This window comes from Protomyctophum parallelum, assembly GCF_964188405.1.
Source record: "Protomyctophum parallelum genome assembly, chromosome: 12".
In the NCBI taxonomy this organism is placed as follows: domain Eukaryota; kingdom Metazoa; phylum Chordata; class Actinopteri; order Myctophiformes; family Myctophidae; genus Protomyctophum; species Protomyctophum parallelum.
This window is the reverse complement of record NC_139712.1, coordinates 4,363,355-4,435,443: the sequence shown is the minus strand read 5'-3', so window position 1 is coordinate 4,435,443 and position 72,089 is coordinate 4,363,355. Positions and strand designations below refer to the sequence as shown.

The window sequence follows — 72,089 nt, the reverse complement described above, 5'->3', positions numbered from 1 at the left end:
CTAATGTTTACTAATACTGCAGTCTAATGTTTACTAATAATGCAGTATAATGTTTACTAATACTGCAGTCTAATGTTTACTAATAATGCAGTCTAATGTTTACTAATACTGCAGTCTAATGTTTACTAATAATGCAGTCTAATGTTCACTAATACTGCAGTCTAATGTTTACTAATACTGCAGTCTAATGTTTACTAATGCTGCAGTCTAATGTTCACTAATACTGCAGTCTAATGTTTACTAATACTGCAGTCTAATGTTTACTAATACTGCAGTCTAATGTTTACTAATAATGCAGTCTAATGTTTACTAATACTGCAGTCTAATGTTTACTAATACTGCAGTCTAATGTTTACTAATACTGCAGTCTAATGTTTACTAATAATGCAGTATAATGTTTACTAATTCTGCAGTCTAATGTTTACTAATACTGCAGTTTATATTCTGTTATTCTCTGTATGTTCAGTATGTTGCGGGGGGGGGGGGGGAGAGGGGGTTCAGTATGTTGCGGGGGGGGGGAGAGGGGAGAGAGAGAGAGTTATGACAGTCAGTAGGGTCGGTAGGATTCTGCTAGCCCTAGAATGGGAATCTGTTGTTACATACATTTGGTACAGTATTCAACATAACAGAGCCATAGAACAGTGTCCTTGACTTGAGGGTTGCAGCGGCAGAACGGCAGCATAAATGTGATAAATGCTCCGTTTGCACTCACCCATTCAATAATTCCAAAGACGTGGAGTGAGATATTGTCCTCTAGTTTCACATCCATGTGAAAGTTCTGGCACAAAACGTGTATTTAGTCAAATATCTCCAGGAATGACAGCTGGAGTGAATTAATCAAAATTTCCTCCGATCATCACAAACGTCATCACCAATTGACCAGGGAAGCACAAATGTTTGGGGCAGGTCAGGTGCATTGCGATAGGTGCTGGGTAATTAATCACACCACCTGCCAATTGTGTGCTACGAGGATACATTTTAGAAAAGCACTAAGACTTTTTTTATTCATCAGAACATTTAAAGACGTAGCCTACAGATTTACGGCGAAGAAAGGAAATAATCATGCAGTTAAATGCCTCCGTTAAGTTGCACCCCATATGATAAACATGAATGAAAATGGTGTCATTCTTTAGTGCTACATTTGTGACATGAATTGTATCATTTGTGCTGGTAATCTGGTATCATTGAGATATTTTAAGTTAAATGTTTGCTGAGCCTTGCACCATCTTTAGGTCCAAATTGAACAATACTATTCTTTCGTGTTTTTTGTTCTCTAATTTGTGCCGTTGAAACCAACAATTGTGCTATTTGGTAATGTTTATATAAATTGCTATGTTGTGTGTTGGCATGTTAATGACTGTCATCATGCGGCAGTACACCTAACTAGAACAGGGCGATATACGTAGACAGTAGGAAACATACTAACATAGCCTAACTTAAAATATCTCAAAATTGATACCGGCGCAAATTATGAAATTTACGACACAAATTAGCACAAATTAATAAAGAATGACACCATGTCTGTCTCCACCAGGCCAAAGGCCTGTGGAGAGTATGTTTTGCACATTGTGTGTGTGTGCGTGTGTGTGTGCGTGCGCCCGCCCGTCCATCGTACAATCGTACAAAATCTTCCCATTGGCTAAGATTGCCTTCCAAAGTTTGCAGGATTGGTCCGTTATGAACAAAATGCCTCAAATCATAAACGCAGAGTGCAATTTGATGGAAATGTTGCATGCACATTCCCATTAGGTGGAGGAAGAAACCACTTGAAAATCTTCATCAGCCTCATGGTGGCGCTATAGCTATATCGTGTTTTTATCTATAACTGCACCGATTTGTGTAAAAACTGTATGCACACTCTAGAGGCCAAGGAAAAACCTTTGACCTGCATTTTTCACATCTGCTCTTTATAACGCCACCAGGAGGCCGACTTATGTAAAACACATTTTTTTATATTACTCCTTCAGATTTTACCCAAATATCATGCAAATTGTTAAACATTATCTCTATAGTCATGTGACCAAGACGGGTCTGTTTTATTTCTGATAGTGTATCGTGAATTCGTGTTTGGCTAAGATTGGCTTCCAAATTTTTCAGGAGTGGCCTGTTTTGTACAAAATGCTGCGATCATTAACACAGTGTCCGATTGCAGTGAAACTGTGCACGCTTAGGGCCGGTTCATACTCCTATTTTACAGCTGTTTCGGCGCTGTAGTGCCGAAATGATTTTGGCTCGTCAGAAATTTTCAGTAGCACCGAAGAGCCGACTTTAGGACGTTACCCGCCCTCCCGAACCTCAAATGACGTCACATTGTAGGCTCTACAGAGCCGAACCCACTTTTATTCGGCTCTAAAATAGGAGTATGAATCGGCCCATATTCTCACTAGTTATAGAGCACTAGTGAGTATTATTTATATTTTGCGCTAGAAACAGATCATTTCAAATATGAAGGACTGCTTATTTTTGGACCATAATGCTTATATGAGACGATTTCAAGATGACCCCATGTTATTCACCATAGAGAAAAACCAGGGGATGAGCGAGTGACGTCAGGACTTAGGCGCTCTATTCATGTGTTCATCATATGGGGTGCCAGCTTCACGGAGGTCACTTAAAGACAGTAATAAAGGGAAAAACATGTACAGTATGGAAACGGGGGGGGGGGGGGGGGGGGGGACTTCTTTTTATATATAATTCAATTTTTTATTTGTTTTTCAAAATCGTACAAAATCTAGGTTCAGTACAAAGCAGCATCAACATTACAAACCTTACAAATAGCCAGTCCAAGAAACATAAAAAAGAAGAAAAATAACAGCAAGGAAATAAATGTTCATTTAAGGTTCATATACATCCAGAACTCATCCCATGTCTCTTTCATTTAGCTTTCTGCACATCTACCCTGCCCAACATATATTCATATGATGTCATTTCTTCATTCCATTCTTTAAGCCCAGGTGTTCTCCAATGACGCAACAGTATTCTGGCAGCTGTAACAAGTCCAACCTTTATAATAGTGAAATATTTTTTAGATATGCCAGCAGTTCTGTCCCCTAATAGACAGAGCCGCGGATCCCTGGGCAACGTCAATTCCGCCCATTTCTCAAGGAAATCCAGTACCCTACACCAGAAAGGGTATACTGTGCGACAGTCCCAAATCATATTTATATATGTGCCAATTTCTTCTTTGCATTTCCAACATGTGTTATTATCCGCGATTCCCATTTTAAGTAATCTAGTCGGTGTCAAATAATATCTATGAATAATCTTATACTGAATACATTTCCCTCTTGCTTCTCTAATTCCACTTCCTACATTTGCTATAATTCTCCTCCAAAGCTCATTTTCAATGTCTACGCCCAAATCATTCTGCCAAATGGATTTGAGACTGTCACATGTACCTCCCAGCAGTTCTTTTGTCATTTTGTTAAAAACAGATGTGGTAATTTTAGATATTCAACTTGTGACTTCAACAGTATCAAGAGTAGGCCTACTGCCCAGACAGTTTCTCATTTGTAAATATTTCCAGAATGTACCATCATTTCCAAGGTCAAATTTATCTTTTAAATCTGAGTAAGTTATAAAAGCCCCATTTTCAAATAGATCACCAGTAGTATTAAGCCCTGCTGCTTGCTATTTTTAACTTTAACTTTTTTTTTACCAGTTTTGAATTGCAGCCGTCCGTGAGTGCTCTTTGAGAGCGGTTTTGAAGGAGTCTAGGGATTCACATTTCTTAACGTATTTTCGTAAACCATGCTTAATTGTGAACGGTTACAATTTCCGCTCACATAAATGTTTGCACTGTATGCTCCCTGCTGCTTGAACTGAGGCAGAACATTAAAAACACATTGGTTACTTTCACTTTACACCATTGTTCCTTGTGTAAACTTAAGTTAAGTGTGATTTCTTCCTTAATGCATGAATCTTAATGTTGGAGAGTTGTGCTAACACCACTAGGTCTCCAGTTATTAAAGTCCTTCCTTATTCACTTGATTTCAGAGCGGTGTGTGGAATCCAGACTGCAGGTGAAGATGAATATGCACTATGTGCAATATGGACAATATCCAATGTTTATTCTTCATTTCCCCTCCTACTTCTATATCCTACCTTATTTATTATATTTAATGACTACTGCTCATATCTGCATTTATTTACTGTACTTTTTAATGTATCTCTTACTGACATGTTTGCATTGACAATACATTGAATCTCATCTCATCTCAACTCTAGACTCATAAGAACTACAATACCCATGATGCATCACTCCCAGGTGAAGATGAACTCTCCAGACTCAGCCAGGGACGTTTCTATTAAACAGGAAGCTGAAGACGTTTCTATTAAACAGGAAGCTGAAGACGTTTCTATTAAACAGGAAGCTGAAGACGTTTCTATTAAACAGGAAGCTGAAGACGTTTCTATTAAACAGGAAGCTGAAGACGTTTCTATTAAGCAGGAAGCTGAAGACGTTTCTATTAAACAGGAAGCTGAAGACGTTTCTATTAAACAGGAAGCTGAAGACGTTTCTATTAAACAGGAAGCTGAAGACGTTTCTATTAAACAGGAAGCTGAAGACGTTTCTATTAAACAGGAAGCTGAAGACGTTTCTATTAAACAGGAAGCTGAAGACGTTTCTATTAAACAGGAAGCTGAAGACGTTTCTATTAAACAGGAAGCTGAAGACGTTTCTATTAAACAGGAAGCTGAAGACGTTTCTATTAAACAGGAAGCTGAAGATGTTTCTATTAAACAGGAAGCTGAAGACGTTTCTATTAAACAGGAAGCTGAAGACGTTTCTATTAAACAGGAAGCTGAAGACGTTTCTATTAAACAGGAAGCTGAAGACGTTTCTATTAAACAGGAAGCTGAAGACCAGCCACACCTCAGTAAGTTTCATGTGCTCTTCCTTTCTTTAATATTGTCTGTTCTCTAGGGCTGCCACAATGTCTTATTTTCACTGTACAATAACAATGGCAAAAAATACCACGACACTCATAATATAGTCCAGTCGCTTGTGTAATTTCAAACCATATTTTGTCATACTCATACTTTGTCATACATAAACCTTAATTTTGTTTTACATATTGAACCAGACTGATATCCCAATATGTAAAATCCATCATTGGAATATCTGTCAAATTTCATATTTGAAAGGTATTATCTATTGTATTTAATATTTAATGTCTTATTACCATAAACAAAAGCACATTGTATTTTGCACAAATGCAATGTGAAAGACAACTGTTGGGTATTTATCTGTAAAATACCCTAAAGACTATTAAACAAGAACTGTATAAACAACTACTGAGATAAGACTATAGCTTCGATAGCTAGAGAGCTAGAAGCTCCGGAACTCCGGAACTGTGAAAATACTTTTGAAAGTACTCTAAGTACCCTAAATACTCTTTACCAAAATAGACGCAGAAGGCTTGTACGGAACTGGTTTATAAAAACCTTTTAGACTATAAGAGTTTAACACTTTAGATTAGATTTAACCAGAGTACTTTAGGGAAATGGTCAGTGCAAAAAGGTTTCTCTTAAGTATGGAATACTTTTAGAAACGTACCTTTTAAATACTCAGATGAATAACAAAGTCCACCGAAAGAAAGGATGTCCAGTCACAAGAGCAATTAGGTTTTAGCCATTATATTTGATTCATGAGAGGCAGAATAAAGATTCACATACAGCTAATATATATTTACAATAAGATTCAGCCCTGTCCCGGAGGACAGGTTGAAAATGGTCTCTCAATACCGTCTCAAAATGGGAGACAGTATTTATATCTTTGTACTCAAAATGGGAACAGTGCACAGAAAGAGTGTCAGCCAGGAGAGGCTTCACTGCTATAACAAACCAGGAAACTATGCATGGGATATGTAGTTTGGAATGACTTGTAGTTCATGAATCAAGTCACTGGCAAACCAGCATGGCCATAGACCGGGAAAGCGCAGAGGCTGGCGTTGCTATGGCAACCTCCTGATAAGATTCTTTCCCGGCACCCAGCCACTAGGCCAAGTTGTCAGAGCCCGGCTGTCGGCGCGGGCATACTCAAGGTTAAAATAACAAGTTATTTCTCAAAGCGAGGCAGACAGCGCAAAACAATTCTTACTATCTACACGCGGGGACAGCGTGAAGTAATATCTACACGCTGGGGCCGAAATGAGTGGGACAGAGAGCATGCGATTAAAAGGCAAAGGGCCCAGGACCAATCACCCACAAAATAACAGATCTACCAAAAATACCTATCAACAACCGGACCGTATAAATTCCCCATGTGATTTTCTTTACAATTCTTTTCAAATTGAACATCTTTGTGGATAACATTTAAACAAAACGCAAGGGAAAAGAATAAATGTTTTGATGGAAAAATGCTAAAGATTTAATCATATATATTGTAATTGACAGAAACGGATTGTGATGTTTGTTTGTTTTAAAGCTGCGTCACACCCAGCATTTCCTGACGTATCGATATGGTACGATAGGATTATCAGCAAGGAATACGATAGGATTATTGCCACATGGATTAATTGAACCCACCGCTAGTCTGAACTGTGTGAGATAACACAGATCTTTTTTCTTAGCTTCTTCATTTGAGGTTTAACCATTTGAACCCCAGCATCCCTATATTGTGGGGAGAACAGTTGCCTGAAATAGAAAATCTACAAACTCACAGATAGTATTAGTTCATGAAACACAAAGGTTCACTAAGTATAGAGTGTTTAACTTTCAAACAAGTATTTAAGTATTTGAAAGCTTAGCGTCTCCACTTTCTTACTCTTTACAAAACTGAAACATTACCATTATGTGCGACACAATTTCTAGCAGGTGTGAAAAATACTTGCTTGGCCGACTGGCAGCGTGAACAAGACATCTGGCGCTGATCACTACAGTAGTTTGTGAGATTTGATCACTACAGTAGTTTGTGAGATTTGATCACTACAGTAGTTTGTGAGATTTGATCACTACAGATTCACAGACTCTCAGACCCATTTACAGACGTACAGAGCTACGCTATGGAAATGTTTTACATAGATTGTTAAGCTACCATCGGTCCACATTTCAAGCTTTCATTGTCAGAAGTTTTTATGTTTCATAACGTCATGCACTGAGTGGCATGACTAATTTACTACCAAATCAGAGCTCAGGTGTGAAATATCATGTTTTTAATTTGTTTAAAAATGTCATGATTCAATTAAAAAAAATGCTGTAACACCATTATTCATTTTGGGGCTAATTTTGCTAAAATCTTGCTAAACGGTTTAGTCAATCTTATCTTGGTACGTAACAGTTAATTCTGTATATGAAACATGCAAGAAAAATGGATTTACATTTTCGGAATCCAGTTTTGACCATAATGTTATGTTTCTGCTCCTAGACATCCTGCACATGGTTGTGTGTAAAGAGGAGGTTTCCCCTAAACAGGAGTGGAGCCCCAGTCTGCTCCAGGAGGAACCAGAGCCTCCACACATTAAAGTTGAACAGGAGGAACTACCTCAAAGACCAGAGGAACCTGTTGTGTCAATGTTGACATTACTAGCAGTGAAAGGTGAAGAAGAAAATGATGATAATGATTATGATGAAGACATCTCTTCCCACTACTCTGAAGTTGAAGTTGAACTTGAATCTGACACTGAAGTCACTGAAGACAGTGATGATTGGGAGGAGACGAGTGAAGTCGATGATGACGAACGGCTTGACAAGAGTTTCAGTGACTCAGGTTCCCTGAAGAAGCACCAGCGTGTCCATATTGGAGAAAGACCTTTCCAATGTAAACATTGTAACAAGAGTTTCACTCAGTCAAGTGATCTGAAGAGGCACCAGTATGTCCACACTGGAGAAAAACCTTTCCAATGTAAACATTGTAACAAGAGTTTCAGGCAGTCAGGTGATCTGAAGAGGCACCAGTATGTCCACACTGGACGTGTCCACACTGGAGAAAAACCTTTCCAATGTAAACATTGTATCAAGAGTTTCAGGCAGTCAGGTTCCCTGAAGACACACCTTCGTGTCCACACTGGAGAAAAACCTTTCCAATGTAAACATTGTAACAAGAGTTTCAGTGGGTCAGGTTCCCTGAAGACACACCTCCGTGTCCACACTGGAGAAAAACCTTTCCAATGTAAACACTGTAACAAGAGTTACAGTGTGTCAGGTCACCTGAAGACACACCTTCGTGTCCACACTGGAGAAAAACCTTTCCAATGTAAACATTGTAACAAGAGTTTCAGTGTGTCAGGTCACCTGAAGGCACACCTTCTTGTCCACACTGGAGAAAAACCTTTCCAATGTAAACATTGTAACAAGAGTTTCAGGCAGTCAGGTTCCCTGAAGACACACCTTCTTGTCCACACTGGAGAAAAACCTTTCCAATGTAAACATTGTAACAAGCGTTTCAGTGAGTCGCGTCACCTGAAGACACACCTTCGTGTCCACACTGGAGAAAAACCTTTCCAATGTAAACATTGTAACAAGAGTTTCAGTGTTGCAGGTGGACTGAAAACACACCAGTATGTCCACACAGGAGAAAAACCTTTCCAATGTGAACATTGTAACAAGAGTTTCAGTAGGTCAGGTTCCCTGAAGACACACCTTCGTGTCCACACTGGAGAAAAACCTTTCCAATGTAAACATTGTAACAAGAGTTTCAGTTTGTCATGTCACCTGAAGACACACCTTCGTGTCCACACTGGAGAAAAACCTTTCCAATGTGAACACTGTGACAAGAGTTTCATTAAGTCAGATCACCTGAAGACACACCTTCGTGTCCACACTGGAGAAAAACCTTTCCAATGTGAACATTGTAACAAGAGTTTCAGTAGGTCAGGTCACCTGAATAGACACCTTCGTGTCCACACTGGAGAAAAACCTTTCTAATGTAAACATTGTAAAGAGTTTCAGTGACTCAGGTTTCCTGAAATCACACCAGTATGTCCACACTGGAGAAAAACCTTCCCGCTGTAAACATTGTAACAAGAGTGTCTGTAAGTCAGGTCACCTGAAGACGCACCAGAATGTCCACACTGGAGAAAAGCCTTTCCAATGTAAGCATTGTAACAAGAGTTTCAGATTGTCACGTTCCCTGAAGAGACCACACAGCAAGTATCCACACTTAAGAGAAACCTTTCCAATGTAAACATTGTAACACAAGTTCAAATGTCCTGGGCACTGAAAACACACCAGCTTATCCATGCACAGTTCTCACAGGACAAAAAAAACATTCAGAATAAATAGATGATGTCCTCTGTAAACGTTGTGACAAATTTTAAATAACTCAGGTCACTTGCTAAGACACAATGTTGCATTCACATCATGGATTAAAAAAGGTTTCCACTATAAATGAGCTCATTGGGAGGATCAAATTAAATAGCTGTATTTTCGTAGGGAGGTTGATAGACGAGGACAATATTATGGATTATTAATTATACTGCTCCTATATTTCAAAACAAATACGTGTAAATTCTCCTTGTACAGCACGGCCACCCAGGCATGGAATGGCCTCACCCTTTCCCTCAAGAATTGCATATCACTGACATCTTTTAACACAGGCCATCTTTTATCCCCCTCTCAGCAGGCCCATGGGACACAATGATTTGAGTGGATTATCACCCTGATCATGGGAGAGGAAATGATCACTTCTCCCTTGAACAGGTGATCACCCCCTTCCTTTCCCCCCACTCCGTACATAGGCTACAGTGTTTTGATGTTTTTATGATTACTGTTTTATAACCTGTCTGTAAAGCACTGTGTAACTATAATGTTTGGAAAGGTGCTATACAAATAAAATTCATTCATTATTTTCCTGTAATGATGTTGTTTATTGATGATGTTGGATTCTTTTTTTGTTGAGGGGCAAAGCTAGCCCCTCCTACACCCAAGGATTGGATTGGCTGATCGCCCCATCGCGATGGTTTGATTGGCTGATGTACATATTGAGGATTAGAAAGTAAGGGCAGAAAACTGACGCCAACAGTGATTGGTCCGAATGGCATTTGTGAAGATTTGATTGAATGTGAATGTTAACCCTAACCAACCGTGCAGTCGGTTTTTGCAAAACGTGGTAATCTGCTAGAGGGACATTTTCATGCCACTAAACAGTGAGGACGGAATGGTCATGGGCAGGGACGTGCACACATAGACATCAAAGGGGGCGTCAGCCCCTGCCCTTTTACCCCACTGTAAAATAACTGCCCTCTCCAGACCAGGAATGCAGCGTTTACTATGGTGGAAGAAATGCACATGCCCCTCCTTTCCATGCCGTGCCAGAAGGCAGCATTTAGGAGAATTGCTGAACTTGGAACACAGCATTTTGCGTTGAACAAATTTGTTTCGAAATCCATGTCTTTACAAATCCATGTCTTTATCCAGTAGATAAAGAGTGCTGTTTTGCGCCCCAAAAATAGCAGATCTACAAGCTCTGTGCGCTTGTAGATCTGCTATTTTCGCAATTTTTGTCCAAAAGTGCCCTCTTATGGGTTTCCAGCCCCTGCCTCTCTAACTCTGCACATCCCTGGTCATATATCAACTATCATATCATATATATATCCCTGGCGCTATAGCAGTCAATTGAAAATGCAAACTTTGAACAGGCGATTGACCGTCGGAAGTAATACTTTTATACACACATGCGTCTCCTCATGCCTTTTGTGACCTCTGACCTTTAGTTCTCCCACCATTTTGAATTGTATGAAAAACAGTTCAAATGTATCCCCTTCCATGGGATCTTTGATCAAAATACACAAAACTTCCTACACGTGAACTTTGGACCAAGATCTAAAATCTGGTGTCTCGTTTTAGTTTTTAAGTTTAAAATCAGACCAGTCTGAAGTGAGTGGTGCAACAGTGCCCCCATGTTGGTAGGGGAGAGCCGCCAGGGTTTGTAACGTGTCATGGTTGTTGTAGAGCGACTACAGGAGATGAATGTATACATAAGTCGCTGAGAGGCGATGGGATGGACCAGGTTGTCAGACGCGCTCCGCAAACAAAAGGATTTCGCTGGGTCCAAAACAATGCGTTTAAGGTGTTTTATTTGAAGCAAGGTGCATAACTCAAAGGGTGCTCAAACATAAAGCAAAGTAGCCACAGCAATCAAACGTAATCAAAGTAAATAAAAGAAAGCAAAATAAGCGGTATAAAGCGGTCAACAAAAGTGCGGCTTCCCACACACCCCCTCTCTCTCACGGTGTGTGAAAGCAGGTGAACTAGGTGAGGTATTGAATGAATCAATTAATCACCAGTGACAGCCCACTCATTTCATGGACCAAACATAATAAACCATTTCATGGCTCCTACAGTTGTAACATACACGTTATCTCTTGATTGGTCAACGCCATCATGACGCCATCGCGTCAGTATGTGTACAGCAACGTGCTCTACGTGCCCAGGAAGTTTGAAGTGTTTACCTTCATTCTACTGGGAATTATGGCTTTTTTCAAAAGGCGTAAGATTTTACACCTGGAGTATCTTTGGGCTACATTTTTTTTCTTTGATGTTTGGGAGTAAAAATTCACATGGATGTCTTCATGCTTATGTTCTTCATTAGTTTGCATCGTGTTTAGACGCAATTCACGTTCATTCTGGTCTGTAAGCCACGCCAAAGAACAACTTGCAAAAGTGGGTCAATTGTAACGGTGCAGTGTCATTAGTCAGAAGGTTCATTGTTCCGAAATTACTATCCCTATCTCTAACCCTAACCTAAACCTAACCGCAAGCACGGGAGCAGTGCTCTCAGAGAGTAACGGGACTTCGGATCTATGGGCAGTTTCCATTGTAACACACGCCATACCATTAAATACCATTATATGTCATATTGACATATTGACCAATATTATGTTCAGTCAGCTGTCTTTCATTACAGAGTGTATTCTAAATTAGTTTAGGGTTGTATACAAGTAAGACGCGCAAACGCGTGAAGCGAACGCAGCTCGTGTGTGTGTGGTTGTGTGTGTGTGTGCTACAGCTGCGCCCTGTGTGTGTGTGTGTGTGTGTGTGTGTGTGTGTGTGTGTGTGTGCGTGCGTGCGTGCGTGCCACAGCTGCGCCCTCTGGTGGCGGGCCGGTGGTGTAACAGCGTGACACCACACAGCGTGACACACACACACACAGACACTCAGCCCCTGCTGTCATAGTAAGTGGCTCACTGCGTTCGCAAACATTGTACAACTCAATAAATTAAACGATTTATCTTTGTTGTGTAATCAATGTATTTTCCCATTGAACTGACTCAAACACCCAAACTGGTACACCCGGTACTATTTAATAATTCCCTTATGTTTGATACATTTTCTTATCACATCCATGGTATGAAAACAATTTTAAGGAGTTGCTTCAATTAAATACAATTGCTTGTTACATTTATCGTGTATGTCGTTACAATGAATCCGATATGCGCAGCAAATGTAACACTGGAACAGCGTACAGCTGTCCACGTTCGGTTTAATAACTCCCGACCCGTTTTATCAATTGAAAAACTTGAAGTGGTTTATGGTAGCAGACATGTGTAGGTCCGTTGCCTGAAAATATTACATAATTATGTAGATAAACGGATCTCTGAGTAAAAGAGTGAAACGTGCAAAGTGTTACAACCATGACGGCTCTCCCCTACTATAAACATAGGGACAGACAAAGGGACATTACTGTCCCTTGGAGTGGTTGCACCACTCAAAAATGAAGCTTGTGTGACCGGATGGTTAGATGGTTAGAAGACGTACAGATTTACGGGGGAAAAAAGGAAATAATCATGCCGTTAAATGCCTCCGTGAAGTTGGCACCCCATATGATGAAAACATGAATCAAAATGGTTTCATTCTTTAGTGCTGCATTTGTGACATGAATTGTATCATTTTTGCTGGTATCATTGAGATATTTTAAGTTATTTATATATTTTTTTATATATTTTTATTATGTTTTTTCCATTTTAAAATACAAGACATACAAACAAACAATCAAAACAAATAAACAAATAAAACAAGAGACAAAACAAAACGGTAAATAAAACAGACGAACAAAACAAAACAGACCCTCACAAGTATCTCCCCCGCCCTCACCCTCCCATGCCCCGGGGGAAACAGAATCCCCCCCGCCCTCACCCTCCCATGCCCCGGGGGAAACAGAATCTCCCCCGCCCTCACCCTCCCATGCCCCGGGGGAAACAGAATCCCCCCCGCCCTCACCCTCCCATGCCCCGGGGGAAACAGAATCCCCCCCGCCCTCACCCTCCCATGCCCGGGGGAAACAGTATCAGGAGGCCGACTTATGTAAAACACATTTTTTGATATTACTCCTTCAGATTTGACCCAAATATCATGCAAATTGTTACACATTATCTCTATAGTCATGTGACCAAGACGGGTCTGTTTTATTTCTCATAGTGTATTGTGAATTCGTGTTTGGCTAAGATTGGCTTCCAAAGTTTTCAGGAGTTTTGTACAAAATGCTGCGATCATTAACAAAGTGTCCGATTGCAGTGAAACTGAATCGGCCCATATTCTCACTAGTTATAGAGCACTAGTGAGCATTATTTACATTTTGCGCTAGAAACAGACTGTATCAAATATGAGGGACTGCTTATTTTTGGACCACAATTCTTATACGAGACGATTTCAAGATGACCCCATGTTATTACTTAGGCGCTCTATTCATGTGTTCATCATATGCCAGCTTCACGGAGGTCAGTTAAAACTCAATGACTGCCAACGACGTGTTTAACGCCTTTTTAACATGGGCAAATAAATAAAATAATATATATCTTTCTTCCTTAATGCATGAATCCTAATGTTGGAGAGTTGGGCCAACACCACTAGGTCTCCAGTTATTAAAGTCCTTCCTTATTCACTTGATTTCAGAGCGGTGTGTGGAATTCAGACTGCAGGTGAAGATGAATATGTACTATGTGCAATATGGACAATATCCAATGTTTATTCTTCATTTCCCCTCCTACTTCTATATCCTACCTTATTTATTAAATTTAATGACTACTGCTCATATCTGCATTTACTTACTGACGTTGTTTTTGCACTCTGGTGAGATGCAAAAATACATTGAATCTCATCCTATCTCATCTCAACTCTAGACTCATAAGAACTACAATACCCATGATGCATCACTCCCAGGTGAAGATGAACTCTCCAGGCTCAGCCAGGGACGTTTCTATTAAACAGGAAGCTGAAGACGTTTCTATTGAACAGGAAGCTGAAGACGTTTCTATTAAACAGGAAGCTGAAGACGTTTCTATTAAACAGGAAGCTGAAGACGTTTCTATTAAACAGGAAGCTGAAGACGTTTCTATTAAACAGGAAGCTGAAGACGTTTCTATTAAACAGGAAGCTGAAGACCAGCCACACCTCAGTAAGTTTCATGTGCTCTTCCTTTCTTTAATATTGTCTGTTCTCTAGGGCTGCCACAATGTCTTATTTTCACTGTACAATAACAATGGCAAAAAATACCAGGACACTCATAATATAGTCCGGTCGCTTGTGTAATTTCAAACCATATTGGATTCTGTGCAAATGGAATCATGGATTGTCTTTTTTTAAAAGGTATTATCTATTGTATTTAATATTTAGGGCTGTATTTTGCGTGTCTTAAGTACCAGGTCTTATTACCTAACTTGAGTAAACTAAAGACCTGGAGGCGTGATCAATGCCATTTGGCTATTCTGAGTGGCCAAATGGCACTGATCACGCCTCCAGGTGTTTAGTTTACTCAAGTTAGGGAATAAGACCTGGTACTTAAGACACGCAAAATACAGCCCTTAGTGTCTTATTACCATAAACAAAAGCACATTGTATTTTGCACAAATGCAATGTGAAAGACAACCGGACCGTATAAATTCACCATGTGATTTTCTTTACAATATGGATGTATGTAGGTCTAAAACAGGTTTTTATGGTGTGTCTCCGTCTAGAAATGGCTCTGTGAGTCTGAACGATAGATATGTATCACAAAACAGTCCTAGACAATTTACAATTTACAATTTAGGCATTTAGCAGACGCTCTTAATCCAGAGCGACTTACATTTAAGCAAGAACAAAAGCATGGGAATACATCACATAAAAGTATTTATCATGAAACATGCGTAAGCTAAGAAAGTAACAGTGGAATATCTATATAATGAAACAATACATACACTATACATATAAACTATACATATTTACTACTATGCTATACATATGTACTATGGCGTGCTATGACTAAATACAATACAATTATAGTGCTGTCTACATAACATGCTATAAGTCTGTATCAAATGCTATCTAAGCCAACATAAATGCTATCTAAGGGGTTAGGGTAAGTGCTATGAATACCGGACTTCTCGCCTCGGCGAGTGGACTTCATCTTTGGCGAGTGGCCTTCCCCTTTGATCGAGAAGACTGCACTTTCCGGGGCGGGGTGTCCGAGACCACTCGCCCCGGAAAGTGAAGTCTTCTCGCCAAAAGGGGAAGTCCACTCGACCCGAAAGTGAAGCCCCAAGATGGTCCGTTGCTGCCCTCTAAAGGATCTCCGATCGTCCTTCCAGGCTATGGGATTTTCTCTGGGAGGGATGGGGTCTAATCTCCTCTTGTGCGGTTGAGAGTAGCCATTTTTCCCCCTGCGGTCTATGGTAGTAGCATAGTAGCACTGTCAATTAGCATCGGACATTTGCGCTCGTTATAGCTAAATACAGTATTAAAAAATTATGAATTATGATCGAAAATCTCAGTTACAATGAAACTGAATGGAGGTGTTTTTTTTAAGGGTAACTGTTCCGTTTTGGCAGAGTCAGACGATCCGCGATGTCAACACCAGTCACTCCTCCCAGTCACGCCCAGTCATGATGCCTTGTACCCGGGCATAATTTCGTCTTTAACATCCCCTGTCTGTCTGGGACCACCAGAGCTCCAATAGCTATAGCAATTATCACAATTTAACTAAATAAGCATATTGAAACTATTTCACATTAACAATGTTGGTAAAACTAAGATATTTGAGGGGAAATATATAATTTATATCCACAAATAAAACATTATCATTGATTAACATGTTCTATTGTTCTGATTGTTCTGCCCCTTTAGGCGGACCGAAAATAAACACACTTTTTACAAAATACGATGGTTAATACTTATTTCTCTGCTATTTCTGTTAGCAAGTTAGTAAAAGACTAGTATTATTTTCAAAAACGATTGTATACAAAAAGGCCGATTTTAGCGGAATTTGCATACTTTAACAGGAAAGCTGCGAAATCTTTGTACATTTAACAGCAAGTACAACATTCCTGAGGCACAGGAAATAAACAGATGTTAATTCGGATCGTCTGATATGTGTCTGACTGCACAGAGCAAGTTTGTACATTTTTACATCATCACTGTTCTATATCACTAAAAAGAGAATATACATACTGAACTAAAACGACTTAATGAACTAAACCTGACTTAATGAACTGTTTTGCAACCAAATAAATAACGGGGACATAAATTGCGCAAAATACTGTTAAACATGATAAAAGGATGAGCTCTCGCTGATGATTTAGAATGTTTAATTCCAGAAACACCGTAATAACTATAGGGGGGAAACACACACAAACGGTACACAAATGTTACATATATGGCTTCTGAAGAAGACAATATTGACGTGAATTACTGTATCATGAATTATCTTAATGACAAAACCTTTACATTTTATCCTTTTGAACCAATAATGGAATATTTGTTATTGTATCTGTACTGTATAATTATAACAATAACAAGCAAGGCTAATATTATTTGTATAACACATTTTCCTTTGGCAAACATGAAATGTACCTTTTAATCTATCAACTGTAAATATGATCCGGCCAACAAAATAAACGCTAAACTCTACTCATTACTTGACCACTTCCTTCCTGTGACCAGTTGACCAGGGTTGCCACATTGAATGAGAGGGAAACAAGCAACCAGGTCTATGAAAATAAATCTAGAATAAGCAACAATATTGCTGACTGTCAAACATCATTGTCCAATGTTGTTTTAGAGCAGAAATGTACAGATAAACAAGTCCAAAGTAGTTTATAATGACTAGACGTGGCAATGTACAATTTACAATTTAGGCATTTAGCAGACGCTCTTAATCCAGAGCGATTTACATTAAGCAAGAACAAAAAAGCATGGGAATACATCATACACATAAGATAAGAAAGTAACAGTGGAATATCTATATAAAACATCTAAGTCATCTATACATATGTAACCTGGCAAATAGGGCACAGGACACAGACATATTGGGGTAAACATAAAATTACATTAATTGTGAGTTACAGTAACCCTAAAACTCACCACAAACAGTCCACTGAGAAACACATTACATTCACAACATTATAGTAACTAGAGCTTTCACCTCTTGTTTACAATCTGCAACCATCAACATGTATTCTTAATCACCTGGACCAGTGTGGAGATGCCCCGGGGTAACTCACTGAAATGGGACAGCACACTGCACTACACAGCACTTTCAACAGTGTTTTTTGAGATTTTTTTTCAACTTTTTCACTGAAACAGTGTTTTTGTACATATGACTTTTTTGAGAACTTTTTCACTTTAAACTTTGTCACTTATTACTTTTCTTTTTGAGAACTTTTTCACTTTAAACTTTGTCACTTATTACTTTTTTCTATATTTTTTGTCAAAACTGTTGTTTCTATATTTAAATAAAATACATTACATTTGACCGTACATTTGACTCTTGTGTTATATTCTTGTGAAATATTCAGTCAAGTATTCTGTTGATAAGATATGCATTGCAGACAATATAATACCCAGTTTGAAATGCATTCATTTTAAGACAAATTTAATACAAATTTTCGGACCATTTCAGATTTACCACTTTGAACTGGCCTTGTTGCTTGTTTCACTCTCACATCCACGATATGTGGCAACCCTGGTTTGTTTTGGTTGCGCACGGATGTTATTTTTGTTGCTTTAGCACAGTAGCTAGCAAAGGCTGCAGTTGCTGAAAGTGAAGAAAACACTAGCCAAAAAGTGAAGACTTGTCGCCAAAAGGGGAAGTCATCTCGCCCCGGGGCGAATGGCCTTCTGCTTGGTCCGAGTGGACTTGACGTTTTGGCGAATCGCCTGGGCGAGTGGTCTAGGCGATTCGCCAAGGGCGAGTGGTCTTGCTACCAGTGCTATGGGCCATGATGGAGTCTGAAAAGGTGGGTTTTCAGGCTACGGCGGAAGATTGGGAGTGATGCTGCAGTTCTGACTGCAATGGGAAGTGCATTCCACAGTTTTGGAGCCAGAAGGGAGAAGAGTTTGGGACGTGTGGAGCGTTGTCCCGGCGTTTTTAGTGAGGGTACTTCCAGCTTCCCTGCGTTGGCTGATCTGAGTGCGCGGGAGGGTTTGTAGGGTTCAATCATACTTGTAAGATATGGGGGAGCCATACCTTTGGTTGCTTTGAATGCCAGCATCAGAGTTTTGTATTCTGTGCGGGCAGCGACCGGGAGCCAGTGGAGGGAGCGGAGCAGGGGGGAGACATGTGAGAATTTTGGCTGGTTGAAGACCAAGCGAGCTGCTGCATTTTGGATCAGCTGGAGAGGCTTAAGTGCATATGCTGGTAGGCCAGTAAGGAGGGAGTTACAATAGTCGAGTTTTGACAAGACTGTTGTCTGGATTAGGAGCTGGGCTGATTCCTGGGTGACCTGGGTGACCTAGACCACCGATTGCCGATGTTTTGACAAATATTGCCAGTTTTTAAATCAAATTGAACATCTTTGTGGATAACATTTAAACAAAAAGCAAGGGAAAAGAATAAATGTTTTGATGGATAAATGCTAAATATGTAATCATATATATTGTAATTGACAGAAACGGATTGTGATGTTTGTTTGTTTCAAAGCTGAGTCACACAGCATTTCCTGACATATCGATATGGTACAATACGATTATCAGCAAGGAATACGATAGGATTATTGCCACATGGATTAATTGAACCCACCGCTAGTCTGAACTGTGTGAGATAACACAGATCTTTGAATGGCTTTTTCTCAGCTTCTTCATTTGAGGTTTAACCATTTGAACCCCAGCATCCCTATATTGTGGGGAGGACAGTTGCCTGAAATAGAAAATCTACAAGCTCACAGATACATATCTTATAGTATTGATTGATTGATTGAAATATTTATTAACAGTTTGCAGAATTTACAGTACATTTCAAGCACAAATTCAATACAAAGACTGTTAACTGTGAGTGGACGACCCAATTAAGCATTACACTTGTTTACAACAGGGTCCACATTGTTCAATTCATCAAAACATTTAGAGACATACAAATAGACATTTCTATGTAGCTAAAGAACAGAACAGGAATTCATCATATAGGAAGCAAAAAGGGAAAAGATACATATACAGTGAGGGGAAAGGGGGGGTGGGGTGGGGGGGATTCAGATCTTACAGAGGCCAGTTTCGAATTGCAGCCATCCGTAGGTGCCCTTTGAGAGCGGTTTTGAAGGAGTCAAGGGATTCACATGTCTTAATGACTGTTGGTAGGGCGTTCCACATTTTGGTGGCATAGGAGCGAAAATAATTTAGTCCCTTGTTTGTGCCGAATCTGGGTTGTACATGGTTTGTTGCACTCCCTCTGGTGTTGTGGGTGTGGACTTCGTTTACATTAAGGAAGTATTTAGACAGGTACATGGGTATCTTGGTGGTGTAACGAATCTTGTGGACCAGACCCATTGCAAGATGCTGTACTCTGTCGTTGACCCTAAGCCATCCCAGCCTGTCAAAGTGGGCAGGGGTGAGGTGGGTGAGGCCAAGTAGGAGCCTGACCAGTTTGTTTTGGGAGGTCTGGAGCCTTGTTTTAAGTATTAGTTCATGAAGCACAGAGGGTTAGTTCACTAAGTATAGAGTGTTTAACTTTCAAACAAGTATTTGAAAGCTTAGCGTCTGCACTTTCTTACTCTTTACAAAACTGAAACATTACCATTATGTGCGACACAATTTCTTGAAGGTGTGAAAAATACTTGCTTGGCCGACTGGCAGCGTGAACAAGACATCTGGCGCTGATCACTACACTAGTTTGTGAGATTTGATCACTACAGTAGTTTGTGAGATTTGATCACTACAGATTCACAGACTCTCAGACCCATGTACAGACGTACAGAGCTACGCTATGGAAATGTTTTACATAGATTGTTAAGCTACCATCGGTCCACATTTCAAGCTTTCATTGTCAGAAGTTCTTCTGTTTCATAACGTCATGCACTGAGTGGCATGACTAATTTACTAGCAAATCAGAGCTCAGGTGTGAAATATCATGTTTTTAATTAGTTTAAAAATGTCATGATTCAATAAAAAAAAAATGCTGTAACACCATTATTAATTTTGGGGCTAAAGTAACTACATAATATTACTTCAAATTATTTTTTATTTGTTTTGTATTTTGCAAAAATCTTGCTAAACGGTTTAGTCAATCTTATCTTGGTACGTAACAGTTAATTCTGTACATGGAACATGCAAGAAGAATGGATTTACAGTTTTTGGAATCCAGTGTTGACCATTATGTTATGTTTCTGCTCCTAGACATCCTTCACATGGTTGTGTGTAAAGAGGAGGTTTCCCCTAAACAGGAGAGGAGCCCCAGTCTGCTCCAGGAGGAACCAGAGCCTCCACACATTAACGAAGAACAAGAACTACTTCAAAGACCAGAGGAACCTGTTGGGTCAACGTTGACATTACTAGCAGTGAAAGGTGAAGAAGAAAATGATGATGATATTGATGATGATGATGATGAAGAAGACATCTCTTCCCACTGCTTTGAAGTTGAAGTTGAACTTGAATCTGACACTGAAGTCACTGAAGACAGTGATGATTGGGAGGAGACGAGTGAAGTCGATGATGACGAACGGCGTGACAAGAGTTTCAGTGCGTCGGCTCCCTTGAAGACACGCCAGCGTGTCCACACTGGAGAAAAACCTTTCCAATGTAAACATTGTAACAAGAGTTTCAGTGAGTCAGGTTCCCTGAAGAGACACCTTCGTGTACACACTGGAGAAAAACCTTTCCAATGTAAACATTGTAACAAGAGTTTCAGTGAGTCAGGTTCCCTGAAGAGGCACCAGAGTGTCCACACTGGAGTAAAACCTTTCCAATGTAAACATTGTAACAAGAGTTTCAGTGAGTCAGGTTCCCTGAAGAGGCACCAGTATGTCCACACTGTAGAAAAACCTTTCCAATGTAAACATTGTAACAAGAGTTTCAGAGTGTCAGATCACCTGAAGAGGCACCAGAGTGACCACACTGGAAAACCCTTTCCACTGTAAATGTAGGATAAGCCAAAGCCACCCCCTATTTTTTGGTTGTTTATTTAATTATAATTCATATTCTACTCAAGAATTCTACTAATGCAGTTAATGACATTACAAGTCAAATAGTTAAAAAGATACAAGTTCATGCATAAGTGTATTTCATTTTGTCATTGTTCTATGTAATGTTTAATAGTCTCAAATACAAATAGTCACTGTGTTTCTGCCCTGCCAATAACAAAACAGAGCGATTGCTCCTCTAAGCCACAAGGGGGCAATATACTCCAGTGAGTCAGCATGTTTCTGCCAGTCAGGCAATGAGGAAACCAGTACATCCTGTATATGGTGATTGTGCATATAAGCTGGACAACATGTGTCTCACTCATTTTGTGTGTTTAACTGTCTTGTTGCAGGTGAGATATAAGAGAGTGGGTTAATTTAGACATACTGTATAAAGTAGCTGAACAGGGGATATGTGATAGTGGGAAAAGGTAGCCGTGTGTCTCCACAATGTTTTAGAGTACTGTCTGTAGTCAGGTTTTGCTTAGCAGCTTAGCAGCTTAGCTAATAGCTAACAGCTAATGCTAACTCTGTGATAGTGACTGCAGGAGGCCCCAAGCTACTACTGTCTGTCTGATGTTATTGATAATAATTCCAACTCACTGTGATAGTAATATGCTATTGTGGAAACAGAACTATTTGGTGTCATGTCTTTTTGTTATTTTGTTTAAACTGAATGTGTTATTATGTATTATTTTGTTATGTCCAGTGAGTCAGCATGTTTCTGCCAGTCAGGCAATGAGGAAACCAGTACATCCTGTATATGGTGATTGTGCATATAAGCTGGACAACATGTGTCTCACTCATTTTGTGTGTTTAACTGTCTTGTTGCAGTTCCTTGATGTCCAGTAAAACGGTCATAAAATCAAACCACACTGATATGGACTCATTCATTGAAGTGTGTAACAAAAATTGGTGGCAGCGGTGGGATCAGCGGTGCTACTGAGACGCAGTGAGGGATCACAGACTCAACACACAACAGACCATGGAGCTGGAACAACTGCACGATCGTCTGAGTGAGATCCTGGTGAAGTTGAAGTTCGAGCAGCTACAAGAGGTGTGTGTGTCAAGTAAGATCCCAGCTGAGAAAGCGACCAAAAAGCACACGCTGATCAGAACAATAAGTGAAGCAGTCGATGGAATCATCGAAATTGAAGATGAGGAAGTGGCACATGCATTCTTGGACCGTTTAATAGCATGTGCTGAAGACAAAACACAGAGAGATGACCAAGCACAGCGTGAAGGGGAAAAGGCCAGTCAAGACGCTGCAGCATTGGCCAGTCTACGAGGACAATATGCAGACCTGCAGCTCAGCTTCCAGGCCTCTACAAAAAGATTGGAGGAGGAAATGGCGAGGCTGACAAACAGAATGAACTATCCCAGCCAGGGGCCCAGTCCGCTAACTACCTCGTCAGCAATACAGCCACCTGAGGTAACTATACGCAGGGAATTTAGAATTAATGGCCAAATTGGGGAAAAGGGTCAGAAAGACAAGTTGTCATATTCTAACTTGACCCATCAAATTGAAATGGGACGGAAAAGAAATCACTGTGAGGCTGAAATTATTGAGGCCGTGGTCAGAGCCATTAGCCCAGGTCTAAGCCTCCGTGATATGCTAGAGCTCAAAACAGACCTCACCCTTCCCCAGCTCCGTACAATTCTAAAGGGCCACTACAAAGAGGATAGCTCCACAGATCTCTATCACAGGCTGATAAATATCACTCAAGAGCAGAACGAGTCCCCACAGAACTTCTTATTCAGGGCAATTGAGCTCAAAGAGAGACTCCTGGCTGCATCAAGAGAACCAGGCGATGATGACCTTAGAATGACCTGAGAAAAGTCCTGCAGCGTTACCAGGGCCATGGAGTGAAATTGACATCAAGAAAATGTGAGCTCTTCAAAAATCAGGTGAGATTCCTGGGGAGGATGGTTACCGAAGATGGTCATACGATGGACCCTGCAGACATTGCCCCAGTCCAGTCTTTAAAACAGAGAACTCCCACCACCATTGGAGAAGTGAGAAAACTATTAGGATTTATTTCATACTATAGAAACTACATAGCAAACTTCTCACGTATCGCAAAGCCTCTGTATGACCTCCTCTCCACAGAAAAGGCAGTGAAAGAGAAACAAAAACGAAGAAAATCAGACAAAAGAACAAGCAAAGGGGGCCAGTTGCCATCGTCTCACCCCATTCAGTGGTCAGCTGAACATCAAAAGGTACTCTGTCAGCTAATTGACTTTCTCTCCCAGCCACCAGTTTTAGGATATCCTGACTACGAGCAGCCATTTATCCTACACTGCGATGCATCACAAGAGGGGCTGGGGGCCGTGATTTACCAAAGGCATCAGGGAAAACTGGTTGTGATCGCATACGGGTCCAGGACTCTAACTGCCCCTGAGAAAAACTACCACCTTCATTCAGGCAAGCTGGAGTTCCTGGCCCTTAAGTGGGCCATATGTGAGAGGTTCAGGGACTATCTTTACTATTCTCCACCATTTATAGCCTACACTGACAACAACCCACTCACATACGTGCTCACTACAGCCAAGTTGAATGCCACCACCCACAGGTGGGTAGCTGAACTCGCCGACTTCCAGTTCTCCATTAAATACCGACCAGGCCGAGCCAACAGGGATGCTGATGGTCTCTCACGCATGCCATTGGATATGGAACAGTACATGCATACATGCACACAGGCATTGGCACCAGAGGTCATAAGCAGTGTGACCCAGGCTCTGGCCATTCAGATGCATGAAAGTGAGCCCTGGCTGTGTCCTCTGACCATCTCAACAGTGTTAGCAGAAGAGAATTAGGAAGTGAGGATGTCAGGGTTGGAGCTCACAAAAACATCTCTGAAACAGGCACAAGAGGAGGATCCTGTAATTGGAGAAGTGCGGAAGTATGTCATCTCAAACCACTGGCCGAAAGGTGGAAGACAAGCCAGTAACAAAGACATTTCTGCCCTGGTAAGAGAAAAACAGAAACTGCACATTAATGATGATGGTTTATTGTACAGAAAGACGGCCAGCCGGTCACAGCTTCTCCTGCCTAAGAAGTTCCATGGGCTGATGTATAAAGAATTACATGAAGACATGGGCCACCTAGGGGTAGAGAGGGTCCTGACACTCGTCCGAGACCGTTTCTACTGGCCTCACATGCAGAGAGACGTAGAGCATCAAATAACACAGGTGTGCAGCTGTCTGAAGAACAAACGTCCAAACAGGCCAACCAGAGCTCCCCTCGTCAACATAACTACCACATATCCATTCGAGCTTGTCTCCATTGATTTCTTACATCTGGAGAAATGTAAAGGAGGGTTTGAGTATATCCTTGTTGTGATGGACCACTTCACACGGTTTGCCCAGGCCTACCCCTGCAAGGACAAATCTGCCAAAACAGCTGCAGACAAGATCTATGGTGATTTTATGTTGAAATTTGGATTTTGTACGAGGCTCCACCATGACATGGGTAAGGAGTTTGAGAATAAACTGTTTGCCAAGCTGGGAGAATACAGTGGAGTAAAGGGGTCCAGAACCACACCATATCACCCACAGGGAAATGGCCAGGTCGAAAGATTCAATAGGACACTGCTGGCCATGCTCAGAAACCTCCCAGAGACAGCCAAAACAGATTGGAAAGCATCCCTGGCCAAAGTGGTCCACGCTTATAATTGTACCCGCAGCGAGGCCACTGGGTATGCACCCTACTTTCTCTTGTTTGGACGGAATCCCAGGCTCCCTATTGATCTGATGTTTGGCCTCACGGCAAAAGACCAAAGCTCATCACCCAGAGGCTATGCTGAAAAATGGAGAGCTCGAATGGATGATGCTTACAAGCTGGCCTCAGCCACAGCCTACAAAGAGGGCAGAAGAGGGAAAGCTCTGTATGACAGGAAAGCCTATGGTGCAGAGTTGTATCCTGGATGCAGAGTGCTTATCCGAAAGCTTTCTGAAAGAGGCGGGCCAGGAAAACTGAGGTCATATTGGGAAGATCAAGTACACATTGTGACACAGAGAAAACAGCAAGACAGTCCAGTGTATGAGCTCAAGCCAGAGAATGGAAAGGGCCGTATTCGAGTCATGCATAGGAACCTTTTGCTGCCATGTGAATTCCTGCCAGTGGAGAATGTGGACCCCTGTACAGAAAAAAAGAAGGAAAAAAAGAAAAGCAACTCACAGGGACAAGAGAACCCAGAACAAGAACACAGTTCAGAGGATGAGGAAGAATGGAGAGGAATCATCGGATGGAAAGCAGACGACAGAGAACAGGTGGAACAGCATCTGCATACAGAGCATCAGCAGCCAGATGTCTATCCAGAGGCTGGAGCAGCAGAAGAGGAGGACCTGGATGGAGAGGATGATGCAGAGTACCAGCTGGACAGACAGGAAGAAGAGAATGATACACAAAGCCCTGAGAGGTCATCAGATCATCAGTCTGCCGAGTCTGCATGCAGTGCCAGTGACCAAGACGATGATGACCTTGACCAATCACCTGTCCGAGAGAACCGATATCCTTTGAGACAGAGAAAACAAAAGTTAATGTTTACTTATCATAGGTTAGGGATGCCCACGGTGTCACATGATTGAATAGATTGATTTAACACAGATATTAAGTACTGAGATTTGAGGATTAAGTGATTTTAGTTAGGATAAGAAAGTTTTTTGTGTTGATACTGAAGTGACCCACTATGACTACAGTCTACTGCATGTTGAATTACATAGGAAGTTTTCGCTACAGTATGTAAAAGTACTTTACTCAGAGATGATGCAGATATACCCATTCTCGTGATGGAAGTGGCAGTGGAATGTCATTGTGCACAATGACACCTTCTGCAAACATAAGGCATTAAGAGGAGCTACATGTCATATGGTTTACTGAAATGGACAGTAATGCATCTTCAAGTTCTTGGACTGTTTCTGACTCCTACTTGGTTATACTCTTCCTAGATGCAAGGCATAAATACAACATGTGGACTGATGATCGTAATGTCGGGACGCCATTTCATTTTGGAGGGGAGAGTGTAGGATAAGCCAAAGCCACCCCCTATTTTTTGGTTGTTTATTTAATTATAATTCATATTCTACTCAAGAATTCTACTAATGCAGTTAATGACATTACAAGTCAAATAGTTAAAAAGATACAAGTTCATGCATAAGTGTATTTCATTTTGTCATTGTTCTATGTAATGTTTAATAGTCTCAAATACAAATAGTCACTGTGTTTCTGCCCTGCCAATAACAAAACAGAGCGATTGCTCCTCTAAGCCACAAGGGGGCAATATACTCCAGTGAGTCAGCATGTTTCTGCCAGTCAGGCAATGAGGAAACCAGTACATCCTGTATATGGTGATTGTGCATATAAGCTGGACAACATGTGTCTCACTCATTTTGTGTGTTTAACTGTCTTGTTGCAGGTGAGATATAAGAGAGTGGGTTAATTTAGACATACTGTATAAAGTAGCTGAACAGGGGATATGTGATAGTGGGAAAAGGTAGCCGTGTGTCTCCACAATGTTTTAGAGTACTGTCTGTAGTCAGGTTTTGCTTAGCAGCTTAGCAGCTTAGCTAATAGCTAACAGCTAATGCTAACTCTGTGATAGTGACTGCAGGAGGCCCCAAGCTACTACTGTCTGTCTGATGTTATTGATAATAATTCCAACTCACTGTGATAGTAATATGCTATTGTGGAAACAGAACTATTTGGTGTCATGTCTTTTTGTTATTTTGTTTAAACTGAATGTGTTATTATGTATTATTTTGTTATGTCCAGTGAGTCAGCATGTTTCTGCCAGTCAGGCAATGAGGAAACCAGTACATCCTGTATATGGTGATTGTGCATATAAGCTGGACAACATGTGTCTCACTCATTTTGTGTGTTTAACTGTCTTGTTGCAGTTCCTTGATGTCCAGTAAAACGGTCATAAAATCAAACCACACTGATATGGACTCATTCATTGAAGTGTGTAACATAAACATTGTAACACAAGTATCAAAAAGTGCTGGGCACTGAAAACACACCAGCTTATCCACAGTTCTCCCTGGACAAAAAAAACAACATTAAAAATAAATAAATATGTCCTCTGTAAACAGTGTGACAAAAGTTTAAATAACTCAGGATTGGTAAAAAAAAGGTTTCCACTGTAAATGAGCTCATTGGGAGGATCAAATTAAACAGCTGTATGTTCGTAGGGGGGTCGATAGACAAGGACAATATTATGGATTATTAATTATACTGCTCCTATATTTCAAAACAAATGCGGGTAAATTCTCCCTGTACAGCACGGCCACCCAGGCGTGGAATGGCCTCACCCCTTCCCTAAAGAAATGCATATCACTTACATGTTTTAACACAGGCCTTACATCCACCTCTCAGCAGGCCCCTCCCCCAGGTCCAAGGGAGAGGAAATGATCACCCCTTCCTTTCCCCCCACTCTGTACATACAGTGTTTGATTTTCCTGTAATGATGTTGTTGATATTGATGTTGTTGGATTTTTTTTTGTTGAGGGGCAAAGCTATCCTCTCCTATGCCCAGCTTTGGCTGTTTGTGTGAACACAAACAATGATTTAATTGGCTGATCACCCCATCGCGATGGTTTGATTGGCTGATATACATATTGAGGATTAGAACGTAATGGCATTTGTGATGATTTGATTGGCTGACCACAGAATGTGATGTATGATCAGAGCGCCCCTCTCTTCACACAAGTGTGATTTGTTATTCATGTCTATTAACTCATCGATTGCGCAAAACGCTCTAAAGCGTTTTATTAATCTCGAGCGCCGTCTGCGCATCACGCTCTAAAGCGTTTTATTGGTGTTTTTACTGTATACTGTACATCAACTTCTCTGACGCCCGGACAACACATAATGTAACACTGATCATCTCCAGAAAGATCCGCTGTGAGATCCGGGAGTTTAAAGCCCCCCACCTCCTGAAAAGAGGCCTGGTCTAACCACATTCCAGGCATGCCGTATCCATTACGACGTACTGGGGAGGCGGCATCGCCGTCCTGCACACGGCATAGACCAACGCAGATCAGGGGATCTAAAATGGAGCTACCCATTTTCTAGTGTGTGTGAAATTTGTGAATACACTCGATTACCCTTCCCCTCCTGTTTCTACATGGTTTCTCCCGAGGCATCTCTCCATCGCATTACAGTTTCTTCCCCCCCCCCCACTCATTCACACAGATCCACTCGACACAGCCCTCTCTAATTCTTTCCAACGACAACTCACCGGTCTGCCGCCTCATTCTCGGAAATATAAACCCGTATATAAACCAAGAATAATCTCCAACGGTCGATCGCCATTTCACGCACACGGACAGGTATACGCGAAACGAATGACGTATTCTCGAAGGACCGCCATAGGAGAAGCAGTATACATCTGACCAACTGTCTTTTTTTCGCCGTCGCGTCAGCCATGTTTGGACAAAGAAGCAGTATACTAGGCTAGCAGATATCACACCGTGGAACCCCCCCCACACTGCGAGTTGCGATCGATCGTTTTGCAGTTTGCAATGCTACTCTCATTCTCGGAAAAAAGATTCTCGGCAGTTGATCACCATAATCGCCATAGCGCCTTCGCCAGCCAATTGCAGTGATAAGGCGTCTGGGACGTAATCGACCCGTTTGTAATGGATAACTAATACAATCCTAAGCTGCGGAAGCCATCGTGTTGTCTGTCATTTTGTCGAAATCACAGCCAGCCGGGCTACGCTTATCGCTCCTGTGGTTCATGTCCAGACATGTCGTGGAACCCCCCCCCCCCACTGCGAGTTGAGTCGCTCCTGTGGTTCATGTCCAGACATGTCAACCTCTCAAGTCACTGTTATGCTATCAAACGATCTGTTGATTTTGTTTACTGAGACAATGATCACATATGTGCATAGAATCATCATCATCATGACGTTATCATGACAGGCAGATATAAACATAAATAAATTATCATATACATACTACACACTGAATGAAAGCCCTAAATGTCTAATTTTAGGAGGAAAACAAATAAAATACACATATCCCATATACTGTTTGTCAATACTAGACTATTGAATCCATTTCATTTATAAAATTCTCTTTTTCAGAGAGAACTTTAGCCCATTCTGACCTGAGATCAGATTCATACGAGGTTTCCACTGGACACACACTGGTCTGATTAGAGAAAGCATGGACCTATAGAACTATTATTCACAAAATAAGGCATATAGCGACATGTACATACTATATACCGTATGAAACAGAAGACTCTCTGCTTTCATAAGAAAAAAACTAATACTGTAATAATAATAAAAATCACACCCATGTGAAGTGAGCAGTGCAATGTTGTGAAGTGAGCAGTGCAACATTGCACTGCTCACTTCACAGGGGTGTGATTTTCATTATTATTACAGTAGAAGTATTTTTCTTATGAAAGCAGAGAGTATTCTGTTTCATACGGTATATAGTATGTATAGGCCTTATTTTGTGAATATTTAGTTGTCAGTTCCTTGTCTTGTCTAAAATACTCTGAGGATTTCAGAAAATGCATGGACCTGAAGAACCATTATTCACAAAATAAGGCCTATAGCGACATGTACATACTATATACCGTATGAAACAGAAGACTCTCTGCTTTCATAAGAAAAATACTTCTACTGTAATAATAATACAAATCACACCCCTGTGAAGTGAGCAGTGCAATGTTGCACAACATTGCACTGCTCACTTCACATGTACATTCTTCAGGTCCATGCATTTTCTGAAATCCTCTCTGGTGGGCGCAAGCTGCATTCAACAGCCAATTACTGACAAACTATACATGGGACCATGTGTATTTGTTTTCCTCCTAAAAGTAGACATTCAGGGCTTTCATTCAGTGTGTAGTATGTATATGATATTATTTGTGTTCATTTTTATATCTGTCTGTCAATGTCTGTCAACTTCAACCTTCCATATCTCTGCTGTTTTTTCAAAAGAGCAGCGTGCAGTGAAAAGCAGGTTTTAGAAAAAGGTCAATATCTCCAGAATGGAAGATGGTAGAATCATATATTTTTTTTTTAATTGAAGTGGACTAGTTTGGCTTCCTTTTGATTTATGCAATGTGCGATGTGCTATAAGAGGCCCCTCGCTGTGGGCCCCTAAAAAGTTAAAAAGTCCAATGTTAATCGCTTAGCAGAAGCAATCCTGAGTAGAATTTCAACAGTTAGCAATCAATGTGTTAATGGGCTAAGTGGGCATGGGTTAGAACAGGTCACCAACACCTGGGTCCCATATGGGTTTATATGGGCTAAGTGGGCATGGGTTAGCACTGGTCACCCATGTATGGGTCCTATATAGGTTATTTATGGGCTAAGTGGGCATGGGTTAGCACTGGTCACCCATGTATGGGTCCTATATAGGTTATTTATGGGCTTAGTGGGCAAGGGTTAGCACTGGTCACCCATGTATGGGTCCCTTGTGGGATATATATGGGCTAAGTGGGCGTGGGTTAGAACTAGTCATCCATATATGGGCCTCTTGTGGGATATATATGGGCTAAGTGTGCATGGGTTAGAACTGGTCAACCATTTCTGGGTCCTATATAGGTTATTTATGGGGTTAGTGGGCATGGGTTAGAACTGGTCACCTATGTATGGGTCCCTTGTGGGATATATATTGGCTAAGTGGGCATGGGTTAGAACTGGTCATCCATATCTGGGTCTCTTGTGGTATATATATGGGCTAAGTGTGCGTGGGTTAGAACTGGTCACCCATGTCTGGGTCCTATATAGGTTATGTATGGGCTAAGTGTGCATGGGTAAGAACTGGGCATCCACACCTGGGTCCCTTGTGGGTTATATATGGGCTAAGTGGGCAAGGTTTAGAACAGGTCACCAACACCTGGGTCCCTTATGGGTTTATATGGGCTAAGTGGGCATGGGTTAGCACTGGTCACCCATGTATGGGTCCTATATAGGTTATTTATGGGCTTAGTGGGCAAGGGTTAGAACTGGTCACCCATGTATGGGTCCCTTGTGGGATATATAAGGGCTAAGTGGGCGTGGGTTAGAACTGGTCATCCATATATGGCCCTCTTGTGGGATATATATGGGCTAAGTGTGCATGGGTTAGAACTGGTCACCCATTTCTAGGTCCTATATAGGTTATTTATGGGGTTAGTGGGCATGGGTTAGAACTGGTCACCTATGTATGGGTCCCTTGTGGGATATATATTGGCTAAGTGGGCATGGGTTAGAACTGGTCATCCATATCTGGGTCTCTTGTGGGATATATATGGGCTAAGTGTGCGTGAGTTAGAACTGGTCACCAATGTCTGGGTCCTATATAGGTTATGCATGGGCTAAGTGGGCATGGGCTAGAACTGGTCAGCCATGTTTGTGTCCTATGTAGGTTATGAATGGGCTAAGTGGGCATGGGCTAGACCATGTCACCCGCCCATGTCTGGGTCGTGTATAGGTTTCATATTGGTATATGTAGTAACAAATAGTAACAGTTAGAACATATATTGGTAAAGAACTGCAGAAAGTATGCAATTGACAGCAAGCTATCATAAAGGAAATCTGTACCAGCTTTTTCTTGAATGCAATGGTAAGTTACAATAAGTGCACGTGGTCCTTTGATGATCTTGGATGTGAACAACAGTGTATAAGTCTAGATGGATATGGATGGACGGACAAATAGAGAGAGAGGACCTGGCCATTGTATAACATTTATAAAATTGTGTTGCAGATAGAAGCTTTTCATTAGCTTGCTTGAGCTTGTAGATCTGATATTTTGAGCAAATTGGCTGGATGCTTCCCTATAGGGAGATAATTATGTATTAAATTATTATCTGAAGTAGGCAAACGCCAACTAGTGAAAAGCAGTACGGTGTGCGCGTCTATATTGTGTGCAGGACTACAGTGCCTATATCATTCCATCGAGTGATGTTGTAGAGAGAGAGAGAGAGAGAGAGAGAGAGAGAGTGTGTGTGTGTGTGTGTGTGTGTGTGTGTGTGTGTGTGTGTGTGTGTGTGTGTGTGTGTGTGTGTGTGAGAGAATGTGAGAGAGAGAGAAAGAGTGAGAGAGATTTTAAAGAGTTATTTACACTGCATACAGACCAGTACATGACCTCACCTAAGTTATATGCAAGCAAATTAGAAGGATAAAAACATAGAACACAGCGAGGCTCCAAAACCAGATCAGAAAGAGAAGAGCAGTTCTTCATCATCCCCCACTGTACACAATCCTCCCCCCAGTTTACACAGAAATCCTCAAGATTGTCCACCATTTTATAGTAGGTATACTTGTCCGGGACAAGTAATACATATTTCTGAAGTTCATTGAAAGTTTACTTATCAGGTGGACACGTTTGTAACAGATCATTGAAACCCCTCACATCCAATGGATCTCTGCCTCTCACTTTTTCGGTGACACACCTAGCAGCCAACAATATTGTTTGACATTATTGTCTGGCTTTCAATGGTGTGCCATTTGTGCTTCCCAAACATTGACTGTTCCCAGGAGGTTTTAAAAATTTCAGTCAAGCAATCATTTCAGGTCCGGCCTCCTTGCTGACAGAGAATGATGTCCATGTGAATCTTACTTCGGACAAGTGACTTGCCCGGACAAGTGAATAAGGGGAAATGTTCCTGTCCAAAGGACAAGTGCCTCAAAAAGTAAATGTCAACCCTGTACCCTGAACTATGCCTTTAACAGTCCAGTCAGTATGAGCACAGGGTCCACACAGCCCACCTCCAGAGCCTGATTCCTTCAATTCGGCAAGATGGCCAGAGAGAGAGAGAATCCCATGCTAAGAGGGTGGGATTATGTCCATGTACCTGCCTGTATGTCTGAGCACATAGATGGGAGATATGCTGTTTGTCATCAAACACTAACTATAGTCTATGGGCAGGGGTGAGCCGACGTCGGTAGCGCTATCCTGGTAGCCTAGTTTAGTTATTGGTGTTATGCCATACACAATCAGGCATAACACACACATTCGTATTACCCTGCAGTGTCACTTGTGATAAATGTATAATAATAACCACTCATTTAGTGATAAATAATAACCAGTAAGACAGAGGGTGAGAAAAGCGATGGTTCTAACGCATGCCCACTTAGCCCATACATAACCTATATAGGACCCAGACATGCGTGACCAGTTCTAACCCATGCCCACTTAGCCCATACATAACCTATATAGGACCCAGACATGAGTGACCAGTTCTAACCCATGCCCACTTAGTCCATACATAACCTATATAGGACCCAGACATGAGTGACCAGTTCTAACCCAGGCCCACTTAGCCCATACATAACCTATATAGGACCCAGACATGAGTGACCAGTTCTAACCCATGCCCACTTAGTCCATACATAACCTATATAGGACCCAGACATGAGTGACCAGTTCTAACCCAGGCCCACTTAGCCCATACATAACCTATATAGGACCCAGACATGAGTGACCAGTTCTAACCCATGCCCACTTAGTCCATACATAACCTATATAGGACCCAGACATGAGTGACCAGTTCTAACCCATGCCCACTTAGTCCATACATAACCTATATAGGACCCAGACATGAGTGACCAGTTCTAACCCAGGCCCACTTACCTCATACAGAACCCATACAGGACCCAGACAAGGGTGACCAGTTTTGCCTTGCCAAAAACGTATAAAGGTTTAAGCATGGGATAAGTTACGGCTACACGCGCCCACACACACACACACACACACACACACACACACACACACACACACACACACACACACACACACACACACACACACACACACACAAATCTTCTCTTATGTGGGTCCCTGGCATATCTTTTCAAATGGGGGCCGCAGGCTAATAAATGTCGATTTTAGGGGGTCTTCCTTAAAATGAAAAAGTTTGAGAACCACTGCTCTAAATGTTCAACAACACAGCAAAGCATTTAAATGGAAAAATAACCAGTGCAAATAAGATGTGTTTGTGTGCTTGTTTCTTGGTGCAGCTCCCAGCCTGGCAACGTTTGTACATGTCCTGTCCATCTTCTACAGAGGAGGTAAAAACCACTGAATGTCCTAAAACAAAGACTAAATATATTGACAATTCCGCCAACAAATCAAAACTGGAGAGATCCAGTATAAATCATTTTACAATATTGTTTGCATGCTGAAAATAGCTGATCTAGAAGCTGTAAAAGTGTAAAACAAGTGTAAAATCAGCCATTACAACGGCATCGCCAAGATGCATTGTAGTCGACTAAATCAACTGTAGATTTAGTTGACTAAAATCTTATGATATTTAGTCGACTAAAGACTAGACCAACACTAAGACATTCCTGGTGACTAAAATGTGACTAAAACTAAATGAAAACGTTTTAACACTGAATGTCTGATCATGGGGCAGGGGTCTTCAACGTTTTTCCAATCTCTTTTTCCCTCTACGCCAAAAGCTCTTTGCCGAAAAACTGTCAAAAAACAGTATTTTTTTGGCTAAAGTTCTACAAGCTTGTAGATCTGCTTTCTCCACTATTATATTATGTAAAATACGTTGTGATTTACGTCCAATAGAGCGTCGCAGTCCCGCCCCCTACCAGGGCCCAGGAAATGATTCCCCCTTCATTTTCCTCATAGACATTTCAAAAAGTATTTATTTAAAGACCTTTTAAGCGTTTTTTTGTTGTTTTTATTCTTTGTAATTATTTGTTTGGTCCAAAATATTGTGTTTGTTTGTCATGAGTTGTCACAACTCCAGTTGGCTTTGTACGACGCTTATAAGGTCTTTAAATAAATACTTGGCAGCACACCTAAACCTAACCTTAACCCATGTCTAACCAATGACTAGTCTAAACTAAGTATGCACCCTAAACCTAACCTTAACCCATGTCTAACCAATGACTAGTCTAAACTAAGTATGCACCCTAAACCTAACCTTAACCCATGTCTAACCAATGACTAGTCTAAACTAAGTATGCACCCTAAACCTAACCTTAACCCATGTCTAACCAATGACTAGTCTAAACTAAGTATGCACCCTAAACCTAACCTTAACCCATGTCTAACTAGGGCTGTCAGAACGAATTTCATAATATGAAAGAAATTTGAATATTAAAAAATATATATATATTCGAAAGCTAAAATTGCCATTCGAATGGAGCTTTTATCATTTATTAATTCTATTTAATATTTTTATTTTGTTTTATGTTATTTTATCCGCTCACTAAATGTATTGAGTAACGAATCTACCGCTGTGAAATCTCCCCGGCCGCTTCCACTGCATGTGAAAACGTGCACGTTTACGTCTCGAGCGAATGTGGGCCGGGTTCCGGACCCCGTGGCCTCGCGACCGTAATAGAGACGGCTTAGTGGCCCGGTGATAAATGAGCGGAGACTAGCCAGCTACACGAAGGTGACAAGGGCACCGATTGCAAAGGCTGAGCACGCGGTCAAAAACATCGAAATGTCTCGAAAATATTTTCGGAGGCTCGATTTTCGTGCGTTCTAGGCCCCGTGGCCTCGCGGTACCGCCGCTGACAAGCCCGCGGTTCCGTGGGTCCTGAGCGGGGCGACGAGGGCTACTCCGCATGGTCAAGCCCGTCGCGCAGAACCCAGGCGGTACCCCACGAAAAGTTCAGAAATGTCCGGAGGAGCGGCTGCGCTTAGAGTGACCGCAATGACATGACATAATGTCCGTGGAAACACAAGCATTCGGTGGGTCTCGCGCTAGGCCTGTCGTTTTACGTTTCACCTTCACTGTAAAATGCATTTGCACTATAGACAGACAACAATCTTACCGTGCTGAGTGCACTGTGCTCAATAAAACAGTTTAAACGCTATTTTGTGCCGTGAAAACCATTATTACGTGTGCTGAAACTGAAAGTACTGCTTTGTCGTTTGGAAGGGGGGGCCCTCTAGTGGACAGAACGTGCATCGTATTATATTCTGTGTATTATTATAGGCTAAATATGAGCTAAAATAAACAATGTAAATATTCGAATATTTTCGAAAATTACAATAATGAAGCAATGAAATTCGAATTGGATTATAGAGGTGAACTGACAGCCCTATGTCTAACCATTAGGTGAATCCCAATTGGGAGTGTAGACACTGAGCAGTGCGTATTTCTGGGTATATGACGTCACAGCGCCGCGCCGGAGTTTTTGATTGATTGATTGAAATATTTATTAACAGTTTGTAGAATTTACAGTACATTTTAAGCACAAACTCAATACAAAGACTGTCAACTGTGAGTGGACGACCCAATTAAGCATTACACTTGTTTACAACAGGGTCCACATTGTTCAATTCATCAAAACATTTAAAGACATACAAACATTTAGAGACATACAAATAGACATTTCTATGTAGCTAAATTCATCATAAAGGAAGCAAAAAGGGAAAAAAAACATATACAGTGAGGGGAAATGGGGTGGGGGGGGGGGGGGATTCAGTTTTTACAGAGGCCAGTTTCGAATTGCAGCCATCCGTATGTGCCCTTTGAGAGAGGTTTTGAAGGAGTCAAGGGATTCACATGTCTTAATGACTGTTGGTAGGGCGTTCCACATTTTGGTGGCATAGGAGCGAAAAGAATTTAGTCCCTTGTTTGTGCCGAATCTGGGTTGTACATGGTTTGTTGCACTCCCTCTGGTGTTGTGGGTGTGGACTTCGTTTACATTAAGGAAGTATTTAGACAGGTACATGGGTATCTCGGTGGTTTATCGAATCTTGTGGACCAGACCCATTGCAAGATGCTGTACTCTGTCGTCGACCCTAAGCCATCCCAGCCTGTCAAAGTGGGCAGGGGTGAGGTGGGTTCGGGGGGTGAGGCCAAGTAGGAGCCTGACCAGTTTGTTTTGGGAGGTCTGGAGCCTTGTTTTAAGGGCCTTTGAGGTGCTGTGGTACCAAGAGGTGGATGCATAGTCAAAGAAACCTTGTACGAGGGCTCCTGTTAAGGTCTTCAAGGTGTTTTTGCTGACCAGTGAGGAGATCCTGTAAAGGAATCTTGTTCTTTGATTGACTTTTTTGATTACGTTGGTGGCCATCTTATCACCGGAAAGATTGGCCTCCAGGATGGAACCTAGGTAGGTAATTTGATCTTTTCGTGTGATAATATTGTCACCCACTCTAACCAAGAAGCCATCTGCCTTGCTGAGATTACTATTTGATCCGAAGAGGATGGATTCAGTTTTTCCCAGGTGTAAGGATAGTTTGTTATCAGCGAGCCAGGTGCAGATTCTACCGAGTTCAGAGCTGAGGGTCTTTTCAACCTGCAGTTTGTTCCTGTCCGAGACCAGCAGTGCTGAGTCATCTGCGAACAGGAACAAGTTGCAGTCACAAGCTGAAGTCATGTCGTTAACATATATTAGGAACAGTAAAGGCCCTAGTATGCTTCCTTGTGGGACGCCACAGCTCACTGGGAGGGGAGGGGACAGTGTTCCGTTCACCTCCACCATCTGTTCTCTCCCCTCCAGGTAGGATTGCATCCAGCTCACTGATGTGCTATCAAAACCAATAGCTTTAAGCTTGTTAACCAGTATGGAGTGGTTCACGGTGTCAAAAGCCTTTTGGAGGTCCAGCATGACCATGCCGCAGTATTTTCCAGCGTCCACCTCGTGTTTGATGTGGTCGCTCAAATAGAGGAGGCATGTGTCAGTGGAGTGGGATGTTCTGAAACCAGATTGGAACTCGTACAGCAATTTATTAGTGGCAAGATACTTTTCAACCTGTTCATAGACTATTTTTTCCATCACTTTCGAGATGGAGCTTAGAATAGAAATAGGGCGGTAGTTGCCGGGTTCTAATTTACTCCCTTTTTTGTACAAGGGGGTTACTTTGGCCAGTTTAAAATCTTGGGGGACCTGTCCCTGTTTGATGGAGAGGTTAACTATGTGGGTGATGACTGGAGCTATGGAAAAGGCTGAGTCTCTGAGAAATTTGGAGGGGATATTGTCATGGCCAGTGGCCTTGTGGGGTTGGAGGGCACTTAGTTTTTTAAGTACCTCCTCGGTTGTTACCATTGCCATTTTGAAATCATCTTTACAAACACCAAGGTTTTTGTAGAAGGCTTTGATGTGCTCTACACCAAAACGCCCAGAGTGGGAGGGCAGTTTGCTAACCAGCTTTGTTGCAATGTTTGTAAAGAAGATGTTCAGGTGGTTGGCTACATCAAGCTTGTCAGTGATGAGGGTGTTATTCGATTTGATGTTTATGTTAGTAAACCTGGTTTTTAGTTTCTGACCACAGCCTAGTTGGTTGTTTAGTAACTTCCAGAGTTCCCGAGGATTGTTCTTGATTTCCCCGGCTTTATCATTGATAAAGTTACATTTGGCAGATTTGGTCATGGCAATTACACAGTTTCTTAGCTTGTTACACTGGGTTTTTAGGTTGCACAGTTTGGTTTGGAGATTACTGTCGAAGCGCTTGGCTAGCATGGACTTGCATTTAAGAAGTTCAGAGCATTTGTTGTCTCTGGCTTTCATTGCAGTCAGTATGTCCGAATTCATCCATGGCTCCGAGCGGGTTTTGACCCTGATGGTTCTCAAAGGAGCCATGATGTTTAGTACTGATGTAAATTTGGTTTTAAAGCCAAGCCATGCTTCTTCGACTAGTGAGCTCCTGAGCACATCGGACCAATCCAGACTCTCCAGTTCAAGGTTAAAGGCCTCACTAGAGTAGGTTTTGAGGTCCCTAGATATGACTGTTTTGTGACAGTCAAACTTTAGTTTTTGTATTTTGCGGGTACAGAAAATCATAAAATGATCACTGAGCCCACATACAATAACCCCTTTCTTGGAGATTCTGGATTTGTCCGAGGTCAGAATGAGATCAATGACAGTTTGAGTAGAATCACACACTCTTGTGGGTTGGGTAATTAGCTGACTGACACCATGCAGATCACAAAACCGACTAAATGACTTAAACACAGGTGCTTCCTTACGAAGCATATCCGTATTGCAGTCGCCAATCAGGATTTTCTCTACACATTCCTCCCCAGCTAAGCACCCCTCAAGTATATCATAGAACCCATTCTGATCGGGCGGTCTATAGACGGTGCCAACTAATACTGATTTAGCATTTTTGAAAATTAATTCAACCCACACAGTTTCAATTTCATCATGCTGTAAGTCAGTACGAGTAACATATTCAGTGTCTTTGTGAATATACATGCACACGCCACCGCCATGCCTGTTTCTGTCGTTCCTAATGATATTATAGTTCTCTATTTCTATCTCTGGGTCCCTGGTGGACTCGTCCAGCTTTGTTTCAGAGAAACTTAGGATGTTTACCTTACCGCTTTGGAACACTTGTCTGACCTCAGCCAGTTTGGGTCCAAGGCTGTTGATGTTCAGGTGAAACAAATGGATTCCTTTAACGCTGGCAATACTGTTAATGTCCTCCATGTTAAAATAGGGAGGTCCATTGTTGATGTCTGCAGTAGTTGCGGTCGCGGGTTGCCGTGGGGGGATGGTGGGGGGTGCCGGGAGTGGGGCTGCGGGTGGGGGGAGGGTGGGGGGTGCCGGGAGTTGGGCTGCGGGTGGGGGGAGGGGTCCCTCGTCAAAGTTTGAGGGCGTTGAGGGCTCTGGTGGGGTTGATTGAGCCATGGTCCCGACTGAAAAAAAAGCCGGGAAAGAACGCCGATGAGGCCGACAAGGTCCGTCTCCAGATGCGATGTCCCCCGTGGTTGGATGCGGGGACTCTTCATGCCTGTAGATGGGGGTGTTGACCGTGTCTTGGGCCTTGACTGTCGCCGGTAGCAGGTCACTCCTCAGTCTCCTGCCTTTGCCTGGGACACGCTCGGCCCTTGCGAATATAGGATTCACAGCCGGGATATTAGCGTGTATATCCAGCATGATGCAGGTTGGTTGAGGAGGAAGGGGGCCAGCGGTGTTGTTGTTGATCATCGCTGTGTTGGCGGTGAGGGCCGCGAGTCCATTGATCTCCATGCGAGCGCGAGCGGTGTTGTTGTTGTTCCTCGCTGTTGCTGCTGTGTCGAGTCCATTGTTCTCCACCGTTTCCTGTACGAGCAGTCTAGTCCTTTGTCGAGTGATTACGGGACCAGGATTACTTTCGATGTCGCCAGCCAGTAACAAAATAAAGAAAAAGAAAAATCTCTTCACTTTGCTAAGCTGGAGCTTGTCTCTTCGGGCTGAATAGGATTGAATAGTCTCAAAGCCGTAGCCAGGGTGCTTCCCGTGGTTCACGTTGAACTCGTTGTCTCTGACCAGGTAAAAGTCGCTGTGGGAAAGATGTTGAAACTCCCCTTTTACCGGTTCGTTTTTCTCCAAAACAACTCGATGTAGTCCCTTGGGTGTATTGAGGTAGGGGTCCATACACCAGAAGAGGAAAAAAACAAAATTGATAAAAATCAGCGACTTTGAGTCCGTCGGAGGGCAGGAGCGAACGAAAACACGTCTTGTCATGATGAAAGCGGAAGTTGGGATGAGTGCTTCCTAATCCACAGGGCTCTAAATACTCGGTCATCCAGTGCACTATTTTCCCCCGCCCGAGACCGCTTCCTAAAGCCCCGTTTCCACCGCCCAAGCTAGCTTCTGCTTTGGCTTCGTGGTCCCATGTTATCTCTATGAAGAGCAGCTTTTGAGCTTTGAAGCTTGGAATGAACAGCTTTTTTTTTTTTGCTTTGCTTTCATGCTCACCAAAACTCAACTTTAAAGCTGCTTTGAAACGCTGGAGCTTTTCAAAGCTGCGTGTAGCCAATCAGAGCACAGCGTGGTTTGAGGGGGCGGAGTTGAGATCATTTCACAAAACCAAAAGTCTCTCCGAGAGCTGTCCGGCCCGATTCTCCGCATTTAAAAAAATACTTTTTAAATATGGGCTGTATATGAAATATGAATGGATATTTGGCAAGACCATAGCCGATTTTATCGATAGAAATTAAAGTTTATATGAGAAACAAGTTGTCGAAGCGGTGAAAACAGGTTGTGTTCCGTGTTCCCAGTGGATTGATACTTTTTCTGGGGAGAATAGTTCCTGCATTCACCCCCCCGCCCCGGTTCTCATCGAAGCCATTGATGCGGACTATTGCCCAGTCCAGAACGGCGCTGTCCGTCGCTGAATGTGGACTAAACAGTGCATAAATTAGCAGATATAGATCGATAGATATATTGTTTAAACAATTAAACAATATAGTTCCAACCTTCCCCGAGAAGAGGTGAGGAGAAGCCCGCTCTCAGCCGGTCGTCGTCGTCGTGTGTGTGTGTGTGTGTGTGTGTGTGTGTGTGTGTGTGTGTGTGTGTGTGTGTGTGTGTGAGAGAGAGAGAGAGAGAGAGAGAGAGAGAGAGAGAGAGAGAGAGAGAGAGAGAGAGAGAGAGAGAGAGAGAGAGAGAGAGAGCGATATAATGCTATAAATGGCCCGTATATATATATGCCATATAACGTATATACTGGCCCCATTAACTATTAATGCTAATGTTAAGTAAACGATATCACTCATGCACACACACGTACACACACCCCCCCCCCCACACACACACACACACACACACACACACACTCTCGCAGAATTAGAGAATTATATTTATTCATAAAGTCATCACCAGCACAGTGATGGTATAGGTATTGATTATTTATTTTATTTAGATATTGATTATTTTAATCAATTTAGATATTGATTATTTATTAAGTAATTAAAGTATGCCTAGCCTACTAGTTGGCACAATGTTTTCCCCGGGAGGAGCAGACCAGAGGAGGGTCAGTGACAGACAGACAGGGCCGCGGGGGCTCCCTTCCCCGGACTTGAGACTTGGGACTGAATGTCCGGAAATCACACGTAAACATAAGCTGTTTTAATTGCTTTTACGACGTGCTGGATATATACAATTGTATTTCTACGGTATGCTCTTGCTAAATCAACATTAACATTACATACAGAGCCGCTATTTAAAAAAATGCCCGGAGAGTTTTGCTCGTGGCGGAGGAGGAGGAGGAGAGCGGAGTGGGGGGTTTTCCCAACCCCAAGACGAGCACTTCAGCTGGGGTAAAAGAGGGAGGAACGAGATCGGGTCCGTAGTCTCGTTCGGTTATTTACAAACAAGTTTACCAAGATTATATTATTTATTCATCCATACGTAGGTTATGATGTAACTAAATATATAATTATTTCTCCTCTACAGTCGCTATTTTACATTTTAGACTTTCAAATGCGCATCTGCTCTCTGCCTGTTTTCTTTCTCAGCTGAGCTCAAGCCTGCAGTCCAGGCAGCTTGAGTGACAGGTACCTTGTACACGCCCACTTTCTCAAAAAAAAGCAGCTTCGAAATGAGTTCAGCTTTGCTTTTATTTCCAGCTTTGGCCGGTCGGAACGGGGCTTAAGACCAGTGGGTATGTACCCTGGCTGGCTGAGAACCTTGCAGTGTACATCGCCACGGCGCAGCCGTTCTGCGCATCCGGCATTTCTATTTTCTCTCCCTTCGCCACCAGCCCGAGCGCAGCAAGAAGAGGAAGAAACATGTCGGAAACTAGTAAGTTTTATACTATTTTATACTACTTTTAAAAGTGTTGTTGTGTCACGGAAGGTAATTTTAATATCTTTGGGATAGTATTTAGTTATTTAAGATATCAAATGTATCATGACACAGCCAAATAAAAAATATCCACCGACGTTGTCGGAGATTTTCGCGTTACACAGTAACCCGGGGACTGGGGGCTGCCAGCAGAGAGATGTACCCATTTTTATAAATAACAGCTATTATATTATTGTTATTATTATTACTACGTCGAGTCTATGGTCGAATCTGATTTAACCTGACTCCCTGCAAAGAAAAAAATATCCACCGCACGGAGAGTCACACTGGTGCGTTCCTCCCGACCAGTCTGTTGTGTTATTCACACCAACACAACAACCTGTTCTCGGACAGTCAAATGCCCAACATGGTGGTTGTAGTAAAGTAAACGTGACTGAGATGTTACGTCTTTAAATGTTGTGCTTAAACTAAACATGCGTTGTTGGACATGTCACGACGAGTCCGACTAGTATTTGGTTTAAATGGCGCAGCCTACTCTGGATTATTTTGGGTCGGTAAAAGCCTAATTTGACGTGGCCTAATGTATTTTTATTGCATTTCTCAGCAATACAAGACGATTCAACTGAGGGCCAGGGCCAGGCCAGTGAGGCTGCCCAATTCAATTACAAATGTAAGTTGTGTGTGTGTGTGTGTGTGCGCGTGTGTGTGCGCGTGTGTGTGTGTGTGTGTGTGTGTGTGTGTGTGTGTGTGTGTGTGTGTGTGTGGGGGGGGGGGGGGGGGGGGTATACACTCAGTCAAATGCTATAAACTGTAGAGCAGTGGTTGCCAAAGTGGGGTCCCCCAGGCAGGCAGGTACACTCAGAGTTAAATTAACTTTGATTTTACAATATACATTGGGGTCCCAGAGATAGAAATGCCATTAAATGGGGGTTCATAGCCTAATTCAGGTCAAACTGGGGGTCCCTTGAAATGAAACTGTTTGAAAATCACTGCTAGAGCTGTAAAGACATTTTTATGGGGGGTCTGTCCCTGGCATATCTTTTCTAATGGGGTCCGCAGGATAATGAGTATCATTTTGGGGGTCCTTGACATGAAAAAGTTTGAAGCACTGTTATAGAGGACTAGATGAGTAATGTCCCAAACTCTTCTCCCTTCTGGCTCCAAAACTGTGGAATGCACTTCCCATTGCAGTCAGAACTGCAGCATCACTCCCAATCTTCCGCCGTAGTCTGAAAACCCACCTTTTCAGACTCCATCATGGCCCATAGCACTTACCCCACCCCCTTAGATAGCATTTCTGTAGACTTAGATAGCATTTGATACAGACTTATAGCATGTTATGTAGACAGCACTATAATTGCATTGTATGTAGTCATAGCACGTCATAGTAGGCCTACATATGTATAGCATAGTAGTAGTATAGTTTATATGTATAGCTTCATTATATAGATATTCCACTGTTACTTTCTTAGCTTACGCATGTTTCTTGATAAATGTTTTTATGTGATGTATTCCCATGCTTCTTTGTTCTTGCTTAATGTAAATCGCTCTGCATTAAGAGCGTCTGATAAATGCCTAAATTGTAAAATGTTTTTTTTTTTAGGGACGGTGTCTTCAAACAAAAGATTCATCCAAATGAGAAGGGACCACGAGGACCTGTTCACAGGACAGAAATTCACAGCAACTGCTGCGTGGAGGTTTGTGGTATTTCGTTTGTTTTCTTTTCAAAACACTTCTATTATGACCATTAAATATTCGGTATAAGAGTTACAGAGACATACCATAGCTCAAATAAAAGCTAGAATCCTCTGCTTTCACCAGGAAAAGAGAAAACATTTCTATCATGCTTTGTTTTAAAAATGTAGCCATTTGAATGAGTCTAGCAATTTTCAGTTTCACTTTTCAGTCTCGTTTTTGATCATTCATATTACAAGACACATATCACTTTTGTGAATATCCATCAAGCCGAATTGCCTTGATCTTTTTATTTTTACACAACACGGGAAGGAAAAAGCTTCTTTACCTAGAACAAATTATTAGAATAAATTACAGACAGAATGGATATTTCAGAATGAAACTGACATTTCGCTTCACAGCATTTGAAAGTGCTGACGTACCTGTGGTCAAAGCCATTTGCCCTTCCGGGTCAATCCACCCTAGCCATGCCCGTAAACTTGACGCTTATGTAAACACCTGCGCCACCCCAAGGTTACATAAATGTGTTTGTGGTCATTTGGCCCTTGCAGTCTCTATTGTGTTAATGTGGTGTATTTACTTTAATCTCTTAGTGCCATTCTGGAGAAAATGGATCTTGCCGACAAAGTTCTTCCGAAGCAGGCCAAAAAGAAGTGGGAGAATTTCAAGGCCAAATATAAAGTAAGTATGTAATTATACCTTTGAAATAACTGTTTTTAACAGTTTCCGTGCCTTGAATGGATTACTCCAGGTTAATGTCGCTGCCGTATCGGACATACCCGCCTTTTGTTTTATGTGTTTAATCCGCCGTAATGTAATGAATCAAAAGAAAATCCGTCTTCGTCGCAGAGTATGAGACTGGATGGCTTCGCTGTGATGACGAAACCGGAAATCGTCACATGCTGTGGGCTGCTAGGGCTTCTGGGAAATTGAGGCCAATGGAAATGCATTGGGTGCAACGCCTCATTGAAACCAATCTTGTGTGCGTCTTCCGCGTGCACCAAGATGGTGGATGCTACACACAGATCATAACAAACCACGGGAGCTTTTTTTGATGGATTTTCGCGGATTAAAAGCCCAAATAATTCAGCGTATGCTCTAAAGGTAATACAACAATCTCGGCAGTGAAGGGGGGTTGATTAAAATGCGGGTTAATCGTAAAAAACAGTCAAACTGTTAATCATGACATTTAATAGCACATGACCTGGATGTTCCCTCATCAAGCTCAAATCTCAATATTATCCTCATAACAGCAAGTTATTCATTTCTGTAGTTATTTGGTTACAGCCATTTGGTTACAGTCAAGTTATACTACAGTATTTGGCTCCACCTGCATCTTAATGCCTACAGTATGTGGCTTTCTTCATAAAATGACAGGTAAAATCATTTCACATATTTTGGAATGTGAAAAGAAATCAAGTAGCTATTTAGCTGACTGGAGTGGAGAGTGACCTAGCATTTAGTTATCTTTAGTGTAACGGAGGGTTACACTGTAACCCAGGTTCTCTGAGTGGAGAGACTGGCTCTCCACTACATATTATTAAATATGTACGGGAACTGACCCCACAGGGCAGTGTTCATGGATATCTCTTTAAGACACATCTACTATGGTGGCCCTGCCCAGATGCCAATCAGCTGGCTATTTAAGCCCCATCTGTGCAGAGCCACTTCGATTAACTTGATTGACACGAATTTCGGAAGCGGCTCTTTCGTGGAGAGCCAGTCTCTCCACTCAGAGAACCTGGGTTACAGTGTAACCCTCCGTTCTCTATCGTGTTCGAGACTGGCTCTCCACTACATATTATTAAATATGTACGGGAACTCTCTAAGACACACCGCGAGGAAATAAGCAGACCAGCTGCCCCCGCGGCAGCCCGAGGCAGTTTAACCTGAATTCCATCCGAGCCTATAAGTGGTGAGCGCCATGAGTCACAGGTGCTCGCCAAAATGCTCCAAAACTTCAGTATTCATACCAAGTAAGTAATACTCGTGGCCTAGGCGCAAGATGCCACCTAGGCTCAGCTGGCCCAGCACGATGCTAGGCCAGTGACCACCGGGGTGAAGGGCTGCTCAAGCCAGCCCGTCAGATGCCCGGCCGACCTGACCGGTCAAGGTGCCGGTGACCCTACCGCTGAGTAGCACGCAGGAGCGACTCCCACAGGGGGAGCGGATGCCACCATCGGTAGGACAGGGTGAATGTAGGCAGAGTCGCCCATGTCACTGCTGTGTAGATCTCTGTCAGAGATACACCACTGCACACTTCATCCGTCTGCATGTAAAGAGAGGACAGAGCTCAATCACCTGATTGAGATGTGCCCCTGAGAGAACCTTGGGGAGAAGGTTGGGTCGAGGTGTAAAACTACTCCATCACCCGGCCGAGCGTGTTATGGGTTGACAGCGCTCGCAACTCCCACATTTCTCCTTGCAGACGTGACTATATAATACTGCTGTCTTGAGTGACAGCATGTCAGGCTCACTGACTAAATTATTTTAAGGGGGCTCATCATAGAGCCTCCAGGGCTAACAGCCTGGCCCCCAAACAGGACTGGCGGGGCCCTAACCTGAGCTCCTCTGAGCACCAGGGTGCCATTCGGGAAATGTAACCAGGTTACTGCAGTCTGCAGTCATGCACTCCCGCTCAAGTCAGCCCGTCGGACAGTAGGCCAACAGACTGTTGAAGCCGTGTCCTGATGCGGAGCCCAGCCCACTCAGTGAGGAGGGTGCGGGCTGCCACATGGATACCACACTGGTATAACCTGCTAAATGCGGACGGCATCGACACAGAGTCCGTCACGCAAATCTCAGATAGAGGGACATCTCGTCATCAGTGCATGGGCCACAAGGCCCTGCACGGATTGTGCCCACATCCCTGCCCACCTATATGCCTGCTAGATTGTTTCACAACCCAATGAGGGAGCCCAGTCTTGGAGACCATCTGCTTAAAACAGTTTGGCCCATTAGAGGCCCTGACAGGGCCCAACCGTGACTGCAATCCTGCTTCACCACCCTGCTTAGGAGGGTGGGAAGGGTGCAACTCAACAGGCTGACTGGCTCGTACTCTGATCAGGCCGTTATGGTATAGAATGCAGGGATTGGTGCCAGCACCACCTAACCAATATGCAGGAAGTGGCAGCATCCTTCATGCACTCATAGGGACATTCTTGTGGCTGACACTGCTAACAGCAAGAATGCTGTCCTGCGAGAAGCCACCCAAGTGTCCACGCTTAATTGGCTCATGCCGCAAGGCAGACAGTACCACCTCCCGTGGGGGGACTGCCGGCCTAATGTGCGAGCACCCTTCAGTAACTGGGTGATCCTTGTGTTGACATTGTGTGGGACAGTGGTCCGCCGTGTCACAAGGTCACCGGCATAGCCCATTACCCCCGGACGAGGAGGGAGCTCACTCCGTGGCTCCGATAACCGGTTTCCCCCACACCATTACACCCAGGCGCTTAACGGCCATGCCGTAATACGCCCTTCTGGTGGTTCTGCTCCCCCATGACAGTCTTTTCACACTCACTCTGCTGTGTGAACCGGCGTAACTATACACGTTTCATACATGTAAACTGACACTGTCAGCAATACGCCTGCATAGTGCCTGACCGTAAAGGACAGATAATGCACTGGCCGCATGTTCAGGGGAGCCGGGGGGACGCAGTGCACCGTGGCCGCCCTCAGCCCTAAGGGGCGGAGGCACCAGCTGGCTCAACTGCCAAGAGATGCCAGCCAGCAAACTAGTGCTGTGGGATCCAACAAACAGGCACCGGTCACGAGGACGTCCCACGCTAACATACGTGGATGTACTCAAGAATGACGCCGGAGCGCAAAGTACCAACAAACTGACCAGATGGAGAACCAGGATGACTGGAAACGACGATGGAGGGCTCGTCTGAGGACGACCTCGAGAGTGATACAACCCTTGACATGGTGGAACCTACTCAGGGGTCCACCTGAATTGACCGCCACTGTCTCGAGAGACAGCATGTGGGGGCTGGGTTCCCTGAAGTGTCAGGACTGAGGAGTGGGCTCTGTGTGCTGAGCACATCTAGCCATACCCCGCCGGTTGGCCTCCAACCGGACCCGTAGGCCCCTGGAGCTGCCAAACCTAACTGGGGTTGCGCAGCCTGAGGAGCCGTTGAGGCAAGTTGCTCATGATGGAGCATTCCTGCCATCACCTCCTGCATCTGTTCATCTGCACACGCCTTCTTAGCTTGTTGGAGCAATGCACTGACCTCCTGGCCTAACAAGGCCAATGGCTAAACAGGCAGCTTCATTGGACGAGCTCGGCCTTCCTGCTGCAGCTCGGACTGTGGCAACCGAAGGCGCCACACCCGAATAGTCTTGCCCGCTGCTACTGCCTGGGAAGCATGCTCTGAGGCGCTCTGGCACAAAACCATCTGACATTAAGCACACTGGAGCTTTTGTATATAATTCCAGTAGGCCTACAAGTACACATAGTGTGGTGTTGTAGCCATTATCATACTTATAAGCATATAAGTATATATTAACCAGAACCAATTGTGACAGAGTAAGCGATTTAATTGCAGCGCCTGACACGGTGGGTCATCGGGAGTTTTTGTCTCCTGATCTTTGAGCCACACCGCCCTCTTGTGAACCATGAGGCACAGTGCAGTCTGGGCAGCCGTCCCTGACGGGAATCCCTCCTACACTATGACGCTCATGTCAACCTGTCAATGAGGAAGTGGAACACGCTGGAATTGTTTGTTTACACTCTCTGCCGTGTGGTCTGGCCGGACCGCGGCGGCAACGATCAGCGACGTAGATGGCCTCAGAGTACGCCGACTAGGTCAGCTCCTCTGGGTTCTACCCCGCTACCCGCCGCAACAGTGTACAGCCGCGATGATCAACCAGGAGGTCCACCGACGAGGTCGGTTTCGCTCGGGGTCTCACAGCGCTTCTGCAGCCAGGGAACCAAGGCGTCGCCAACGTGGTCGGCTTCGCACTTGGCTTTGGCCACACCGAACGCCGTCCCAGGGAGCGGACGCACGGACAAGACTGAGGCTTCCTCCACTGTCTAGCGGATTCGGCACTGAGCTTGTTGTTGCTGCTGTTTTATCAGTAGAGCTACGCGGCGCCCTGAGAGGAGTCGTCGAGACGACCGGCTCTCTCACCGCTTCTGCAGCCAGGGAACCAAGGCGTCGCCAACGTGGTCGGCTTCGCGCTTGGCTTTGGCCACACCGAACGCCGTCTCCTAGTTTCCCCCAACGTGGTCGGGTTTCACTAGGGATGGACGCACGGACAGGCTGAGGCTTCCTCCACTGTCTAGCGGATTAGGCACTGCAGCTTGTTGCTGTTGCTGTTTGTTTGATTTTTCGATGGAGCTACGCGGCGCCCTGAGAGGAGTCGTAACGACGACCGGCTCTCTTCTTACCTCCGGTAAGTGGACTGTGTGCCACGCAGCTGTATGTTCCAAATATATATATATATATATTGTTTAATAAGTGTCAAAACTGCTGAGATACACGAAACGTCTGCTCGTGGAAATCAAAAAATCGAAGTGGCTCTGCACAGATGGGGCTTAAATAGCCAGCTGATTGGCATCTGGGCAGGGCCACCATAGTAGATGTGTCTTAAAGAGATATCCATGAACACTGCCCTGTGGGGTCAGTTCCCGTACAATTTAATAATATGTAGTGGAGAGCCAGTCTCGAACACGATAGAGAACAGAGCCTACTGCCTGTCCAGTAGTCTACACTGACAATTAGTATCACTTGTAATATGGTTACTGCACATACTATAGCCTAATAATAGTGCACAACATAGATACTGTACAAATTCTGAAGTGTATCTTTAAAATTTTACCAAAATGGAATATTGGATCCAAATCTTTGTATCGTCTTTGCTAAACAGTTAGAAAAAGGCACGAAACAAGACCCATAATGTATAAAGCCCACGGCAGAAGACCTTCAACACTAACTGTTGTTCAACAGAGAGATGATGTTCATTAAACCCTGGCAAACCCAAATTCAATATACTCTCCTCATCATATATCATGTTGAGAAAACTACTCCAGTAAGACCAGAGTGAGAGCATGCAGTCTCGTCATGAAGACTGAATAGGGTACAACATTGTTGAATAGGATACAACACTGTTTAAAGGAGAATTCCATACTAAAAGGCTTTCTTACCTTTCTTTGTAGTTCATCAAAGAGGTCCAGGTGTTATTTTGTGCAAAATTCGCTTATTTCCATCTAAATAAGTAGTAAAGTGTGCCGCTTGGGTTATTATTTACATTATGAAGAGAGGATATATATATACAAAAAATATATAATTTTGAGCGATGGAAATAAGCGAATTAGCACAACACCCCATACATCCCATTAAATTCAATGCAATTCATTTAGGGTTTATGGTAGGGGAAATAGCCAATAAGGAGCTTTTGCACAAAATAACACCTGGACCTCTTTGATGGGGACGTAACAACTACAAAGAAAGGTAAGAAAGCCTTTTAGTATGGAATTCTCCTTTAACATTCATTTGTGGGAAGGCCAGCACAATTGATTGATTGATTGATTGATGGATTTAATAGTTTATTAGACATAAATGTAAAATCAGCAACAGAGTACAGTCATACAATCAGTCCAAAAGGGATAGCACAAAAAAGTCCTTGCGGTCTTGTTGCAATCAGTTCATAGACAAAACCAGGACTACTGGTCAGAGTACCAGAGACAGGCCTTCACATGCAGCATCAGAAAGATTGATGAAGTTGTACATCGGCTGCTCTCGTACCCAGATCTCTTTGCATATGACGACAAATATCATAAATAATACCTAAAACACTACATCTCTAAACGACATATAGCAGCTATAAAACAAAGAATTAGAACAGCAGACCAGTATCTATGTCAAAGCTTACTGAAGTAGTTTTTCTTTAAATACATGAAAGTGATGACAAGTCATCACTTTCAATAAATAAGAGTTATGACATACTGAAGATACCGATTTTTTTCCCCATCTGAAAATTATATTTTTATGCAACTCCTATGCAATATCACAATAGTGCAATATCCCAAATCATGGACACTATCCAGTCTAATATCATGATATGGATATCATATTGATACAAGGGATGTCCCAATCAGAAATGAATAACTTGATTATCTATATTTATGAGGATAATATTGAGATTTGAGCTTGATGAGGGAGCATCCAGGTCATGTGCTGCAACATAATAATAGTTAGTAGTTCCACTGTAGGCTTTCCATATTTCTCTGTACTATTGTTGAAGCGGCATCTATTTGTTCACAGTTTATCATTTCTCAAGTTTGAACCTCTCAGAGCTTCCATTGTGAATCTACATGACTTTAAGTGCCTCAACCCCCAGACGGACAGGCTTTATTTTTAGTTTGAGCTGTATAACTTTAAATAACAATTTCACCACTTTTGCAGTAAAATATTTTTATACAAGAATCCATTTCATGTATGGGAGGCCTTAGAGATGAGGAAAAACTATGTTGTGTTTGGTCCTAACTCCGGTAGGGGTATGCCGACTTCTGGGGGCCATTGTCGCAGTACTAAATAACCTGTTAAGCCAGTGGTTCTGAAATCTTCATTTTCCACTTTCCTTAGGAGTGCAAATATCCTAAGACTGGTGAGGGGGTGGATGGCAAGGCCACAGCTGCCTCATGGCTTTATTTCGCCCAGATGGACGAGGTTTTGGGGCAGAGGCACTCAATCAACCCCCCTGTCCTGCTTGCCTCCGCTGCTGTGGACACTGCTGTACCTGCAGCTGTACCAGAAACAGTAGTGTCTGCGGGTACAGCTGGAGAAGGGTCAGGGACACCAGGGCCCAATGTCCAGGCTGGCCAGAAAAGAAAAAGGGTGAGAGATCATGATGAGTTCCTGGAACTAATAAAAGAGGACATGAAATTACAAAGGGAAGCGGAGGAGAGGAGATCTAGAGAAAGCGGAGAGAGAATGGACCGGCTGTTTTCTCTACTGGAGAGAATGGTAGATAAATAGTTTAAAATGTAGTAGAGTAGAGTAGCCAGTTCACGTTCGGTGCAATCAATTTGTGTTAAATGTACTTTTTATTTATTTATTTGTGTTCTACTGGAATTAATTTATTTATATATTTATATATTTATATATTTATATATTTATATATTTATATATTTATATATTTATTTTATATTTATAATTTTATATTACAATAAAACAAACTTTGGCGCGCTACTAGTCCTACATACTTACACCTAGAAAGTCAGCCAGCCTTTCCCATATATAAAAGCATATATAACCTACCCAATACTGGTTACCCCCATCTGGCAGCGTCAGGTAACAGTGTTTTGTAATGATTTCCATTGCCTTTTTTTTTAATTAACTTTAGCAGTTGACATTTTGTTTTAAAACTCTATGAAACTTGACATGGTGCACCATGATTGCATACTTGTGTTCTCCTCAATTAAGTGTAGACGTTTACACTTATTTTTTGAGTGGTGCAACCACTCCTACAACCAGCTTGCAATGTCCTCGTACGTGTTTGTGTGTCTGTGTGTGTGTCTGTCTCGTACTTGTTTGTGTGTCTGTGTGAGCATGAGTATGTGACTTAAAAATAGCAGTAGGGGGCGCCAGAAACAGTGAGAGGGGTAGTGACTCTAATGAGAGAGAGTGAGAGAGGTAGTGACTCTAATGAGAGAGAGAGATAGAGAGAGAGAGAGAGGGGGGGGGGGGTGGGGGGGGGGAATTGCACCACTCAGTTCACACGTGTGTGATTTTTTGAAGTTCCTATGACTTTGTAAATAGTTGCATTTACTGAGAATTGTTCAAATGTTATTCATACAGATACTTTACAACTGAATAAGTATTCACTTTTATTTTGGATGACAAAAGCACAAAATAAAGTGTTTAACTTGATTTCTCCAGTGTTTTGCATTCCATTTGACCTTTATTTCCTATTTATTTATTTGGTATAAGACATGACATAATGCACCATGATTACATAGTTCCTACTGACTTTGCAAATACGGTATAACATTTTCTCAGAGTTGAACTGTTTTTTTCACCAACGGCAGCAACTAGGCTACTATATTCAGCATGACTTGCCCATCAAACTGCAACATTAATATTGGTTACAAAATATATGGATAACTAGTGATATCTCTACCACTCAGACTGTGGACGAAGGGCATGGCACAACACTGTGAATGTCCCAACGCCACTACCATTTCATGTATAGGCAGGTATGCATTCTGGGCTGTTCTTACCCACAGCTCTGGGAGGTCGCTGAGGTATGTTGCACCATATGCATTCTGACTCTTTGGTGATGTAGGGTAGCTCCTGGTTCATACCACAGCTAATTTGATGAAGATAAGAGTGAGCATTATCAAGTTATAGGCTTTCTTTTTGTCTCTTTTGCCCTATTCGGATTTGCCTTTTCAGAGATTGGGGTGGGATTTGTTTGAACCCACCCTGTAGCTTTCCAGTAGCTAGTTGACCAGGTTGTCCACCTAGGTTGTGATCAGTGATGGTCCTAGATATCATTTCTGGTGCACAACCTTTTACAACGCTCCAAGACTGTAAAACCACTTTGCCCCCTGGGTATAAGGCAGAATACCCTGAAAAGTATTTTCTTTGGTAAATGGTGCATTTACAAATGGTGCATATGAGTGAATGTAAACACCCACTGCAGTTTCACAGTCAGTGAAACGGGGAAGTTAGAAATGAGAAATGATTGGTCCGCTTTACAAGCATGCTAACAGCCAATCAAATACAGAGAGCTTGTTATATTCTTGAGTTATACCTGAATGAACACAACGAGGCATGTTTTCACCAAGGCTCGTCTACTGAACTATGAACTTCACAGGCCAATCTAGAAAATAACGATTAGTTAAATATTCACATCTTGAACCAGAGCCAGTCATTCACAAAATCAGGTCATGTCATTTTTTGGAAAGCACAAGCCTGAGCGGTAGCAGATGTCACTAGATAACATGCAGAAATATGGGAGATGTGTTACTAACAATAGATTCAGGCGTCAGACAATCGATTAATAACGATTGCATTTATTAGATATCTTTTTACCAACTCATTTATTCCACAAATTACATGTACAGTATATCCAGAACTGAATCCCTTCCTTGAGGTCGATTCTACAAATGCCTTCCAAATCCTAACAGTTCTCTGTAAAATGTATGTTCCTATATCAGTGGTATGTATATAGCGCACATCCAGTTCCTGTCTGGTGCTGGACTAAGGTAAGTACAGTGAAGAGAGGAGAGTCCGCACACAGGTTTGCTCCAAGGTGTTTGCTTTTTATTCAATACATAAATAAATAATCAATAAATAAATAAATAAGGCACAACGTTTTCGGCCGTGAACGGCCTTCATCAGGTGACCTATATCAGTGGTGTCATAAACCTCAGAACGATGCTCTCAGAGACATTAACAGGACTTGTCTGACTTGGGCTCAAGCCTGGAACCATGGTTGTGCAGAAACCTTAAAGATAATGGAGGTGTACACAAAATTAATATGCAGTTGTATAAAAGGTTGATATATGGTTTTGGACAGCTGTATTTCTTTTTATACCACATTTTCTGCCAATAATTCTGCTCTCGAAATAAGAATCAAAAGAAAAATAATATTGTACTGGTCACCCTTGTCTAAAACAACTTTGATCGAGGCACCAAGTAAGAATGAAGTGATAACGGACATAAAAAAATACAATACAAATAAGCTGGAACAGCCTCACTGAAAACAGCACCCCATCGAAAAACAAGACAAACAGCTTCTGCAAGCAAAACAAGGCATTTTAAAAACAGAGTTTTAGTTAGCAAATAAGGCAGGTTCACATGTATTTGGCATTGCTAGTATAAAGAATCATGGTCCTGAGTGTCTTTTTAAAATCAAGCGATTCAAACCTGGAGCCAAAAGGTAATGCTACTGTACACTGGTGTCTTTCTCATCTATAAAGACGACCTAAATAACAACAATGTTCTCTCACCAAAGATACAATTCAATTGATTGTTTGGATGGAATACATCGATACAAAACACATACTATCGCTTTCTGCCCCATTCTGTGATTACATTTATGGCTTTGCACAGACTCGATAGACTAACTGTACACAATTAATTGCTGCCACACGTGGCCAGCTAATCGCTACATCCAAAGAGTTCCATTCTAAAATGCCATATCATCCTCCATTTGAGTCCCCTAAAGAATTAGCATCACAGATAAGCACACATTTTATGACACTGAAGTAATGAACCTTATGAAGGCATCTGCTTACCAACTACAAAAATGTTTGACAACAGAACTTGTGCTTAAACATATTTCTTCCCCAAAATGGAGAAAAAGCATTTTGGAATAGAACTCACCATTTCCTGTCCCACATTGACTTCCAATTCAACCTTCAACAAAATACAACAATGGCTCGAAGGTTCTTAAAGAAAGGCACAAACTAGGCTTCCGGTTTACCTTGCCAGTCCTGTGGCAGAAAACAAGTTTCAAACATTCTCTCAACATCCACAGAGAGAAAATAAATGAAGGAAAAATGACAATAAAAAGCTCACATTTATACAGACTGTACAGCTTCCAAATGATGCATAGAGGGGAAAAAAAGTTAGTAAAACATGTTCTTTGATGGTGTGGACACACGGCCTGAGTTTCGCCTGAGCAGAGAGTCTCTGGCAGTCTTGTTGGACCTCCGTGAACTAGACCGCCTTCATGGACGGGATGCCACAATTGAGACCCTGGTGTCCTCTGGCTAGCAAGTGGGGCATCTGGGGTGTGTTCCACTGTCCACCGCAATGTTCAGGTGGGTTTGCAAGGCCGGCTGAATCGACGGCTGCCATGTCACTGGAACATTGTTTTTAGAAAGAGGCAAGAATAGAAAACATTACAAACTACGGTAAATATTCAAAACCTTTCTAAGTAAATGGGAATCAGTAGATATACGGTACATCTGTTCGACTTGCCTGTTAATAGTCGTGGTCAACATTTTGCACCACCTCCTCCTCCAAACCATTCACCTCCGCAGTCAGCTGGGCGCGCCACAGATCCCCGCTGACTGCCTCCAACTCTCTCTCCCCCTCATCCTGTCCCTCATCGTCCACCTGCTCGTCCTCCGGTGCCACAACATCCCCTGCGTCCAGGCAGATGTTGTGCAGGACGCAGCATGCTGTTATGACCTGAAATCATATGGTTGGGGATAAATTACAGTTACTGAAAAAGTCTTCTTAACCACATTAAGCCTATATTTAGTTGACTGGTGTAGGAACTCTATAGGCTGTTCAATGATTACTTACATAGGGTACAAAGGTGTGGTGCACCTCCTGTGCATGGAGGAATATGGACCGCCACCTGGTCTTCATCATACCAAAGGCACGCTCAATAATGCCGCGTGCCCTGGTATGGTGGTGGTTGAACCGCTGTGCGGCATCGCCAGGTACTGGCCGTCTGTAGGGAGTGATGAGAGGGAGAGGGAGTTGGAGGCACGGGTAACCTCCATCTGCGAGGATAAAGTGGTTTGGAGGAGGGTAGGTACCTGTAGAATTACAATTTAGGCATTTAGCAGACGCTCTTAATCCAGAGCGACTTACATTTAAGCAAGAACAAAAGCATGGGAATACATCACATAAAAGCATTTATCATGAAACATGCGTAAGCTAAGAAGGTAACAGTGGAATATCTATATGATGAAACTATATACCTGAACTGTACAGTGGGCTGTAGCGCAGCACTCTGGCGTCGTGCACCAACCCAGGCCAGCCCACGTACGTGTCCAGGAAACGGCCCCGATGGTCACAGACTGCCTGCAGAATAATGGAAGCAAAAAGCTTCCTATTCTGGTAGCACTGGTGATCGGGGCCGTTTGGTGCAGTGATTCGGACATGGCAGCCGTCGATCGCTCCAGCTGCTCTGCTGAAAGCAGCGTGTCTAGCCAGCCTTGCAAACCCACGGGTCACTTCCTCCAGGGCTTCAGGGGCACTGGGGAAGTAGATGACCCTGTGGCGGTTGGCCACCACCTCCCTTGTGACCCTGTGAACAATGCGGTGGACAGTGGAACGAGGAATGTCAAAGGCATCTGACACAACCCTGTATGATGCTCCACTTGCCAGCCAGTAGAGAAACACCAGGGTCTCAAACGTGGCACCCCATCCATGGCGTCGGTCTAGGTCAAGGAGATCCAACAAGACTGCCAGGGACTCTCTGCTCAGGCGAAAATCAGGCCGTGTGTCCACACCATCGAAGAACCTGACCAGGACAGGCACATGCAGGTTGACCCTGCAGTATGGGCCTCTCGGACCTCTTGGCTGAGTTAGGGAAAGAATGAGAAGAATTAGGTTGGTCGGTCTTACAGTGTATACTAAACCAGTTTTAAATAACTGAGTGACAACATTTGTAAGATTTGTTAATTATTCAAGTGGTGGAATGATACACCTTCAAAGGAAGGCAAGTTCCTTTGTTAGGACATTATAAGGCAATTCAAAGCAGTAAGTCCCAACAAAATACATTCAAATTCAACTATACTCAAATATTTGAAAATTAAAAAAATAAGCCTCGACAATAAAATGCAGGGACAAGCAGAATGGTACTCTTCAGCTTTGATTTAAAAGACCTGCAGATCTTTGTGAATCTATTCCAGTCTTTCCAAATGTGGTGCATAAAAAGTTGATACAGCAGGTGTGGATGGCATACTAGGATAGCAGTATTTTGGCTCTACCATAAAACAGCTGTAGTATTTTGAAAGTAGTTATACTAAACCAGTTTTAAATAACTGAGTGACAACATTTGTAAGATTTGTGTTAGATTACACAGTAAAATAATATTGTGATAAATGTATAGGCTATCCATTTGGAGCTGAGAGCTGGCCTGGTTTAACCTTTTCATTCATGTATGCAAATGTGATTAACTAAGAGTAGCATTCTGATGAATTCATTTCTCTCAGTTGAATTAACTTGTTAAATGTAAAAGTAGACCTATATTGTCAAAGTAAAATTACATTATAGCAATAAACTTAGCCTATATGAAAACGAACTAGCTTTAGCTGGCTGTAAAGGTATATAGGCATACACACATTAACCATGAACTTACTTGTTCATCATTTGTCCTTCCCAGCCTGAGATAAAACAAGCGCCGACGAGGGCGCTGTTGCATCTCCAACTCTTCCAACATAAAATAAAGTAAAAAATATAATATAACTATATCTAAATCCATTTTGGCAAGAAAGAAAATGAGCAAGAAAGAGCAAAAACGACAAACTGGGTCTATAAGAGACTGACGTCACTGACGCGGGAATATAGAAGCGGGAATTTATGCCAGTATATATATAATATACAGAAGATCTACAAGCTCATAGTGCCGCCGCGCTATGAGCTTGTAGATCAGTTATTGTTGGTGCCTGCTGTGCTATCTAAGAGACTGATCGTTATTTATCCACCAGGGGGTGGTGGTGCAGATGTGATTTCATTTTTTTTATTTCTCCCCGGCCTCCAAATATCTTTTTGTGATAATTCTCCCCCAAGGGACTACAGGAAAATATATGACACCCCCCCCCCCCCCGCCATAAACGACATGTATATATATTCACACCAACATTATGAGAAAATAAAAATAACACCACAAATGAAACGCAAATTGAGCAACTATGATCTAGTTTTCATATTAATCTCTCGCTGTTTTTCTTTCTCCTACCTCCTTCCCAGCATTGTATGTGTTGTATGGATCGGGTTTTTTAAAAACTCCCAAAGCACCCGTTTATATATATACTAGCTAATAATCCATGCTATATTATTTATGAGCAGCAAAATCAGTTTAAATACTAATCAAACAGATGCGACGATGGTCTGTATTCTGTCCAAATGTAAAAACATTTATCATTATGAAGTGTATTATGTATAGCAGGCTATATGCAGTTTGGTATATCCTTCCTTTCAGCAACTCTTTGCAACGAGTCAGGACTCAAGCCAAATCAGATTCGACATAGTAATAATAACAATAATAGACTTTTTATAGAATAGCTTTTATTTACACTGCACCCGACACCCGGGGAAACAAAACAACTGGAAATGAAACGCATGCAGGCTGCAAACATCCACAACAGACACACATCACACACGGGCACCACGTCGCCCTGCAAGAGAAACGGGGGGAATCGCCTCGGCCCACGCCGACAAAGGAGAGGTAAAATCGGCTACAGCTCCCTGCTGACAGCCCCCAAATCGAGACCTACGGTTCTCTGAATTCTCCGACGCCATTGTGGGATATTTTTAAATAGGCCCTTTTATGATTAATTGACCACATACATGAAGTTTAAACAACTAAATACTCCCCAAAAATTACTTGAAAGTAAATTCCGTGGGCTAAAAAGGTAGTTTTAACTACTTTTAAGAACACTGCAGTCAGTCCGTGTAAACAGCAATGGCCGCCAGTCGAGAACGCTGGGGCACCGCTTGGCTCCGCCCAGCTCCACTCAGCTCCGCCCAGCTCAGCCAAGTGAACGCTGTCCCAATCCACAGACATGCCATGATGCCCTCTGCGTGTGCACTATGCCACCTCCACAGGGTAGTGCCAGTGCAGTGCCCTACCCTATCCTACCTAGTACCGCACCTTGTAGGGTGAACACTCCCAATTGGGATTCACCTTATACCTAATTCCTGTTATAGTGTCCGTTATTTGCAAAGACCGCGGAGGAGGACTGACTGTCGGAGGAGGAGGAGGGGGGGGGGGGGTATTTATACGTGTGCGCATCCGGGCGCTTATTCACTATTTCAGGAATAAATAGCCTTGCCTTGCACATGTTACCAATACATACACATTGGCATCGGACCCTCGGTTACATGCACAAAATGATGCATTGGCTATCCTGTAGACTGCATATACGGCTCTGTTCGGAGTTCCAGTGATCCAGCTGTGTGACACTGTATTGTTCCACCACTTTTGCTTTGGCAATGTAAACGTATGTTTTCCCATGCCAATAAAGCCCTTTGAATTGAATTGAATTGATACACGTCATTAGTGATCGCGGAATGTGCCGTCGCTTTGAAATGACAGCGTAGTACATTCCGATTCTAGAGGAAAATTCGACCACCACTCTGTCCTCGCATCGAATCCTCTCCTCCTCCTCTCCTCCTCGCTGGGGGCGGAGCCGAGGAGCGAGTGGAGGACGCGAGGAGCGAGTGTGAAAGTTGCAGTGTTGGAATTTAGCTGTAGAGACTGTGGTGACGGGGGATGGGTTAAGGACGGGTGTTTGGACTGTGGGGCGTGCATGGTTAAAGGGACACTTCACCCTTTTTGCAAAAAAAAATATGTTAATGACGTTTAGAAGCTTTAGATCACTTTCCTGGGGGTATTTATGTGTGTAATATGTGGTTTTAGTTATTTTAGATTGTAGCAGTGAGCCTGTTGTCTCTGATGTCATGGACACTGGTCTCACTACCTTCCTGGACTACAATTCCCATAATTCTTTGGTGCACTGCTCCTCCTTGTGGATAGGGGGAGAGCTGTCTTACTGAGATAACATGTAGTCCAGGAAGGAAGTGAGCCCAGTGTCCATGACATCAGAGACAACAGGCTCACTGCTACAATCTAAAATATCTAAAACCACATATTGCACACATAAAGATCTCCAGGAAAGTGATCTAAAGCTTCTAAACGTCATTAATATATTTTTTTTTTGCAAAAAGGGTGAAGTGTCCCTTTAAGCAATAGTTTAGAGCAGTGGTTTTCAACCCTTTTCATATTTCAAGGCCCATTATTTATTGGGCATTTGAGCCACGGACCACCATTTGATGACATTTAGCCTCTCAGACGAAAAACGTTGAATATCTTGATCAAAATAACAATTCGTATAGATATTCGTATAGTATAGACTTCTTGTAAATTAAGTAATGCAGATGTTTAACATAGATTTTACTCTTGAGAGTGTCAAATGAAACCATTTTCAATCATTTTACACGACGCTGGGCCCATTCTCGTCGTACTGCTGCTTGGTGATCCACATCGGCTGGAAGGTGGAGAGAGAGGCCAGGATGGAACCTCCGATCCACACCGAGTACTTACGCTCTGGAGACGCAACCATCTGCAGGACAGAAGACGATCAGTAATATCAGAGTTCTACACCTTAATGTTCATGGTCTAGGCTATAGGGTTAGGTTTTGGGTTAGGATGGGAGAGGTTTAAAAAAGGCAAAATGCATGCTCTATACTGCACTGGCCTAAAAGTGGTCTCTCAAAACTTTTGTAATTCATTGATTTGGCCACCAGATGGCGTGCTTGTAAAAATGCAAGCATACAATACATTCCGATATGTAAAAATGCAACCATACAATATATTCCGATATTAAAAAAACAAAATCAGGATGCCAGTGAGTAGCAAGATGCATATTCACTGGGGACTATGCAAGGCAGAGGCGTCCACCCCCCTGAGTCCAAAATATAAGCTAATGTACAGGTATCTTCATGTTGGAGGGTAATAGGGTTAGGGGTCTAATACCTTAATCTTCATGGAGTGGGGTGCCAGGGCGACCATCTCTTTCTGCATACGATCGGCGATGCCCGGGAACATGGTGGTGGCTCCAGACATTACGATGTTGGTGTACATGTCCTTATGGATGTCGACGTCACACTTCATGATGCTGCGATAGGTGGCCTCGTGGATGCCCGCTGACTCACTGCCTGTAGGGGGCAGCACACAGCGGAGTGAGTGAGTGAGTGAGTGAGTGAGTGAGTGAGTGAGTGAGTGAGTGAGTGAGTGACAGCGCAGGCACACCTGAGCTTCACGAAGATGCTAATAGCTGCTCATGGCTGGCGTCTCTTCCGGGTTTTTAGACAACTGGTGGATGGAAATGAAGCTCCACCCAGGCGGGAGAATCCCACGGGGGCAAGCTTCTCCGGGAATATGGCCGTCGCGGCATTCTGCCGCTTAATTGGGTGGAGCTTCATTTCCATCCACCAGCTGTCTAAAAACGCCCGCAACGAGCGTCTTTTGGCCATGCATGGAATCCCATGTGTGCTTACACCCGTAGTTATTGGCCAGCCAATCTAAGCTAAAAAAGGGCCTGACTCAAAATAAATTGCAATAGTTCAAGGTTTTTTATTATCCTAAAATTGAGTATTATATACATTTTCGATCATGGTAAATGTAGGGGTTGAAATTTGGAGTCCCATTAAAAACCTATAAGGCAAAATAAATCAAAATAAATAATCAACATTCCAAGCATTAGTTTTGCACTAAAAACACTCATTGGGCTAAATTAGACCATAGCCACTTTCCCAAATGTGACCAAATGTGCTGACACATTTGGGCAAGTGGCTATGGCCGTTTTTAGCCCAAGGAGTGTTTAATTAATTAATTAATTAATTAATTAATTCATTCATTAATTTTATGTGCTAAACTAATGTTTGGAAAGGATTCAGAATCATGAAAACTCCCTAGTTTGACACATTACATGCTTATAAAGCATAATTAAAATGTGATATTTCTGCCTACTATATAATATAGTAGTGTATGTTATTTGGATGACCCTAAGGATCAAAAGACATTGGACGATTACTGGGTCAAATCTTAGATTGACTGGCCTATTAGTGCATTTCATGAGTAGTCAGGTTTCACCTGGCAAAATCTAAAAAGATATTTTAATATATATATTTCTGTTGAACGGAGATGGCAGCTTCCTTACTCGGGATTTCGGGAAGGTGTACAGTTACAGACTCTATGAATAGCATTCAGAGATTGTGAAATTGTTGTCTGGCTATGCAATTAAGGGGTCAGGGGTCACCTATGAGGGAGGGCTTGAACAGGACCTCGGGGCATCTGAACCTCTCGGTGCCGATGGTGATGACCTGTCCGTCAGGAAGCTCATATGGCTTCTCCAGTTCCGTGGAGTTGGCGGACTTCATCTCTTCATCGAAGTCCAACGCCACGTAGCACAGCTTCTCTTTGATGTCCCTAACGATCTCCCTCTCCGCTGTACACACATGCACGCATGCACGCACGCACACACACACACACACACACTGTGACTGATTTGGATTCCATGGATTCCAACGGAAATTGCAGATCTACAAGCCCTCAATGCCCTTATCGGCTATTTTTGGTTGTTATTTTCAGATTAGAAGAGCCTTTAACATTTGAAGTGGTCAAACTCACATGTTCAGAAGCATGTTCCATAATATCTTACTAGTCTGGGATATTTCATATCATATCATCATACTATAATTCAGTCAATGTCTGTATGTGTCTGTCTGTCTGTCTGTCTGTCTGTCTGTCTGTCTGTCTGTCTGTCTGTCTGTCTGTGTGTGTGTGTGTGTGTGTGTGTGTGTGTGTGTGTGTGTGTGTGTGTGTGTGTGTGTGTGTGTGTGTCAGAAACACCGCCATATCTCCTCACCGCCTGCACCAATCGCTCCCACTTTTCACACAGGCATTGGCCATAATAATATGGAGGTCTTAACCTAGCCCTTTTATCGATTTGACACATTAATGATTAATAATAAATGTATTAGTGAATTAAAAAAGCGAAAACGCACCCAGGGCACAGTACCCCCCGCGGCCACAAGGGGGTACTGCGCCCTTCTCATAACGGGTAAGGGCTAAAGCAAATATGAAAGCCTCAGTCTGTGATTTCTTCCCCCGGTTGGCAGTACAGTATGTACAAAACATGTAACTCTTTAGAGCGTAAAATCACTAAAATGAGACAGACAGACAGACAGACCCGTCCATTTGGTTTCATTTTACACTTTCAAGAGTTACAACTCTCCATCATTTAGCGTGGGGACCACCTGGAACCCCCTCAAGGACCAGTGGTGGTCCCCGGACCACTGGTTGAGAACCACTGGGCACAACGGTTGGCCATTTATTAGTTCTACTGATGGAAAGCCTGTTCATTTTCGCCTGTAGAGATTTCCGAAAATATATGCATTATTCATTACTTTAAGCCCTGGAACCAAGTGCACCATGACTAGAACACAATCTGTGATGCTGTACAAAGATATATTCGAAAACTGCATTGATAATGTGTGTTTATTATTTGTGTGTGCGTGGGCGTGTGCTAGGGCATTAACGACTTGAGATTTTTCCAAGTCGACTTGTCAGACAATAAAGTCGAAGTTGAGTTTTATGCGGGGGGGGGGGGGGGGGGGGGTATGTGGGGGGGGGGTTACTTAAAGGTATATTCAGTGATTTCACTTAATTCAAATATCACTTATTTTTTTGTTTTGTTGTGATAATCCTCTCTACTATAGAGTGTGCTGACCATATAAGGAGTTCCTCCCTGTCCCCAGTTAACCCCTGGGGGTCAAAAAACCTTAGGTTTCGATTTTGACTCTCTATCCTGATTGGACGAAAGGCTGGGTCCCACAGCCAAAAACGAAACCTAAGGTTTTTTGAGTGAAATCACTGAATATACCTTTAACAGGGTCGGGTGGAGGTGCGCACGCTCAAATACGGAGCATGTCAAACAAAGCACTGCGCATTCAGTGGCCTCTCCAATATGACACAGTGGCACGTGTCCCGCGGACCGACACGTGCCACTGGTACGCGAGAGGGGAATTCCAAGTTTTGCGTCGTTTAAAAACCCTTTTGAAAACACTGAGAAAAGAGAGAGGACAAACACCAGACCTGATGGCCGTTGCGCGTAGAGCGCGACGCTCAATCACCCGTTGGAATGCAAATGCTTGCCTTTCAGGCTGCAGCCTTTATATGATCCTACTCGTCTCTTTGAAAACGCTTCTGATTGTGATTGTGGATTGCAGGGGGCGGACGGACGACGGGGACCAAACGGCGGTGAAAAGTTGACTCGTCCGTTCACAGACTGATTTATAAACGGCTTCGAGTCAGTGTTACTTCCATGTTGCGTAGCACTGTCCAATCTTTGGTATTTTTACCGTCCATGTATGCTCTGCGGGCAGCAGCAGCTGTAGGCTATTTTGTCACGATGGCATTAATGAAACCAAACGCTACACGGTACCGGTACAGGATTATTATTTCATGTCAAAATGAAAAGATGATGTTATCCAGGTAGGACAATATAGAACATATAGGTCTATATATTATCATCACAGCAGCCAGCAGCAGTTTGGCACATCATCAGAATACCATCTGCATTACCTTCCACGTGAACCTTCTCCTCCTCCTCCTCCTCCTCCTCCTCCAACAACTCGATAACGTTCTCATGTTAGTTTGTTACTTATTTTCTGAGCCATGCAAATAAACAACAACCTGCACTGACCGGAGACGGAGTCTGGGCACATGAACCTCTCCGTCACGGAGGTGACATCGATAAATCAATGTTTTAGTGAATGCCCTAGCATGTGCGTGTGTGCGGCGTGTGCGCACGTGTGTGCGTACCTGTGGTGGTGAAGCTGTATCCTCTCTCACTCAGGATCTTCGTGAGGTAGTCGGTGAGGTCTACTCCAGCCAGGTCGTTCCGTATGATGGCATGAGGCAGAGCAAAGCCCTCGTAGATAGGAACATTATGGGTCACTCCTTCGCCACTGTCTAGGACTATACCTGGGTGGAGAAGGTAGAAAACATAATACACACACACACACACAACCAGGTCTAAAATGTAATATCGTAGGCCTTGTGTTCACTTGCCTTGTGATGACCCCATCACATTTGTGAAGACGGCTATGGCCATTTGTAGCCCAAGGAGTATTTTTCATGCAAAACTAATGCTTGCAATTGATACAGAATCATGAATAACCCCTAATTTTACATGTCACATAATTCAAATTAGAATGTTTTGCCTTATATAGGTTTTCAATGGTACCCCAATATTCAACCCCTGAATTTACCATGATCCAGAATGTTATGTTATGTTATGTTATGTTATGTTATTTGGATGAAAAAACCTTGAACGATTACTATTGCAATTTATTTTGGGTCAAATCTTACTTGATTGGCCTATAGAGCGTCCCAGTCCCGCCGGACGGGGAATTGACTTCTGGGTATCACGTCGTCATGAAAAGGGACTGCGACGCTCCATAGCCTATGGCGTATATGCATAGACTCAACTTATGTAACTTAGTTAGCATTTTATATAGACATAGCACTCTATAGTGTGTAGTATGCACGTGACATCATCATCAAACCAGGAAGTTATGCGGGAACACCTACTGAGTGCCAAAAAACTACTTTCTAGCCTTGACAGCCCATACATCCGAACAGAAAAGTCCAATATCTACTATATGGTAACCCTAACCCTATATCTCTGCGTGTGTACGTGCGTGCGTACGTGTGTGTACGGTTGTAATGCACGTAACTCGAGAACCATTTGACCCACCGACTTCACATTCGACACAGGCGTTCCACACCCCCACAGGGAGTGCAGTGCCAGGTATCGAGTCGGTCGGACACACGGTTCTCCAGAACCACCACAAAAGGCTCTGGTCAGGCTCTGCCAGTGGGCCTAATGAGGCCAGCTCCTTAAACCTGTGCAATTTCCAGCCTCTGCCTCAGCCAATTGAGGCTCAACCAATCAGGCTCTGTCAGTGGGTCGAAATTATAGCCAAGTACACTTTTCAGTTTGCAGTCTTCACACACAGATACAACAGGCACATACATAGATAGTATGGAATGAGAAGATCGAGTATCAACAGTGTCACAGTAAATATGACAGATTTGCAACTCACAGGTTCACATTTGTGTTTTGTATCCACAAATTCAGATTTGTGTTTTGTATCTGTATTTCGCATCTGTGTTTGAAACACAAATACAAAACATAGATGTAAAACACGGATACAAAAACAGATGCAAATTTGATACAAAACACAAATACAAAACACAGATGCGAAATACAGATACAAAACACAATCTGAACTTGTGGATACAAAACACAAATGTGAACCTGTGAGTTCACTCACGTGAGTTGCAAATCTGAACTTGTGAGTTACAAATCTGTAATATTTATTGTGACACTGACTGACAGTTAAAACAGGTACTAGTATGACAACATCTATCATTAGTTTCCCAAGTTGCTTCGTTCCCAAGTAGGCCGGTGGCCGACTACGACGGGCACGTACAGGTAACAGGTCTAGTGATTGTATTAATTACAACGTTAAACTCACTTTGCTACTCGATTTGACATTCACTTAATGCATACGCATACCCTCTATGTGCATAGTTTCATTATATAGATATTCCACTGTTAGGTTCTTATAGCTTATGTATGATTCATGGTCACTATTCTTATGTATTACCATGTTTTTTTGTTCTCGCTTCCTGTAAATCGCTCTGGATTAAGAGCGTCTGCTAAATGCCTGAACTTTAAATTGTGACAGACAGACAGACAGACAGACAGACAGACAGACAGACAGACAGAGAGACAGACAGACAGACAGACAGACAGACAGACAGACAGACAGACAGACAGACAGACAGACAGACAGACAGACAGACAGACAGACAGACAAAGACAGACAGAGAGACAGACAGACAGACAGACAGACAGACAGACAGACAGAGAGAGAGACAGACAGACAGACAGACAGACAGACAGACAGACAGACAGACAGACCGACCAGTGGTGCGTCCAGAAGCGTACAGTGACAGGACAGGCTGGGTGGCGACGTACATCGCAGGCACGTTGAACTTCTCAAACGTGATCTGAGGAGAGAGATTACAATAATAAGATAAGTGTGTGTGTGTGTGTGTGTGTGTGTGTGTGTGTGTGTGTGTGTGTGTGTGTGTGTGTGTGTGTGTGTGTGTGTGTGTGTGTGTGTGTATGCGTGCATGTGTGTGTGTGTGTGTGTGTGTGTGTGTGTGTGTGTGTGTGTGTGTGTGTGTGTGCATGTGTGTGTGGTGTGTGTGTGCACCTGTGCCATCTTCTCTCTCTTGTCTTTGGGGTTCAGCGGGGGTGCGGTCAGCAGGACACGATGTTCTTCGGGGGCCACTCGCAGCTCGTTGTAGAATGCGTGATGCCAAATCTGACAGATTGATTGATATTTGAATTTGAATTATATTCATGTAGAATGGGTACATTTCAAACGAAAGCACAGGTCAATACTTTGACCTTTGACCTGAGGACAAAACCATGAAAAGACTTGTTTACATCCGGGTCCTCCATTTTCAATTCATCAGAACATTTAAAGTCTAAAGACGTACAAATATACACTTTGTAAAACAGGAAATCATCATTATAAAGTAAAAATGGGACAAACATGTACAGTATTGGGTGGGAAATATGGGGGGACCGGGGACGGCAATTCGACGCCAGTGCAGCCGTCCTTAAGGTGCGGTTTTGAAGGAGTCTAGGGATTTACATTTCTTTATGGCTGTTCGTATAGGGCGTTCCACATTTTAGTGGCATAGGAGCTAAATTAATTGTATCCCTTGTTTGAGCCGAACCTGGGTTGAACAGGGTTTGTTGAACTCACTCTAGTGTTTGAGTTTGGACTTTGTTGACATTAAGGAAGTATTTTAACAGGTACATGATTATATTGCATTATATGTATTATATTACATCTGTGTACCTTCTCCATGTCGTCCCAGTTGGTGATGATGCCGTGCTCTATGGGGTATTTCAGTTTCAAAATGCCACTCTTCGACAGAGCCTCAGTCCCCACGTAGGTGTCTTCCTGCCCCATGCCCACCATCACCCCCTACAGACAGACAGACAGACAGACAGACAGACAGACAGACAGACAGACAGACAGACAGACAGACAGACAGACAGACAGACAGACAGACAGACAGACAGCATAAAACATTAGTCAAATGTTCTACTACAGCATAGTAACCGGGAGGCTCGTCCCCATTTGAATTATTTTTGTTTTTTTGCAGAACGCTCTGTAGTTCTTGTGTTTGTGCATTGCCTTATGTTTAGCAATGAGGTTAGGTATAGGCATACTGTAGTTTTACTGAGGTTAAGTTTTGAAATCAAATGTGGTAGTTTTACTGAGGTTACGTTTAGGAATACGTAGTATAGGCCTATCGTGTTTTGAGGTGAGTCTAATGAAAACTTCCTGAAAGCTTCTTGCATTAGTGTCAAGTCAAGTCAAGTCAAGCCAAGGGGGCCAGCTAGGCACTCAGCGCTGGGCCCTAGTGGTAAGAGGAAGGACTGCAGGCGGACCCGTGGAATCATGACGAGGAAACCCCGTGCAGCTGGGCTTTAACATTGAGCGCTCGGTTGCACTTCCACATTTGACCTCCAAATTTTGGAGGTAAAATGCGGAAGTGCGCCCAAAAAGGCGGAAATAGAACGCCACTGAGCAACTTCCACTGACATGAATAGTGGAGGGGGCGGAGCTTCGCGCCAGTTCAGTCTCTATCCTTTTAATACTCTATGGATCAACCTCACCATGGCGGCCATCTTGCTACAGTCAGCTCGTCCACTCATAACATTGTGTCTATGGTGCATGCACTTTTTAAATATCCATAACTTGCTCAATTTTCAAACGGTTTTCAAATGTTTTGGTTTGCTATAAATGTCAGAGACGTAGTAGTGGACACCATGGTACTGCATACTGTCATATAAAAATAACATTAAGCAGATAAGCATCCTGAATCATAGAGCTGATAATGTTTGTAATAAACCAAACCGTTTGTTAATCGGTATTTTTGCTTGAGCAGATCACCAGCTACCATAGAACGCACCGGAAACGTTGACTGTACACCCATTCTTGAGATATGGGGCAAAACAGGTTTGAAAGTTGAATTTTATAATCTTTGTTCTACCCTATTTTCAAATTGATATATTTGTAGAGAAGGGTCTAAGCTATCAATCCATGTAAAGGTGCAGGTAATTCATAAAAACACATTTTCTTAAAATACACATTATTCACATCATAACTTCATTTTTTACAACTCCAGCCGAAATACAAAAAAAAATGTTAATAGTATTTTTTCCACTCCAGCAAGGATTATAAGTTCCCAGACAGGTAATACTAATGTTCAGTTGCCTTAATGTGTAAGAACATTCAATATATACACTTCAATACAAATTTCACAATAGTCTGAAAAACCCAACTCTGAAATCCCTTAATTTCTTACCTTTGTTTTTCATATTAAGACAATAAAAAATGGTTTATTTGAATAAATCAATCAATAAGATGTATATCACGAATAACCTTAATAGATAAAGACTATCATTTGGACATTCAGTTAACAAAGCTTTTGAAAATTAAGAAAAACATACATCGGCCGGAGTTGTAAATTTGTGCCGGAGTTGTGAATCTCTCTGCCGGAGTTGTAAATCTCCAATGGAGTAAAAAAAAACTCAGTTTAAGAATACTTTAACCCAATTCAATAAAAACAACATTTATATCCAATCTGCTTTTATTGAAACAGCCTCACAAACACCAACAAAAACAAAAAACATAAAAATGTAATCGCCATTCAGGCTATAGATGTCCATAATAACACGTCAAAATAAACAGGCACTCCTCGCCATGAAACTCAAAACAAATAAAGGTGCTGGAACTGCTTTGGGTCCCTCTGTGGAGGTAGAACTGAGTGAAACTCAAAACAAATAAAAGTGCTGGAACTGCTCTGGGTCCCTCTGTGGAGGTAGAACTGAGTGAAACTCAAAACAAATAAAAGTGCTGGAACTGCGTCCCTCTGTGGAGGTAGAACTGGGTGATGACAACATCACGATTGCAGGGTTGGGGGGGAAGGAGGTGGAACAGGGGCGGGGGGTGGGGGCTAGTGGTTGACGAGGCCTTGCATCATCATCATCAGGGAGGGGGGGGGGGGATGCACTTGCTGAGGGGGCTATGGGGGTCCTGCTGCAGGAACTGGAATAGCTTCTGGTGCACCTGGGAGAGCACGGCTGACATGTGGTCCCTGGTGACTGGGTCGTCGTGGTCCAGGTTCATCACCGCTTCCTCCAGGTAACTGGTATGGCAGAAGGGCAGAGGGAGAAAGGTTAGACTTCAAGAGACATACAAGTCACTAGCACAGGGAGACAGGTTAGATTAGGCGTAATTCGGAATTAAATATTAAATATGCCTCCTACATTGGAAAATGTAGAATTCAAATGTTCTCTTACCAGCATGACTTCAGCATTGGACAACAGGTGACGCACATGCTCTCTCTCGATGAAGTCCATGACATCAGCGGCTATGCTGAAGATCTCTCTTGTACGACTTGATTGTAATGGTGATGACTCCCCACTTAGTTTCACCAGAATGTCTACAACTGGACTGAAACAGACATCCTTCCTGCCACGTTTAGGGTGAACATTTGTTGTTGGACCATGGGGATGCATAAACTCCACTTTGACATCTTCATGCTCAGTGTCCACATCTATGGTCTTTGCCAGCCACCAGTTTCCATCATACTCAACGGCAAGCCAGTCTCCCTTATTAAGGCTATTGACAGTAGTTATTGCAACAATGCCCTCTGGATATTTCAGTTGTTCCTCCTCCATCTCTCCTGACATCCTCTCTTCCATCTCTCCTTCCATCTCCTCTTCCTTTCCTCCTGTCTGTTCTTCCAGTAGATTCAGACTGGGACATGGAGGGAGCTCCATGTCCCAGTCTGAATCTACCCCCATATCCTTTTCCATCTCCTCCATCAACAGGGATAAAGGGCGTGTCTTTTTTGCCTTTCCTGACTGTCCTCCTGTTTTGCCTCCCCTTCTTTCCTGCCTCTCTCTCTCCTGGCTTGTTCCCTCTCCTGTGTCCATCTCTGTCCTGCTTGTTTTGTCCAACTTTGTCCTCGGTCCTGTCTTTCTCTTTGTCTTGCCTC

The 72,089-nt window shown here is 42.8% G+C and overlaps 1 protein-coding gene and 1 long non-coding RNA gene across 2 annotated transcripts; one reads left to right on the top strand and one right to left on the bottom strand.

Annotated features, from left to right (window-relative positions):
* Positions 1-44,346: 44,346 nt before the first annotated feature.
* On the top strand, positions 44,347-52,363 carry LOC310867818. The gene is made up of 3 exons (XR_014570030.1): positions 44,347-44,440; positions 45,032-45,119; positions 52,028-52,363. It is a non-coding gene; the product is annotated as an uncharacterized lncRNA (long non-coding RNA).
* Positions 52,364-61,353: 8,990 nt separating this feature from the next.
* Positions 61,354-68,995, bottom strand: LOC310868165 (actin, alpha skeletal muscle-like; the record flags this gene model as incomplete). Its single annotated transcript, XM_083778433.1, has 7 exons — positions 61,354-61,482; positions 61,896-62,077; positions 63,181-63,369; positions 65,748-65,909; positions 67,922-68,006; positions 68,216-68,326; positions 68,873-68,995. 7 exons carry the CDS (start codon positions 68,993-68,995, stop codon positions 61,354-61,356), a joined length of 981 nt encoding a protein of 326 aa, XP_083634559.1.
* Between the last annotated feature and the right edge of the window lie 3,094 nt (positions 68,996-72,089).